Source organism: Giraffa tippelskirchi, chromosome 6 (genome assembly GCF_054371585.1).
Source record: "Giraffa tippelskirchi isolate mGirTip1 chromosome 6, T2T-mGirTip1v1.2.pri, whole genome shotgun sequence".
NCBI lineage: Eukaryota > Metazoa > Chordata > Mammalia > Artiodactyla > Giraffidae > Giraffa > Giraffa tippelskirchi.
This window is the reverse complement of record NC_137280.1, coordinates 85891877-85963965: the sequence shown is the minus strand read 5'-3', so window position 1 is coordinate 85963965 and position 72089 is coordinate 85891877. Positions and strand designations below refer to the sequence as shown.

Sequence of the window (72089 nt, the reverse complement as noted above, 5' to 3'; positions counted from 1 at the left end):
AAGTATGAAAATTTGGAAAGGAAAATACAAAACCATAATTTTTCACAGGTGTATCACTTGTATTTACAGAGACACAAATGAATCTACCTTCACCTTTAGTGTTTATAAGCATGTACCAAGTTTTCTGCATTCAGAGTCAATAGAGTGATTAATTGCATTTTTATAAACCAAGAACAAACTGAGAGACACAGAGATGTTTAGAAAAGATCACATTTACTATTGTACCCAAATATTAAGTGACTCTAATAACTACAGGTATTCCAATGTCTTTAAGTGAAACATTTTAAAGTTTTATGTGAAGTTATCTACAGATTGGATTATCTTGAAGGCACCATCTTCCTTTTCTCATATTCTGCACTGTTTTCTAAATTCAGTTATCATCTGCCTTTTCCCCTTCACTATAAGTCCCATCAAGGCATATATCATGTCTGTTCTGGCCACTGTGGTCTTCCCAGTGATGGGCTCAGATATTTCACACACATCTGTCGAATGCGTAGTGGTTGAGGCTTGACTTCCTCTGAGCTGGAGATAAGTGTAGCTCAAGGTTGGTCATGCTTACAAACGAAATAGCTAGTGTGGCTGTTCTGACTCCTCCAAGTTATCAAAGAGCAGATTAAACATGGTTCCCTTCCTCTAATGACTGGCAACCATTTATCTCAGAAACAGGACGTCTCTTCAGCAAGATGCTGATGAAGAAATGGAAGAGCACTTCAACTCAATTTACCCTTCCATTCCTTGGCTGGAAATTTATCCTAGAAACAAGTATGGCACTCCTTCTGTGTGCTAGAGAGGAAAGATGACTGAAACCCGATTCTGCTTCTAAGAGCTTTTAGATAAGAGAGGGGAACAGATCAGAGCATAAGTCATTCAGCTACCGGGATATAAATGCAATTAAGATGTGACAGACTCCTGGGAGGGTTACTGTCCCTTTCCATTTCCTGAAACCTATTGAGATAAAAAGACTGAAAAAGGAAATCCACCTACAATTGTTATTCTTTAGTCACTAAGTCATGTCTGGCTTTTTTGCAACCTCATGGACTGCAGCCTGCCAAGTCTCTCTGTCCATGGGAATTTCCCAGGCAAGAATACTGGAGTGTGTTGTCATTTCCTTCTTCAGGGGATCTTTCCGACCCAGGGATTGAACCCATTTCTCCTGCATTGGCAGATGGATTCTTTACAACTGAGCCACAGGAAAGCCCCCACCTACAATTAAATGGCCACAAACACTAAAGAGTGTCTACCAGATCTCACATGTGTGTGTGTGCTAAGTCACTTCAGTCGTGTCTGACACTGTGTGACCTTATGGACTGTAGCCTGCCAGGCTCCTCTGTCTGTGGAATTCTCCAGGCAAGAATACTCGAGTGGGTTGCCATGTTCTCCTCCAGGGGATCTTCCCAACCCAGGGATCGAACCTGCATCTCTTATGTCTCCTGGATTGATGGGTGGGTTCTTTACCACTAGCGCCGCCCACATTTGGTATCCAATTAAAAAGAAGGAAAAATGCCACACACTCCCTAACTCAAGGGCATGGTACAGTGGAAGGAGGAGGTAGAGAACAGTATTCTTGAGAGAAGGATGAAGATAACCCATCTCCTTGTCTGAAGCTGTGAGCACCAGCCTGGCACTCAGCAGGGGATGGATGAATGCTTAGGAGATTGAAACAACATGAACTAATAATCACTGATTATCACCTGTGTTAAACCCAGTGGAGAAATCCAGAAATGCACGTGTTCTGCCTGTGGGAAAAGCTTTGCAAAGCTGTGGTTTAAAGAGGCTGGTTATTTGCTACTGTTTCTCCAGTGACCACACAGTGCTCAGTGCCTCCTTAGCTGACTGTAGTGAGATTTCCCTGGTGGCTCAGCTGGTAAAAAATTTGCTTTCAGTGCAGAAGACAGGGGTTCAGTCCCTGAGTCTGGGAATGGCTGAGATCCCCTGAGAAGGGAATGGCTACCCACTCCAGTATTCTTGCCTGGAGAATACCATGGACAGAAGAGCCTGGTGTGCTACTGTCCATGGGGTCACAAAGAGTTGGACACAACTGAGAGACTAATCTGACTGTATTACAGACACATCTGAATTGATGCTGAAGGCAGTCCCAGGATAAGCAAGAAAGTTGAGCTGGGGGCAGGACCTACCACAACTTGCATGGAAACAACCCTCTTTTTACTTTCTTTTCTAACTTCTTTTTAAAAAATATTATTTTTAATTGGGGGGTCTGAATCAGCCATAAGTATACATATATCCTCTTCCTCTTAAACTTCTCTCTCACCTCCCCGCCAACCCACCCCTCTACGTAGTTATAGAGCACCAGGATGAGATCCTTGTGTTATACAGCGGCTTCCCACTAGCTATCTACTTTACACATGGTAATGTATATGCTTCAAACTACGTTTTTTTTTTTCCAGTTCAGTTCAGTTCAGTTGCTCAGTCGTGTCCGACTCTTTGTGACCCCATTAACCGCAGAACACCAGGCCTCCCTGTCTATCACCAACTCCTGGAATTTACCCAAACTCATGTCCCTTGAATCGGTGATGTCATCCAACCATCTCATCCTCTGTCATCCCCTTCTCATCCTGCCTTCAATCTTTCGCAGCATCAGAGTCTTTTCAAATGAGTCAGCTCTTCACATCAGGTGGCCAAAGTATTGGAGTTTCAGCTTCAACACCAGTCCTTCTAATGAACACTCAGGACTGATTTCCTTTAGGATAGACTGGTTGGATCTCCTTGTAGTCCAAGGGACTCTCAAGAGTCTTCTCCAACACCACAGTTCAAAAGCATCAATTCTCTGGTGCTCAGCTTTCTTTATAGTCCAACTCTCACATCCATACATGACTACTGGATAAACCATAGCCTTGGCTAGATGGACCTTTGTTGACAAAGTAATGTCTCTGCTTTTTAATATGCTATCTAGGTTGGTCATAACTTTCCTTCCAAGGAGTAAGCGTCTTTTAATTTCATGGGTGCAATCATCATCTGCAGTGATTTTGGAGCCCCCCAAAACAAAGTCAGCCACTATTTCCACTGTTTTCCATCTATTTGCCATGAAGTGATGGGACTGGATGCCATGATGTTAGTTTTCTGAATGTTGAGCTTTAAGCCAACTTTTTTCACTCTCCTCTTTCACTTTCATCAAGAGGCTCTTTAGTTCTTCACTTTCTGCCATAAGGGTGGTGTCATCTGCATATCTGAAGTTACTGGTATTTCTCCTGGCAATCTTGATTCCAGCTTGTGTTTCTTCCAGCCCAGCGTTTCTCGTGATGTACTCTGCATATAAGTTAAATAAGCAGGGTGACAAGATACAGCCTTGACGTACTCCTTTTCCTATTTGGAACCAGTCTGTTGTTCCATGTCCAGTTCTAACTCAGACGACCATTATATCTACTACTGTGGGCAGAAATCCCTTAGAAGAAATGGAGTAGACATCATAGTCAACAAAATAATCTGAAATGCAGTACTTGGATGCAATCTCAAAAATGACAGAATGATCTCTGTTCCTTTCCAAGGCAAATCATTCAGTATCACAGTAATCTAAGTCTATGCCCTGACCAGTAATGCTGAAGAAGCTGAAGTTGAATGGTTCTATGAAGACCTACAAGACCTTTTAGAACTCACATCTAAAAAAGATGCCCTTTTCATTATAGGGGACTGAAATGCAAAAGTAGGAAGAAACACCTGGAGGAACAGGCAAATTTGGCCTTGGAGTACAGAATGAAGCATGGCAAAGGCTAATAGAGTTCTGCCAAGAGAATGCACTGGTCATAGCAAACACCCTCTTCCAACAACACAAGAGAAGACTCTAACATGGACATCACCAGATGGTCAACACCAAAATCATATTGATTATATTCTTTGCAGCCAAAGATGGAGAAGCTCTATACAGTCAGCAAAAAAAAAAAAAAAAGAGACCGGGAGTGGACTGTGGCTCAGATCATGAACTCCTTATTGCCAAATTCAGACTTAAATTGAAGAAAATAGGGAGAAAATACCTCTCCATTCAGGTATGACCTAGATCAAATCCCTTATGATTATACAGTGGAAGTGTGAAATAGATTTAGGGGACTAGATCTGATAAACAGAGTGCCTGATGAACTATGGATGGAGATTCGTGACGTTGTACAGGAGGCAAGGATCAAGACCATCCCCAAGAAAAAGAAATGCAAAAAAGCAAAATGGCTGTCTGAGGAGGCCTTAGAAATAGCTGTGAAAAGAAGAGAAGCAAAAAGCAAAGGAGAAAAGGAAAGATATACCCATTTGAATGTAGAGTCCCAAAGAATAGTAAGGAGAGATAAGAGAGCCTTCCTCAGTGATCAATGCAAAGAAATAGAGGAAAACAATAGAATGAAATGGGAAAGACTAGAGATCTCCCCAAGAAAATTAGAGATACCGAAGGAATATTTCACACAAAGATGGGCTCAATAAAGGACAGAAATGGTATGGACCTAACAGAAGCAGAAGATATTAAGAAGAGGTGGCAAGAATACACAGAAGAACTGTACAAAAAAGATCTTCACGACCCAGATAATCACGATAGTGTGATCACTCACTTAGAGCCAGACATCCTGGAATGTGAAGTCAAGTCAGCCTTAGGAAACATCACGACGAACTAAACTAGTGGAGGTGATGGAATTCCAGTTGAGCTATTTCAAATCCTGAAATATGATGCTGTGAAAGTGCTACACTCAATATGCTAGCAAATTTGGAGAACTCAGCGTGGCCACAGGACTGGAAAAGGTCAGTTTTCGTTCCAATCCCAAAGAAAGGCAATGCCAAAGAATGCTCAAACTACTGCACAATTGCACTCATCTCACATGCTAGTAAAGTAATGTTCAAAATTCTCCAAGCCAGGCTTCAACAATAGTGAACTGTGAACTTCCAGATGTTCAAGCTGAATTTAGAAAAGGCAGAGGAACCAGAGGTCAAATTGCCAACATCTGCTGGAGCATCGAAAAAGCAAGAGAGTTCCAGAAAAAACATCTATTTCTGCTTTATTTTTTCCAGTAGTCATGTACAGATGTGAGAGTTGGACCATAAAGAATGCTGAGTGCTGAAGAATTGATGCTTTTGAACTGTGGTGCTGAAGAAGATTCTTGAGAGTCCCTTGGACAGCAAGGAGAGCAAACCAGTCAGTTCTAAAGGAAATCAACCCTGACTACTCATTGGAAGAACTGGTGCTGAAACTGAAGCTCCAATACTTTGACCACCTGATGCGAAGAGCTGACTCATTAGAAAAAACCTTGATGCTGGGGAAAGACTGAAGGAAAAAGGAGAAGGGGATGGTAGAGGATGAGATGGTTAGACAGCATCACTGACTTGATGGACATGAGTTTGAGCAAACTTCGGGAGATAGTGAAAGACAGGGAAACCTGCTGTGCTGCAGTCCTTGGAGTGGGTCGTAAGGAGTCGGACACGACTGAGCAACTGAACAACAATGTATATATTTCAATGCTTCTCTCTTAATTCATCCCACCCTCTCCTATCCTGGCTGTGAGACACAACCCTCCTGACTTGTCCTGTTGTTGAGTTTGTCTAGGAAGATGCCCAGCAAGAGGGAACACTTATTTTAAAAATATTTATTTTCTCTAGGATATGTCAAGAGCTCTTATGATGCAACAAGAAGAACTAAAACCCAACTTAAAAAGTGGGAAAAGGCTTGAATTAACATTTCTCCACAGGAGGTATATTAATGGCCAAGAAGTGCATGAAGAGATGCTCAGCATCATTAATCACTAGAGAAGTACAAATTAAAATCACGACACACCACTTCACATACGCCAAGATGGCTATAATAAAATAAAAGATGAGGGGAGCAGAAAGAGAACAAATGTTGGTGGGGATTAGAGAGATGTATTACTTGTACATAGCTCGTGGGAATGTCAAATTGTTTAGTGATGTGGTTTGGCGGTTCTCCCAAAACTTAAGCATAGAGTTAGCGTATGGCCCAGTAATCATTTCTAGATTATACTTCCAAAGACTGAAATCAGAGACTCAAACAAATACATATACATGCATGTTCAGTTCAGTTCAGTTCAATTCAGTTCAGTTCAGTTCAGTCGCTCAGTCATGTCCAACTCTTTGCGACCCCATGAATTGCAGCACGCCAGGCCTCTCTGTCCATCACCAACTCCCAGAGTCTACCCAAACCCATGTCCATCGAGTCTGTGATGCCATCCAGCCATCTCGTCCTCTGTCGGCCCCTTCTCCTCCTACCCCCAATCCTTCCCAGCATTAGGGTCTTTTCCAATGAGTCAACTCTTCGCATGAGGTGGCCAAAGTATTGGAGTTTCAGCTTCAACATCAGTCCTTCCAATGAACACCCAGGACTGATCTCCTTTAGGATGGACTGGTTGGACCTCCTTGAGAGTCCAAGGGACTCTCAAGAGTCTTCTCCAACACCACAGTTCAAAAGCATCAATTCTTTGGCGCTCAGCTTTCTTTATAGTTTAACTCTTGCATCCATACATGACTACTGGAGAAACCATAGCCTTGACTAGACGGACACAGCAATACTATTTTTAATAGCCAAAAGGCAACATTTAGAAACAGTCCATATAGATGAATGTTCAACAAGTCAAACTCCACCTGTCAATTGCTCTCCCCAAATGGTTGTAGCAGTTTACACTCCCACTAGCAGTTCGTGAGCATGCTCACTTCCTCATATACTTGCCAACACTGAATGTTGTCCATACTGTGCATTTCTACACGTCTTCCAGGCCAAAAGTTATATTTTGTTGTTTTTGCTGTAATTTTTTAAAGCATGATGGAAGCTGAACATCTTTCTTTTTGTACTGAGGTGAAATTCATAAAACACAATTGCTTTTCTAATTGGGCTTTTGTAAAAATCATAGGATGTTGCATGCTTAGCACAACTCGAATCACATAGAAAATACTCAATACACTGTAACTATTTTTAGGAATAACATTTTAAAAACATTTTTAATTCCATTTAAAATTACTCTTTCATTCTTTTATTGTTATTTATTTATCTTTGGCTGTACTGGATCTTTGTTGCTGCCTGGGCTTTCTATAGTTGCAGAAAGTGATGTGCAGGCTTCTCATTGTGGTGGCTTCTCTTGTGAGCACGGGCTTCAGTAGTCGTGACAGGCTTAATTGCTCTGTGACATACGGGATCTTCCTGGACCAGGGGTAGAACCCATGTCTCCTACATTGGCAGGCAGATTTTTTTTTTTTTTTTTTTTTACCACTGAGCACCAGGGAATAACATATTTAAAAGCTCCTTTATGGGAAATATTGAGTACCATGCTATCCCTCTGTTAACCAAGAAAGACAGGTCTAAAGAAAGGCAATACTCTTTGGGATAAAAACTTTTCCCCACAGGGTGCTAGATTCAAAAGCCCCACTAAGGAAGATAAGCTAATTGTATTCAATCTAACAAGGTTCTTGGGGGATCATGCCCAGAGGACAAAGAGTCATTTATAAACCTGTTGGTGTGGTTCTGCTGAGTGCTCCCTGAGAAAGCATGCTCTTCCTTCACAGCTGCAAGACTAAGTTGAGGCTGCAGCAGCCCCAAATTCCTGGAAACATGACACCTGGGGGCAGAGAGGTCCTGGAATCTGACAGAGGTACAGTAGTCATTAGAACTTTCCAGGTGGTACTAGTGGCAAAGAACCCACCCGCCAATACAGGAGACATAAGAGATGTGGGTTTGATTCCTGGGTTGGGAAGATCCTCTGGAAGAGGGCATGGCAATGCACTCTAGTATTCTTGCCTGGAGAATGCCATGGACAGAGGAGCCTGGTGGGCTACAATCCATGGGGTTGCAGAGTCAGACATTACTGAAGCGACTTATCATATAGAATATTCATTGATTGTAAGTGAATCCAGAAGACAAGCTGCAGCATGGCTGGTTTCAGGGAAGGACTCCCCATCTGAAACTTCCCCTCAGAGGCTGGGAGGATTCCGATCAGTTTCATCCACAAGGATTTAGGGTGCTTGTCATCACAGCCCCATGGATGAGTAGTGTTATTGCAATGCAGAAGTTAGGTTTGGAGACTCAGCTGCCTGCTCACGGTGTTGTTGAGGGTTAAATAGAATGATGGGCTTCCCTGGTGGCTTAGACAGTAAAGAATCTTCCTGCAATGCAGGAGACATGGGCTGATCCCTGAATTGGGAAGATTTCCTGGAGAAGGAAATGGCAACCCACTCCAGTATTCTTGCCTGGAGAATTGTTTGGATAGAGGAGACTGATGGGATACAGTCCATGGGATCATAAAGAGTTGGACATGACTTAGTGACTAAGATGACACATGTGATAAGCAGCTAGTTCCAAAGTGGAGTGAGTAGAATAAATGCCAACTCTCTTGCTCAAGGTTAGTCTATTTGTGCAGGTCCTTTAGAGATGAGACACTTCAGGTGTGTTTAACCTAAATCAGTAATCTTTAACTGAGAGCAATTTCTACCCCTCCAAAGGGTCCTTGCTCTCAACCACTGAAAGATGTTAACTCTCAGAAAAATACATAAGGTTCAGCATTTTACATGCTAACTAATCATATTTTCACAACAACCCTATGGAGCAGGTACTATTATTATCCTCATTTTACAGGTGAGAAAACTAAGGCACAGAGAGGTTAAGTAGCTTGCCTAATATCACACAGCTATCAAATGGTAGAACTGAGCTTTAAAGCCAGCCTGTCGGGCTCCAGAGTTGATCCTGAATCACTTTTTTTTATTTATTTTTATTTATAAAGTCAAATCCTTGAAATATTTAGACTACTTATTTTGCTTTTATTTCTTTTTTTTTTTTTTTTTTTTATAAATTTATTTATTTTAGTTGGGGGCCAATCACTTCACAACATTGCAATAGTTTTTGCCATATATTGACATGAATCAGCCATGGGTTTACATGTGTTCCCCCTCCTGGACCCCCCACCCACCTCCCTCCCCATCCCATCCTTCTGGATCATCCCATTGCCCCGGCCCTGAGCCCTTGTCTCATGCATCGAACATGGAATGGTGTTCTGTTTCACATATGATAATATACATGTTTCAATGCTATTCTCCCAGAACGTCCCACCCTCACCTTCTCCCTCAGAGTCCATAAAATTGTTCCATGCATCTGTGTCTCTTATTCTGTCTCGCATATAGGGTTATCGTTACCATCTTTCAAATTCCATATATATGCATTAGTATACTGTATTGTTGTTTTTCTTTCTGGCTTACTTCACTCTGTATAATGGGCTCCAGTTTCATCCATCTCAGTAGAACCGATTCAAATGTATTTTTTTTAATGGCTGAGTAATATTCCATTGTGTATATGTACCACAGCTTCCTTATCCATTCGTCTGCTGATGGACATCTAGGTTGCTTCCATGTCCTGGCTATTGTAAACAGTGCTGCGATGAACATTGGGGTACACGCGTCTCTTTCAATTCTGGTTTCCTATTTGTCTATCCTTATTGAAGAATAACTGGCAGATAAAAAAATGTGTTTAATTAAGGTATACAGTTTGATATTTTAATGTACATATACACTGTGGAATAACAGTTACATTCAAGCTAATTAACACATCGCTGTTTTGATAACATCACTGTGAGTTTCCACTAATAAAATAGTTTACATGTTGTGTATGGATTTAAACTCCTAATATATATTCTTCTCATTTAATCCTTATAGTGATCCTAAGAGGTTAGAATTATCAATCCCATGTAACAGATGAGGAAACAGAGGCTCACAGAGGTTAAGTGAGAAGCATCTTGAAAGATGAGTGTGAAAAAGCAATGAGGTCATCTGTTTTCACTCCAGGAGCCCACCTACTGTTGATGCCCTGTTTCTTGCTTTAGAACTGCCTGGATATGGAAAATCAGACCCAAGTCTCTGAATTCATCCTCCTCGGCCTCTCACAGCAGCCCCTACAGAGGCAGGTGCTCTTCAGCCTGTCCTTCATTCTTTATTTGAGTGGGTGCCTGGGGAATCTTCTCACCATCCTGGCCATCGTCTTGGACCCTCACCTCCATAGCCCCATGTATTTCTTCCTCAGCAACTTGTCTCTTCTTGACATCTGCTTTACCTCCACCACCATCCCCAAGATGCTGGTGAACCATCTGTGTGGGCTCACCACCATCTCCTTCTCAGCTTGCCTGGCCCAGATGTATTTCTTCATTGCCTTTGCGGCAGCTGACAGCATGCTTCTCTCAGCTATGGCTTACGACCGCTACCTGGCCATCTGCAGCCCACTGCATTACATGACAATCATGAATGTCCTTCGGTGTACTTTGTTGGTGGTGATACCCTGGATCTCAGCCAACCTCATCTCCATGGTCCACGCTATCCTGATGTCCCACTTGTCCTTTTGCACCAATAGGATCCCACACTTCTTCTGTGATCTCAATGCCTTGATCAAGCTCTCCTGCTCTGACACTCAAGTCAATGAGATGTTGGTGTTGGTCCTTGGGGGCTCAGTGATTCTCATCCCTTTTGTGTGCATCATGGCCTCTTACACGCCTATTGCTGTGACTGTGTGGAAGGTGCCTTCTGTCCAGGGCAGGTGGAAAGCATTCTCCACGTGTGGCTCTCACCTTTGTGTTGTCTGTCTCTTCTATGGGACTATCATCTGGGTCTACTTCAACCCTGCATCCACACACACCACCCAGAGGGACAAGGCAGCTACAGTGATCTACACCATGGTCACCCCCATGCTGAACCCCTTCATCTACAGCCTGAGGAACCGAGATCTGAAGGGGGCCCTCAGGAAATTTTTCATTGGGAACCCCTTTGTTAAGCCTCTATGAAGATGCTTTTTAGACTCAATTAATTTTGAAAAAAACTAATGTCTCCCAGTGTTAGAACTCAGGGTGGTTTTCTTTTTTTTTTTTTAAGGTAGAAGAAAAAGTTTTATTTTTTATTTAAGTACTTTATTTTTTACACAGAAGTAGAAATATAATGTTGCACACAGGAAACTTATACAATGCTATAAAGCCAGGTTATCTCAATAAACATGAATTTAAAAAAGAAAGGAGACATAAACATTATTTTAAAAACAGAAAAAATCCACTCCTTGCCTGATTATCTTGGTCAAGTTATTTAAACTCATTTTGTCTCTTTTTCTTAAATTTGTGAAATAGGGACGTAGAAAGTACCCAGCTCATATAGTTATTGTGAAAATTAATAACTCACACATATTCCTGTTTTTATAATCTTAGAAGACTACCAGGGGAAGTATAAGTACTGACTAAATCTTAATCAGGCAATGCCAAAGAATGCTCAAACTACCGCACAATTGCACTCATCTCACATGCTAGTAAAGTAATGCTCAAAATTCTCCAAGCCAGGCTTCAGCAATACGTGAACCGTAAACTTCCAGATGTTCAAGCTGGTTTTAGAAAAGGCAGAGGAACCAGAGATCAAATTGCCAATACCTGCTGGATCATCGAAAAAGCAAGAGAGTTCCAGAAAAACATCTATTTCTACTTTATTGACTATGCCAAAGCCTTTGACTGTGTGGATCACAATAAACTGTGGAAAATTCTGAAAGAGATGGGAATACCAGACCATCTGACTTGTCTCTTCAGAAACCTGTATGCAGGTCAGGAAGCAATAGTTAGAACTGGACATGGAACAACAGACTGGTTCCAAATAGGAAAAGGAGTACGTCAAGGCTGTATATTGTCACCCTGCTTATTTAACTTATATGCAGAGTACATCATGAGAAATGCTGGGCTGGAAGAAACACAAGCTGGAATCAAGATTGCTGGGACAAATATCAATAACCTCAGATATGCAGATGACACCACTCTTATGGCAGAAAGTGAAGAAGAACTAAAGAGCCTCTTGATGAAAGGGAAAGAAGAGAGTGAACAAGTTGGCTTAAAGCTCAACGTTGAGAAAACTAAGATCATGGCATCTGGTCCCATCACTTCATGGGAAATAGATGGGGAAACAGTGGAAACAGTGTCAGACTTTATTTTTGGGGGCTCCAAGATCACTGCTGATGGTGACTGCAGCCATGAAATTAAAAGACGCTTACTCCTTGGAAGGAAGGTTATGGCCAACCTCGACAGCATATTTAAAAGCAGAGACATTACTTTGCCAACAAAAGTCCGTCTAGTCAAGGCTATGGTTTTTCAAGTGGTCATGTATGGATGTGAGAGTTGGATGGTGAAGAAAGCTGAGCGCTGAAGAATTGATGCTTTTGAACTGTGGTGTTGGAGAAGACTCTTGAGAGTCCCTTGGACTGCAAGGAGATGCAATCAATCCATCCTAAAGGAGATCAATCTTGGGTGTTCATTGGAAGAACTGATGTTGAAGCTGAAACTCCAATACTTTGGCCACCTCATGCGAAGAGTCAACTCATTGGGAAAGACCCTAATGCTGGGTAGGATTGGGGGCAGGAGGAGAAGGGGACGACAGAGGATGAGATTGTTGGATGGCATCACAGACTTGATGGACATGGGTTTGGGTAGACTCCGGGAGTTGGTGATGGACAGAGAGCCCTGGCGTGCTGCAATTCACGGGGTCGCAAAGAGTTGGACACGACTGAGTGACTGAACTGAACTGAACTGAAATTTTAATCATTATTTGTTGTTGTTTAGTTGCTCAGTCGTGTCTGACTCTTCGCGACCACATGGACTGGAGCACACCAGGCTTCCCTGTCCTTCACTATCTCCTGGAGCTTGCTCAAACTCATCTCCATTGAGTCAGTGATGCCATCCAACCATCTTGTCCTCTGTCATCCCCTTCACTTCCTGCCCTCAATCTTTCCCAACATCAGGGTCTTTTCTAATGAGTCGACTCTTCACATCAAGTGGCCAAACAACTGTAGCTTCAGCTTCAGCATCATTCCTTCTAATGAATATTCAGGATTGACTTCCTTTAGGATTGACTGGTTTGATCTCCTTGCTGTCCAAGGGACTCTCAAGAGTCTTCTCCAACACCACAGTTCAAAAGCATCAGTTCTTCAACACTCAGCCTTCTTTATGGTCCAACTCTCACATTCACACATGACTACTGGAAAAACCATAGCTTTGACTATAGGAACCTTTCTTGGCAAAGTAATCTCTGCTTTTTAATATGCTGCCTAGGTTGGCCATAGCTTTTCTTCCAAGGAGCAAGCATCTTTTAATTTCATGAGTGGCTGCAGTCATCATCTGCAATGATTTTGGAACCCAAGAAAATTAAGTTTCTCACTGTTTCCATTGTCTCCCCATCTATTTGCCATGAAATGATGGGACCAGATGCCATGATCTTAGTTTTTTGAATGTTGAGTGTTAAGCCAGCCTTTTCACTTTCCTCTTTCATTAAGAGGCTCTTCAGTTTCCCTTCTTTGCTTTCTGCCGTAAGGGTGATGTCATCTGCATATCTGAGGTTACTGATATTTCTCCCAGCAATCTTGATTCCAGCTTATGCTCATCCAGCCTGGCATTTCACATGATGTATTTTGCATATAAATTAAATAAGCAGGGTGACAATATACAGCCTTGACATACTTCTTTCGTAATTTGGAACCAGTTCGTTGTTCCATGTCTGGTTCTAACTGTTGCTTCTTGACCTGCATGCAGATTTCTCAGGAGGCAGGTAAGGTGGTCTGGTATTCCCATCTCTTTAAGAATTTTCCACAGTTTGTTGTGGTTCACACAGTCAAAGGCTTTGGCATAGTCAATGAAGCAGGAGTAGATGTTTTCCTGAAATTCTCTTGCTTTTTCTATGATCCAGTGGATGTTGGCAATTTGATCTCTGGCTCCTCTGCCTTTTTTAAATCCAGCTTGAACATCTGGAATTTCTCAGGTCACCCACTGTTGAAGTCTAGCTTGGAGAATTTTGAGAATTACCTTGACAGCATGTGAAATGAGTGAGGTTGTGTGGTAGTTTGAACATTTTTTGGCATTGCCTCTCTTTGGGATTGGAATGAAAATTGGCCTTTTCCAGTCATTTCCAAAACTGACCTTTTAGTCATTATAAACTACTTCTAATATAGCTACTATTATTATAATGTAATATAAATAACATGCTCTAAATATTTTACTACCACTAACATTAATTTAGAAAACTAAAATAATTTTTATTTTTATTAGAGTATAGTTGCTTTACAATATTGTGGTAGTTTTTGCTGTACAGCAAGGTGAATCACCTATGTGCATAAATATATCCACTCCTTTTTGGAATTTCCTTCCCATTTAGGTCACCACAGAACACTGAGTAGAGTTCTTTGTGCTATACAGCAGGTTCTCATTAGTCATGTATTTTATTCACATGCTTTTAAAGACTCACTTTGGCTGTTGTGTGAAGCATGGATTGTAACGAGGCAGTGGTAAAAGCAAGGTGGCCATTCAGGAAGCAGCTGCAGTAGCCTGGGAGAGTATTAAGAATGGTTGCACTTTCCCTCTTTCTTCAGAACTCAAATCAGATTCTGGCACCTCTGTCAAGGCTCTTCTAACTCACCCAAGCTGAGTCTAAGGCTTCCATAACACCACTGCACATGGCAACAGCTCTTTGTATACATGTCTGTCTTCTCCATCAGACTTTGAACTTTCCAAGTCTAGGGCCATGTTTTACTGATTTCTGTGTCCCCATTGTTTCCTGTGGTGCTCACTGCTTGGTAAAAAATAATGAGCACCATTAACTGTTCTATTATTTGTAACAGGCACTTTAGTAACCCAAGTCCCAAGTCTGAAAAATTTCTCATAATCTTGTGAAATGTATAATATTAAAAACATTGCAAGTGGGGGGAAAGAGCCATGATTCAAATACTTCTAATATATCCCTTTTAAGAAAATTTTATCTCTGAGGATCCTAAATAAAATCTGATGGAGAAAGAAAAACATGTTGGTCCTTTAGGATGTGTGTCACTTAGATTGTCAGGAATATGCCCAACTCAATAGCCATGAGGCCCACTAAGAGTCTGGAACTCATAGTCAGCTATACTAGGTCAACAGGCTTTCAGCAGCACACTTTTCTAAAATAATTTTTTTAAAAACAACATTATATTGTACAGGAATAGAAATATAAAACAGTGGAACAGAGTAAGAGTAATGGAACAGACCCATGTATAAATAAACTTATTATATGCAAATCAGCAGGCTAGTCATTAAATTGTATTGGTAGAACTAGTTAGCCCTTAAAAAATAAATTTTATCACAATGTGTCTATTACAATGGCTAAAATCCAGAAATGTGATGTTGAAGAAGACTCTTGAGAGTCTCTTGGACTGTAAGGAGATCAAACCAGTCATTCCTAAAAGAAATCAACCCTGAATATTCATTGGAAGGACTGATGCCGAAGCTGAAGCTCCAATAATTTGGCCACCTGAATCAAACAGCTGACTCATTGGAAAAGACCCTGATGCTGGGAAAGATTGAAGGCAGGAGGAGAAGGGGACAACAGAGGACAAGATGGTTGAATGGCATCACCAGATGGTTGAATGGCAACACCGACTCAATGGACATGAGTTTGAGCAAGCTCCAAGAGATAGTGAAGGACAGGGAAGCCTGGTGTGCTGCAGTCCACGTGGTCACAAAGAGTCAGACACAATTGAGTGACTGAACAACAAAATACAGAACACTGACAAACCAAATGCTAGCAAGGATGTGGAACCACAGGAACTCTCATTCACTTCTGATAGTGCAAAATGGTATGGCCACTTTAGAGGACAGTTTGGTGGTGTATTACAAAACTAAGCATGCGAAGAGGGCGGCAGAGGATGAGATGGTTAGCATCACCAACTCAATGGACATGAGTTTGAGCAAACTCTGGGAGATAGTGGAGGACAGAGGAGCTTGGCATGCTATAGTCCATAGGGTCATAAAGATTTGGACATGACTTAGCAACTGAGCAACAAGAACAACAATCACAGTACTTGGCATTTACCCAAGAGAACTGAAAACAGGTTTACACAAAAACCTGCACGCAGATATTTATAGTCGCTGTATCCACAATTGCCAAGACCTGAAAGAACCAAGATGTCCTTGAATAGATAAGTGGATAAATAAAATGTGATACCTCCAGACAACAGTATATTATTCAGTGCCAAAAAATTGAGTTATCAAGCCACAAAAAGGCATTGAGGAAACCTACATGCACATTATTAAGCGAAAGAAGAACATCTAAAGAGGCCACACAATGTATAATTCAAACCACATGACAGGGCTTCTCTGGTGGTCCAGTGGTTAAGAATCTGCCTTGCAATGCAGGAGACACCGGGTCAATCCCTGGTCCTGGCTGACTGCATATGCCATGGGACAACGAAGCCTGTGTGCCACAACTACTGAGCCCATGCTCTAGGGCCCATGAGCCACAACTACTTGTTGTGGCCCTTTAAATGGGCCGGAACTTGGGGGTACGGAGTTGACTGATAAGAAAGTGAAAGAAGGAAGAAAAGAGGCTGGGCAGCCTGAAGGGGACAGAGAGAGAGAGAGATGAGGAAAGACACGAAGACCAGTGCTCTGGTGGAACAAAGGCATTTATTTAACATATTGTGGGCACATATATACTCTCTTACAAGATAGCCCTTTTTAGCAGAGACAGGGATCAAAAATCTAACAAGTCATCTAGAAAGCCAGAGGCTAGAATCATTTTCAAGAGAGGAGGTTGTAAAAGTTACTTTACATATCAGAAGGGAAGAGAGTTGTAAATGGCTGCTGTTCACTGTATGGAATTTCCATACGAATGAGATACATGAATTTCTATTATCCCCGAAAGCTGGCTTGCCAGCTCTCTAGCACCTGTATTCCGTTGCTGTTAAGGAACATAGAATTCATGCAAGACTGAAAACAGCACACAGGAAGCCTCCTGTTAAATGTATCCTGACACTACTGAAGCCCTAGAGCCTGTGCTCCATGACATGAGAAGCCATCGCAATGAGAAGCCCCGTGCACCTCAACTAGAGAGTAGTCCCCACTCGCTGCAACTAGAGAAAGCTCACGTACAGCAACAAGGATCCAGCTCAGCCAAAAATATAAAAATAAATAATAAGAAAACTCACATTACATTTTGCAAAAGGCAAAACTATGGAAAGAGTAGAAAGATCAGCTGTTGCCAGGGAAGGACAGGATTTATCAGAGGGAGCAGGAGGGCAGAGCACCAATGGCTGGAAGTTCCAGTAAAGAAACACTTTCATTTTTTGGAGGCAACTTGGGATAAACGTGTATTGTCTTTGGGGACAGTCAGCAATGGGTTCAAGTCTTAACTCTGCCATTTTGACAGCTTCACCTTGAACAGCTTCACCTGCACCACAATATTATCAATGAGCATTCTCAAGTTACACAAAATGAGTTGATAAAAGCAGGACATCTCTCATTATACTGATGAGAGGATTAAATCATAGGAGGTACAGAGTAGGAATACAGCCAAATCTATATGTCATTTATCAGGAGCACCCCTTGGGCAGGGCTAGGAATGATGAAAGCTGATGTCCTCCCTCCATCCAGTAGCTAACCTCTCTGTATCGCCTCACTTCAGGCACAGCTTCCATGCAGGGAACCAGTTTCTCATCAGTGACTGAATTCATCCTCATCAGCTTCTCCAACTTCCTTCAGCATCTCCTGTCCACCTCCTTCCTGCTGTACCTGCTGATGTAACTGTTCAGACTGCTGGGGAACCTGCTCTTCATGGCCACCATCTGGAGGGAGCCCAGGCTCCACACTCTCATGTACCTCTTCCTGTGCACCCTTTCCATTTCCGAGGTCCTCTACACCTTTGCCACCATCCCATGCATGTTGGCCAACCTGCTCTCCACCTCACCGTGGTGGTCATGCACTACGGCTTTGCCTGTGTCATCTACCTCAAGTCCAAGGGTCCCCAGTCTCCGGAAGGAGACACGCTGATGGGCATCACCTACATGGTCTTCACTCTCTTCCTCAACCCCATCATCTTCAGTCTCAGGAACAAGGAGCTGAAAATCGCTGTGAAGAAGACCTTCGTTGGCAAACTCTACCCAGAAAAAAATGTGAGTATCTGGGTGGAATTCCTTGGAAATAGCTAAACTGGCTTATCAGATGCTACCAGTATAAATGGCACCTTGCAAACATGTAATAGTACATATTTGTCTAATGCTTTAAGATTTTTAAGAACCCTTGTAGGCAACATGAGAATGTATCCACAATGGTTAAACAGAATTAGGGTGGGAAGATGGATGAGATGATAGCACAGAGAAAGTCAGATTCACTGAGTCCTACCTGTTGCAAGATGCTTTGTCAGGGAGCATTAAATCTGGAATCTGGGGGATTTCCCTGGTGGCCAGTGCTGAAGAATCCACCTTGCAATGCAGAGGACATGAGTTGGATCCCTGCCCAAGGAACAAAGATTCCACGTGTTATGGAGCAACTAAGCCCGCACCCCACACCTACTGAGCTTGTGTGCTCTGGAGACCGTATGCCACGCTACAGAGTCTGTGCACTGCAACAAAAGATTCTGTAGGAAGCAGCAAAGATCACCTGTGCCACAACTAAAACCCAATTCAGTTAAATAAATAAATATTAAAAATTTGGAATCTGTTCTCCTACCAGAAACCAGGGTGGTCTAATTACTCCCATCAACATAAACACATATGGCAAAAAGAAATGGAAAAGTTCAAGCCTCCACCCTCCTTTGGGCAGCAACAGGTATGTACAACCCAACTTCTGTGAGGCTACAGAAGACTAAGCCATATTACAGCATAGGAGAGCAAAGAGCCCTAAATTTCAGCTTTGTGCATATTGTAATAAGCAGACTCAGAAAAAGTCAAGGAAATCTCCACATTTCAAGTGTGACTCTTGAGCAAGTGCAAAGAGATTGAGAAGTCTCTGTAGCTAATGCAAAGAAAGAAGTCCCACCATGAGAGATCACCTGTGTGTTCGATAGTAATATGGCGCATGGGCCAGAGTGCAACTCTTTGGAGAAGCACAGTAATGAGTGCAGAGCCCAGGCTTAAAGTGTATCCCGTGGCCATGCTGGTTTAATCATTACCCATGAATATGAAGAAGGATTTGAGGTTGGTCATACTTCACAGTATCTAGCAAATAGGAGAGGAAAAAGTAGAAGCAGTGAAATATTTTATTTTCTTGGGCTCCAAATCACTGTGGACAGTGTCTACAGCCATGAAATTAAAAGATGCTTGCTTCTTGGAATGAAAGCTATGACAAACCTAGACAGCATATTATAAAGCAAAGACATCATTTTGCCAACAAATGTCTGTATAGTCAACCCTATGGTTTTTCCAGTAGTCATGTATGGATGTGAGAGTTGGACCATAAAGAAGGCTGAGTGCTGAAAAACTGATGCTTTCGAACTGTGGTGCTGGAGAAGACCCTTGAGAGTCCCTTGGGCAGCAAGGAGATCAAACCAGTCAATTCTAAAGGAAATCAAACCTGAATATTCATTGGAAGGACTGTTGCTTCAGGAGACAGTGGAGGACAGAGGAGGCTACAGTCCCTTGGGCTGCAAAGTGTTGGACACAACTTAGTGACTGAACAACAACAGCAATACTTCATAGTACTTATAATTTGCTGAAAATATGTGCATTCAAGAGAATGGCATATCATACTATATGACATCCCTTACAAGAGAAATTGTAAAAAGGTATTCACAAAAATAGAGTTGAATGGTGGTTTTCAGGGGCTGAGGAGGGAAAGAATTTGGACAATGTTGTTTAGGGGCCCAAATTTGAAACTAGTAAGTCAACCAGAAGATCAACAAGATCTGGGGGGCAAAATACAACTTTGTGAGTATAGACAATAATCATGTATTATCAACTTCAAAGTTTCTAAGAGACTAGATCTTAATTGTTCCCACACCCTAAAAACAATATGATAATTATGTGACATGACAGAGATTTTAGCTAACACTGCAGTGGTAATCACTGCAGTACACAAATGTATGCACGTTGTACACCCTAAACTTACACATTATTATGTATCAACTTTATCTCAATTTTAAAAATGTCCCTTGACAAACTTATAGCATTTCAGAGTATGAATTTATACATTAAAAATGGTAGTTTATAGTATTTAATGAACACACATTTATGATACCATTTTGTACAACAATAAATGCAATTAAAATATGTAAGTAATGGTCAAATTAGCCAATGTTTTAAGAAAGTAAATGTGTATGAAAGTGAAAGTATAAATCACTATGTTCATGTATAAATTGAATAGTAAACTATACCTCATTTTCCTAAAGTTGAATTCAATCTTTCTCTATAACTTGAGCAGTAAGAACATCCTGTGTTACCATGCATTGGGAAGATGTGGGGAAAATTTCAGTGTAACTGAGGATCTCAGAGCATCCTCCTTTGTATAATATACTGCATGCTTCATGTCACACCTCAAATACATTATCTCATTACCACCTCGCTATGGGGCATCAGGGCAGATAAATTCCCATCTACTTGACAGAGGGGAAAACTGAGCCTCAAAACTGTTGAATGACTCACCAAGATCACACATATCAGTAGGGTCAGACTTCCAATGGAGGACTTTTCTATTCCCATGCCTCTCCACCCAATGCTTCACACACCAATTTCCTCCAGTGGGTTTTTTGGGTTCCCCATCCAAGGAGAATCAGTCCATTTTCAGATCAAACTTATCAGCATCCTAAGAGCCTTTTAAGCCACAGGTGGGCAATTGAAGCCAATCATACATTGGAGTGGGCATCCTGGTGGCTCAGATGATAAAGAATCTGCCTGCAATGCAGGAGACCTGGGTTTGATCCCTGGGTTAGGATGATACCCTGGAGAAGGGCATGGCAACCCACTCCAGTATTCTTGCCTGGAAAATTCCATGGACAGAGGAGCCTGGATGGCTACAGTCTATGGGGTCGTGAAGAGTCGGACATGACTAGGTGACTGACACTTTCACTTTCACTTTTATACGTTGGAGTGTGCATTGGGACACTGAGGGAATATTTCTACAGATTCAGGAGTTTAAAGGTCTGGTCTTGTAGGAATTCCTGAGTAACTCTTTTCACAATGATGCTGAGATGCTCCCCTCCCCTGGCACCAAGCAAAGTCTGGACAAGAATACAAGCCAGGCTCTTTCATTTTCTTCATTAAAGGCCAACTTGACCTCTAATCTTATTAATACTAACATCCAAATGGAAAGAAATCCTGGAATGTGATTGGGTATCCACATTGAGTCAGGCACCCAATGTCTGATGTAACTTATTAAAATTCTTTAGGCTATCAGCTTCTTGAGGTCAGGAAGTTTGTGCATTTTGCTCACGATCACATCGAGCATCAACATGGTACTTGGAAGATACAGTTAATTAACAGATATTTCTTGGTTGGACCAGTGCAATCCCCAGAACACTAAACAAAGCAGAATGTTGGCTTACAATTTTTACCGTGTGAAACCTCATTGCCATCCAAAGCAGTGGGAAACAGTGTGTGGGAAGCTGTGCTTGAGGTCAGGATGACCTGGCTTAAACCTTGCCTCTCATTTTCCCACCTAATTAATGGACATTTTATAGACATATTCCACATATGTGTAAATAATAGGATGTTCAGAGCTGTGACATGTATATGTCACATTAGGTATATCCATTAACAAATAACTGCTAAACAAATCTTGATTCATTCATACATGGAACACAAGGCAACCACTGGGTTCATTTAATCCTTGGACTTCATTAGCATCCTCTTTCCCTGGGGATCCTTTCTAATATCATGGCTTTATGTACCTTGTGTACACAGATGGTCCTCAATTTCTCATATTTATCCCTATCAACTTACCTACTCAACATCTCCAAGTGGATATCTAGGAGGCGTCTTGAACTTAACGTGTCCAAATTCTTCATGGTCTTGTTGCCTTCATCATCCTTTCCCTTTCTTTCTTCTTCTGTCCCTCCCCCTGACTCCTTCCCTTCCTTATCTTCTTTCTCTTCTTTTCCATTTCTCTTTTCCTCTCTCACTCTCTGCCTCTTTTCCTCCCCCTTCCCCTTCTCCTCCCCATCCCACTTCTCCTTGTTTCTCTTCTTCTTCTCCTTCTCCCTTCGTCCTCCTCCCCTTTGGGGGGATGATGAAAATGTTCTAGAACTAGACAGACATGGTGGTTGAATAATACTGCAAATATGCTAAATGCCACCGAATTATTCACTTTAAAGTGGTTAGTTTTAAGTTGTATGAATTTCACCTCAAAAATAAAACAAAGCCCCCCCAAACACAGTGAAATCCCACAATACTACTCTTATTTTATGAGTTTGTGTTTGTTCACATACCCCATGCACACAGAGGTCTGTAAGGATGCCTGTCAAATTCATCATCCTGATCGCACAGCTCGCCGTTGCATGACTTTTAGCCTTATCTGTAGCATCTCAATTATTTAACAGAAGAATCACAGTTTTGTATTTATTTAAAATTTTTGAAGGACATTTAATTAGGCTAATGATATAAATGGGGAAGAAAAAAGATAGAGAGGCACATGAAGCAGCTTCCTCAGCCCCAGGGAGCGATGGCAGGGCTGCTCTCTTGCCAATGTCAGCAGCTAGAGCCCTAAATCCCAAATTTGAGAGCATTAGACTCTGCTCAAGGCCCTGAGATAATTGACTCACCCCTGACAGGCAGGGTGACAGGGAAAGTGAGGACAGTCTCCCTGAGGTTGCCCGGTGCTTCCTGGAGTCCCCAGGGGTCCCAGCATCCCTGTACCAGAGGACAGATGCAGAGTCAGTGGGATCACAGAGGGAGATGGCAGCAGGCAGGAACAGAGGCAGCATAAATAATAGAGGTGAGGCTCAGTAAACCGACCCTGCCTGGTTGGCATGATCAGGGTGGCAGGCTCCTTGCCTGCAGCCCTCACCTGTAAGGTCCTCATCTACTGGGAAACACCAAACCAAGACCTTCAGTTGGAGTGAGGCAGAACCAGATACAGAGCTTGGAGCCCAGGTGAGTCATCTTCCAACCCTTCCAGTTGACCAGGAGAGAACTGGGGGACCTGGAGCTGCTTGGAGAAGTCACACTATTTATGAAACTCTTTGTCTAATTTGAATCTATCGGTAGGTGCAGAAGTCAGGGCTCCACTTCTTGGCTTCAGAGTAATGTGGTGGTTACTTTGCCAGACAAGTGAGGAAACTGAGGTGCCGAGAGAAGAGCTACCTCTCTCTCTTACCCAGAACAGCTGTCCAACTATCCTCTCTCTGATTCAGCCAAAAACCAATGGTAAAATGATTGTGAAGAGGCAGGCAAGAGAAACAGGAGGATTTAGAGTTGAGAGGCTGCATTCATCCCGTGAGCGTACAAAGTATTAATATCAGGAAGGCACCAGGGTGGACAGGTGCTGTGATGGTAAAGAGTCAAGGATGAAAATAGGGAGGATAAAGGGAGGCAGCAGGTGGCTGAGATGGGAGGGAGGAGATGCAGAGAGGGGAACACAAACAGCTTCATGAGAAGAGAGAGCCAGGATGAGGGCAGACAGGTAGGGAAACACAGATCTAGCCTGTGGTCCTCCACCAGGGGCAGTTCTCCTCCCCAGGGGACACTGTGCGATACCTGAGATACCTTTGATTGTCACAGTTGGAGATGCTACTGGCATATAGAGAGTGACAGGGGTACTGCTCAACATCTTCTAATGCCCAGGGCAGCCCCCAACCATAAAAAATGATCAACCCCTAATGTCCCTGATGCTGAAGTTGGAAAACCCTGCTGCAGTGGTACGTGTGGACAGGGTTTGTCCATAGGTGGGTTTGACCTCTGAGTTCTGAGTGGGGACTTGCCCTTCTGTGAGTTCTTTTAAGTGCCACATAGCTGGGACACACTCCTTCTCTGGGGCTGTTCAGTTTAATTGCAGAGGAGCCCCTACGTGTTCTCCTGGTGGATCAATGCCAAGAGACTTCAGTCCACCTCTCTGCCATCATGAACTCACACCCATCTTGGTTCTAACTCTTCTTTTTACTTTAAAAAATTAAGAGACTTTACTTCTTGGAGCACTTTTAGGTTTATGGAACACTGATCAGGTAGTGTAGAGGATTTCCACATACTCTTTCTCTTCCTGCACACAGCTTCTCCTATTATTATTATTTAAAAAAAATTTTTTGGAAGATAATTGCTTTACAATATTGTGCTAGTTTCTGCCATACATCAACATGAATCAGCCACAGCTATACGTGTGTCCCTTCCCTCTTGAACCTCTCTCCCATCTTCCACCATATCCCACCCCTCAAAGCAGCAGTGGAGATGCAGACAGAGAGAACAATTCTTGTGGATGTAGTGTCAGAGGGAGAGGATGGGACAAACTGAGACAGTACCATGGAAATATATACATTACCATATGTAAAATAGATAGCCAGTGGGGATTTGCTGCGTGGCACAAGGAACTCAACCCTGTTATTAATATCATGCATAAGAGAGGTACATATGTTACAGTTGCTGAACCAACACTGACACAGTATTATTAAGTAAAGCCCACAGTTTATGTTAAGATTCACTCTTGGTGCAGTATATCCTATGAGTTTTGAGAAATGTACATTGTTATGTATCCACCATTATAGTATGATACAGAGTTGTTTCACCACCTTAAAAACAAAAAAAAAGAGTTCCACCTGAACATCTCTCTCTCTCCTCCTGAGTACTGAAAACCAATATTTTGGTCCCCATAGTTTTGCCTTTTCCCAGAATGAACAGAAGCCAATCTCAGCCGTGTTCTGCATCCCCATCATCCCAAAATGTGTATACGCAGCCCTGGACCACCTCCCCAGGACATAGTGAGCTCTTGTCCTCTTATAGTTCCCATCTATTGATTCCTGGCTGTGGACTCTTGTCATCTGAATTAATATAGGGAGGTAGTGTGTGGATGGTCTGGTATGGTGAAGCTAACAGTTCCATTGTCTTGGAAGTGGCTCTGACATTCATTAACAGCCAGAAATAAGTGGTGAGTATAACAGAGAAGTTAGGAGAAGGTAGACTTTGGGGTCATTCAGATGTATGTCAGATCCTGGCTCCCTTACTCAAGAGCCATGCTCCCTTTGACAAGTGATGCGTTCTCTGTGGAATGCAGCCACCACTTCTGTAAAATAGGGATCATAGACAGTGCCTCACAATATTGGGGTAAAGATTTCATAAGAAGCACATGAGGACAGGTGCCAACATCTAGTAAATGGTAGTTATTCTTATCAAGAACCCCAAACCCAGTGCCAGAGAGAGTTGTATCTCCAAGATGACACATTATAAAGGCAGTCATAAAAAGCTAGAAGCAAGGACTTGAGATCTACTCAGGAGTTTCAGAAGTACACAGGAATGAGTGACGAAACCTGTTTTGGGAATAGATGTTCAGGAAGGCTGTGTGGGGAAGATGACATTTTAACTGAGTCTTAAAAATAAACAGATAGAGTAGCATTGACAAATATACAGTACCATGTTTAAGCCACATAGCTAGTGAGAAGCTGCTGTATAGCACAGGGAGCTCAACTTGGTGCTGTGTGATGACCTAGAGGGGTGGGATGGGGGAGTGGGAGGTAGGTTCAGGATGGAAGGGATATATGTATACATATAGCTGATTCCCTGGTGGTTCAGATGATAAAGAATCTGCCCGCAATGTGGGAGACCCAGGTTCGATCTTTGGGTCAGGAAGGTCCCCTGGAGAAGGGAATAGCTACCCACTCCAGTGTTCTCACCTGCAGAATTCCATAGACAAAAGAACCTGGTGGGCTATAGTCCATGGGGTCACAGAGAGTTGGACATGACTGAGCGACTAACACTTTCACTTTTTCTTTTCATAGCTGATTCATACTTTTGTACAGCAGAGCCTAACACAACTGTTATAAAGCAATTAAAATTTAATTAAGCTTTTTATTTTGTGTTGGGATATAGCTGATTAGCAGTGTTGTGATAGTTTCAGGTGGACAGCAAAGGGACTCAGCTGTAGGTAAACATGTCTCCATTCTTCCCCAAACCCCTCCCTCATCCAGCCTGGCATATAACATTGAGCAGAGTTCCTTGTGTTATACAGTAGGTCCTTGTTGGTTATTCATTTTAAATAAAGCAGTGTACATGCTGATTCCAGACTCCCTAACTATCCCTTCCCTTCATCCTTAAAATACACCCCCCAAAAATAAATGAACAGGTATTTGCCAGTTGGAAAAGGGAAGGAACCAATATCTGGGTAAAATGAGCAGCTTAGGGATTACTACTGTATACTGTTTATCCTTGGTTCTCAACTGTGGGTGACTTTTCCCCCCCACCGTGGGGACATTGGCAATGTCTGGAGACATTTTTGGTTGTCACTACTGAGCAGGGGCTACTGGCATCTGGGTGGCAGAGAGCAGGGATGCTGCTAAACACCTCACAGTGCACAGGATGGCCACCACCCCCAACAGCAAAGAATGGTCTTGCCAAAAATATTAAGAAAGCTTGCACTGGATGCTGGAGAGCTAGAGAGAGCACAGCCCACAAGACCTCGGTTCATCCATTCAGGTTCTTGGAGGCTCTTGCTCCCAAGTTGTTGGCTTTGACGTACTCCATCTAGGATCTCAGAGTATCAGGACTGAGTGGGGCCATCCTGGGGATTTGTAAACAAATGCTGACCCAGAAGTGTGAGAAAATGAAGCAGGTGACTCCAAGGAGGGAGGCTAAGAAATTCTGGAAACTGATGATGTTTGGGAAATGCAGCCCCCAGTCACCAAAGTTTTGCTCTCAACCTGTTGAGACTTGATCTAGGATATGAGTCCATTTGATCAGGGATTCATTTCATTGTGATATAATACACAAAACAAAATTTACCATTTTCTCCATTTTATAACATACAGTTAATTCAGTGGCAGTAAATGTATTCACGATGTGCAACTTCCATCTGTTCTATTTCCAGAACTTTCTCAGCATCCACAAAGTAAACCCCATACCTGTTATCAGTCACTCCCCTTTCTTCCCTTCCCCAGCCCCTGGCAACCACCGATATTTTTAAATTCCTACATGAATGTTCCTAGTAGCGCTACTCACATGAGTGCAAATATGGAAACAACCTGAATGTTTATTAGGGAATTGGGGATGGACAGGCATACACTGTTATATTTAAAGTGGATAACCAACAAGGACATACTGTATAGCTCAGGGAACTTTGCTCAATGTTATGTGGCAGCCTGGATGACAAGAGAGTCTGGGGGAGAGTGGATACATGTATATGCATGACTGAGTTCTTTGCTGTCCACCTGAAGCTACAGCATTGCTAATCAACTATAATCCAAAATAAAATTATATAGTTATAATCTGCTATAATGAAAATAAAAGTTTAACTAAAAAATACTCATTCTTATGGATAGATCAACCAAACAGAAAACTAGAAAGGAAGCACAAACTTTAAATGATACAGTGGACCAGTTAGATCTAATTGATATCTATAGGACATTCCACATCCAAATAATGAATTTCATTTTTTCTCAAGTGCACACAGAACATTCTCCAGGATATATCACATCTTGGGCCATAAATCTAGCCTTGGTACATTTTAAAAAATTGAAATCATTTCAAGCTTCTTTTCTGATCACAATGCGGTAAGATTAGGTGCCAACCACAGGAAAAAAAAAAACTATTAAAACATATGGAGGCTAAACAACACGCTTCTGAATAAACTACAAATCACAGAAGAAATCAAAAAAGAAATCAAAATATGCATAGAAACAAATGAAAATGAAAAAAAGGACAATCCAAAACCTATGGGATTCAGTAAAATCAGGGCTAAGGGGAAGGTTAACAGCAATACAAGCTTACCTCAAGAAACAAGAGAAAAATCAAATAAATAACCTAACTCTACACCTAAAGCAACTAGAAAAAGAAGAAATGAAGAACCCTAGGTTCGGTACAAGGAAAGAAATCATAAAAATTAGGGCAGAAATAAATGAAAAAGAAACAAAGGAGACTGTAGCAAAGATCAACAAAACTAAAAGCTGGTTCTTTGAGAAGATAAATAAAATAGATAAACCATTAGCCAGATTCATCAAGAAAAAAAGGGAGACGAATCAAGTCAACAAAATTAGAAATGAAAATGGAGAAATCACAACAGACGACACAGAAATACAAAGGATCATAAGAGACTACTATCAGGAACTATATGCCAATAAAACAGACAACTTGGAAGAAATGGACGAATTCTTAGAAGAGTATAACCTTCCAAAACTGAACCAGGAAGAAATAGAAAATCTTAACGGACCCACCACAAGCATGGAAATCGAAACTGTAATCAAAAATCTTCCAACAAACAAAAGCCCAGGACCAGACGGCTTCACAGGTGAATTCTACCAAAAATGTAGGGAAGAGCGAACACCTATCTTACTCAAAATCTTCCAGAAAATTGCAGAGGAAGATGGGCTGCCAAACTCATTCTATGAGGCCAACATCACCCTAATACCAAACCAGACAAAATGCCAGAAAAAAAGAAAATTACAGGTCAATATCACTGATGAACATAGATGCAAATATCCTTAACAAAATTCTAGCAAAAAGAACCCAACAACATATTAAAAAGATCATACATCATGACCAAGTGGGCTTTATCCTAGGGATGCAAGGATTCTTCAGTATTCGCAAATCAATCAGTGTGATACACCACATTAACAAATTGAACGATAAAAACCATATGATTATATCAATAGATGCAGAGAGTCTTTTACAAAGTTCAACATCCATTTATGATAAAAACCTCTCCAGAAAGCAGGCATATAAGGAACATACCTCAACATAATAAAAGCTATATATGATAAACCCACAACAAACATTATCCTCAATAGTGAAAAATTGAAAGCATTTCCCTGAAAGTCAGGAACAAGACAAGTGTGCCCACTCTCACCACTACTATTCAACATAGTTTTGGAAGTTTTAGCCACAGCAATCAGAAAAGGAAAAGAAATAAAAGGAATTCAGATTGGAAAAGAAGAAGTAAAACTCTCACTGTTTGCAGATGACAAGATACTCCACATAGAAAACCCTAAAGACACCACCAGAAAATTACTAGAGCTAATCAATGAATATAGTAAAGTTTCAGGATATAAAATTAACACACAGAAATTTCTTGCATTTCTATACACTAACAATGAGAAAACAGAGAAATTAAAGAAACAAGTCCATTCACCATTGTGACGAAAAGAGTAAAATACTTAGGAATAAATCTATCTAAAGAAACAAAAGATCTATATATAGAAAACTATAAAACACTGATGAAAGAAATCAAAGATGACACAAATAGTTGGAGAAGTATACCATGTTTGTGGATCAGAAGAATCAAAATAGTGAAAATGAGTATACTACCCAAAGCAATCTATAAATTCAATGCAATCTCTATCAAGCTACCAACGGTATTTTTCAGAGAACTAGAACAAATAACGTCACAATTTGTATGGAAATACAAAAAACCTTGAATAGCCAAAGCAATCTTGAGAAAGAAGAATGGACCTGGAGGAATCAACCTGCCTGACTTCAGACTATACTACAAAGCTACAGTCAATGGAACAAAATAGAAAGGCCACAGACAAATCCACGCACCTATGGACACCTTATCTTCGACAAAGGAGGCAAGAATATACAATGGAGAAAAGACAATCTCTAACAAGTGGTGCTTTGAAAACTGGTCAGCCATCTGTAAAAGAACACAACTAGAACACTTTCTAACACCATACACAAAAATAAACTCAAAGTGGATTAAACGCCTGAATGAAAGACCAGAAACTATAAAACTCCTAGAGGAAAACATAGGCAAAACACTCTCTGACATAAATCACAGCAGGATCCTCTATGACACACCTCCCAGAGTAACGGAAATAAAAGCAAAAGTAAACAAATGGGACCTAATTAAACTTAAAATCTTTTGCACAATGAAGGAAACTATAAGCAAGGTGAAAAGACAGCCTTCAGAATGGGAGAAAATAATAGCAAACAAAGCAGCTAACAAAGAATTAATCTCAAAAATATACGAGCAGCTCCTGCGGCTCAATTCCAGAAAAATAAACGACCCAATCAAAAAATGGGCCAAAGAACTAAACAGACACTTCTCCAAAGAAGACATACAGATGGCTAACAAACACTTGAAAAGATGCTCAACATCACTCATCATCAGTTCAGTTCAGTTCAGTTCAGTTCAGTCGCTCAGTCATGTCCGACTCTCTGCGAGCCCATGAATTGCAGCACGCCAGGCCTCTCTGTCCATCACCAACTCCCGGAGTCTACCAAAACCCATGTTCATTGAGTCGGTGATGCCATCCAACCATCTCATCCTCTGTCGTCCCCTTCTCCTCCCGCCCCCAATCCTACCCAGCATTAGGGTCTTTTCCAATGAGTCAACCCTTCGCATGAGGTGGCCAAAGTATTGGAGTTTCAGCTTCAACATCAGACCTTCCAATGAACACCCAGGATTGATCTCCTTTAGGATGGATTGATTGGATCTCCTTGCAGTCCAAGGGACTCTCAAGAGTCTTCTCCAACACCACAGTTCAAAAGCATCAATTCTTCGGCGCTCAGCTTTCTTCACTGTCCAACTCTCACATCCATACATGACCACTGGAAAAACCATAGCTTTGACTAGATGGACCTTTGTTGGCAAAGTAATGTCTCTGCTTTTAAATATGCTATCTAGGTTGGCCATAACCTTCCATCCAAGGAGTAAGCGTCTTTTAATTTCATGGCTGCAGTCACCATCAGCAGTGATTCTGGAGCCCAAAAAAGTAAAGTCTGACACTGTTTCCACTGTTTCCCCATCTATTTCCCATGGAGTGATGGGACCAGATGCCATGATCTTAGTTTTCTCAACGTTGAGCTTTAAGCCAACTTTTTCACTCTCCTCCTTCACCTTCATCAACAGGCTTTTTAGTTCTTCTTCACTTTCTGCCATAAGGGTGGTGTCATCCGCATATCTGAGGTTATTGATATTTCTCCCGGTAATCTTGATTCCAGCTTGTGTTTCTTCCAGCCCAGCGTTTCTCATGATGTACTCTGCATATAAGTTAAATAAGCAGGGTGACAATATACAGCCTTGACGTACTCCTTTTCCTATTTGGAACCAGTCTGTTGTTCCATGTCCAGTTCTAACTGTTGCTTCCTGACCTGCATACAGGTTTCTCAAGAGACAGGTCAGATGGTCTGGTATTCCCATCTCTTTCAGAATTTTCCACAGTTTATTGTGATCCACACAGTCAAAGGCTTTGGCATAGTCAATAAAGCAGAAATAGATGTTTTTCTGGAACTCTCTTGCTTTTTTGATAATCCAGCGGATATTGGCAATTTGAGCTCTGGTTCCTCTGCCTTTTCTAAAACCAGCTTGAACACCTGGAAGTTCACGGTTCACGTATTGCTGAAGCCTGGCTTGACCACAGCCTTGTCTATCTCAATGAAACTAAGCCATGCCTTGTGGGGCCACCCAAGAATGATGGGTCATGGTGAAGAGATCTGACAGAATGTGGTCCACTGGAGAAGGGCATGGCAAACCACTTCAGTATTCTTGCCTTGAGAACCCCATGAACAGTATGAAAAGGCAAAAGGATAGGACACTGAAAGATGAACTCCCCAGGTCAGTAGGTGCCCAATATGCTAATGGAGATCAGTGGAGAAATAACTTCAGAAAGAATGATGGGATGGAGCCAAAGCAAAAACGATACCCAACTGTGGATGTGACTGGTGATAGATGCAAAGTCCGATGCTGTAAAGAGCAATATTGCATAGGAACCTGGAATGTTAGGTCCATGAATCAAAGCAAACTGGAAGTGGTCAAACAGGAGATGGCAAGAGTGAACGTTGAGATTCTAGGAATCAGTGAACTAAGATGGACTGGAATGGGTGAATTTAACTCAGATGACCATTATATCTACTACTGTGGGCAAGAATCCCTTAGAAGAAATGGAATAGCCATCATGGTCAACAAAAGAGTCCAAAATGCAGTACTTGGATGCAATCTCAAAAACGACAGAATGATCTCTGTTTGTTTCCAAGGCAAACCATTCAATATCACGGTAATCCAAGTCTATGCCCCGACCAGTAATGCCGAAGAAGCTGAAGTTGAATGGTTCTATGAAGACCTACAAGACCTTCTAGAACAAACATCCAAAAAAGATGTCCTTTTCATTATAGGGGACTGGAATGCAAAAGTAGGAAGTCAAGAAACACCTGGCGTAACAGGCAAGTTTGGCCTTGGAGTACAGAATGAAGCAGGGCAAAGGCTAATAGAGTTTTGCCCCGAGAACACACTGGTAATAGCAAACGCCCTATTCCAACAACACAAGAGAAGACTCTACACGTGGACATCACCAGATGGTCAACCCCGAAATCAGATTGATTATATTCTTTGCAGCCAAAGATGGAGAAGCTCTATACAGTCAGCAAAAACAAGACCAGGAGCAGACTGTGGCTCAGATCATGAACTGCTTATTGCCAAATTCATACTTAAATTGAAGAAAGTAGGGAAAACCACTAGACCATTCAGGTATGACCTAGATCAAATCCCTTATGAGTATACAGTGGAAGTGACACTCATCATCAGAGAAATGCAAATCAAAACTACAATAAGGTACCAAATCACACCGGTCAGAATGGCTGCCATCAAAAAGTCTACAAACAATAAATGCTGGAGAGGGTGCGGAGAAAAGGGAACCCTCTTACACTGTTGGTGAGAATGCAAACTAGTACAGCCTGTATAGAGAACAGTGTGGAAATTCCTTAAAAAACTAGAAATAGAACTGCCATATGACCCAGGGATCCCACTTCTGGGCATACACACTGAGGAAACCAGAAGTGAAAGAGACACATGTACCCCAATGTTCATCACAGCACTGTTTACAATAGCTAGGGCATGGAAGCAATCTGTCCATCCGCAGATGAATGGATAAGAAAGCTGTGGTGCATATACACAATGGAATATTACTCAACTATTAAGAAGAATGCATTTGAGTCATTCTAATGAGGTGGATGAAACTGGAGCCCATTTTACAGAGTGAAGTAAGTCAGAAACAAAAACACCAATATAGTATATTAACACATATTTATGGTATTTAGAAAGATGGTAACAATGATCCTATATGCGAGACAGCAAAAGAGACATAGATATAAAGAACAGACCTTTGGACTCTGTGGGAGAAGGTGAGGGTGGGATGATTTCAGAATAGCATTGAAACATGCATGTTACCATATGTGAAATAGATCACCAGTCCAATCTCGATGCATGAAACAGGGCACTCAAAGCCAGTGCACTGGGACAACCCTGAAGGATGGGATAGGGAGCGATGCGGGAGGAGGTTCAAGATGGGGAACACATGTACACCCATGGCTGATTCATGTCAATACATGGCAAAAGCCACTACAATATTGCAAAGTAATTAGCCTCCAAATAAAATAAATTAATTAATTACAAAATAAGAATTAAAAAATAATAAAAATCAAAATAAAAAATTTTTAAAGAAAAAATAGGTTATTGGGTAAAGAAAATTTGGTCTATACATAAAGTGATATTGTTTGGCTATGAAAAGGCATGAAGTTTTTCATATGTGCCACCATGTGGATGAACCTCAGAAACACCATTCCGAGTGAAAGAAGCCAGACCTCAAAAGCTACATAGTGTATGAGTCCGTATTGCCCAGAGCAGGACAAACCACAGGGGTGGAAAGTAGATTGGTATTTTCGTGCCTTTATGGTTGACATTGCCTAATAAGAAAGATCAGATAAAAACCGGTACTTAATTTATAAAGAGATATTGAAATCTCATTAAACTGAAGTTACTGAGCACAGACAATGTACATGTACTCATTTAGTGTATTGATTTAATTATCATAGATAGCACCTATTGTTTTCCAGATCACAGTCCAAGAATAATTCATTAACTTCTCAAAAACTTCTTTGAGACAGGTATAGAGAAACAGAGGCACAGAGAGGTGAACAAATTGCTCAGTTTCACACAGTGGGAAGAGCAGGGATTTGAAGTCTGTCAGCTGACTCTCTCATCCCTTTGTCAGATGGCTGTGTTGCATTGCCTCAGAACACACAGATAGGCTTATGGGATCTGGAAAACAACCAGAATGTTATTTCTACACAGTGTCTTGCCTCAGATTCCTTGCATGAATAACTCAACTCCAGAGGAAAAATCTGACTGATGCATGTTAAGTTAGAGATGTGCACAGGTCCAAATGACTGTAGCCATGGAATAGGGATGTCTCATGGTATTTGACTTCTAGGCAAATCCCAAACCAGTCAATCCTGAAGGAAATCAATCCTGAATATTCATTGGAAGGATTGATGCTGAAGCTGAGGCTCCAATACTTTGGCCACCTGATGCGAAGAGCTGACTCATTAGAAAAGACCCTGATGCTGGGAAAGATTGAAGGCAGGAGAAGGGGAATGAAAGAGGATGAGATGGTTTGGTGGCATCACCGACTCAATGGACATGAGTTTGAACAAGCTCTGGGAGATGGTGATGGACAGAGAAGCCTGGCGTGCTGCAGTCCATGGGGTCACAAAGAGTCAGATACGACTGAGCAACTGAACAACAACAACCACCACATAGTATTTGAAGCTTTGAAAAGAACAAGGCTTATCAGAAGGGAGTAGAAAGGCAGAGCAGCAATGGTTGGAAGCTTTTTCCATTTTTGGAAGATGTAGAAGTGATAGAAAGGTAGAGTGTTTGCAGACAGCTAGGCATGGGTTCCGCCATTTTGACAGCTGCACCATAAACAAGTTGCTTGGACTCTCTCAAATATTCTCAGTGTGTATTCTGAAGATACTTTGTGCTTAGTCACTCAGCCGTGTCTGACTCTTCGCCACCCCATGGACTGTAGCCCACCCGGCTCTTCTGTCCATGAGGATTCTCCAGGCAAGAACACTGGAGTGGGTTGCCATGCTCTCCTCCAGGGTATCTTCCCAACCCAGGAACTGAACCCAGATCTCCCGCATTGCAGGCAGATTCTTTACCATCTGAGCAACCATAAAAGCCCAAGAATACTGGAGTGGGTAGCCTAACCCTTCTTTAGACAGTGATAAAAACAGAACATACACCCTCCTCCCCCACAATATTGATGAGAAGATTAAATCATGGGAGACACAGAGTAGGAATTCAGCCAAGATCACCTGTCATTTATCAGGATCAGGAGCAGCTCCTGGGGCAGAGCCAGGAATGATGGAAGCTGAAGACCTCCTTCCATCCAGTAGCTGACCTCTCCATGTTACACCTCACTTCAGGAACAGCCCCCATGCAGGGAGGCAACTTCTCATCAGCACCTGAATTCATCCTCATCGGCTTCTCCACTTTCCCCCATCTTCAACTGATGTTCTTCCTGCTGTTCCTGCTGATGTACCTGTTCACGCTGCTGGGGAACTTGCTCATCATGGCCACCATCTGGAGGGAGCACAGCCTCCACACCCCCATGTACCTTTTCCTGTGCGCCCTCTCCATCTCCGAGATCCTATACACCTTTGCTGTCATTCCACGCATGCTGGCCGACCTGCTCTCCACTGACCACTCCATTGCTTTGAGAGCCTGTGCCAGCCAGATGTTCTTCTCCTTCATGTTTGGTTTCACCCATTCCTTCCTGCTCACCGTCATGGGCTATGACCGCTATGTGGCCATCTGCCACCCCCTGCGCTACAATGTGCTCATGAGCCCCCGTGGCTGTGCCTGCCTGGTGGCCTGGTCTTGGGCTGGAGGCTCAGTCATTGGCTTGGTCGTGACAGTAGCCATTTTCCAACTAAATTTCTGTGGATCTAATGAGATCCATCATTTTGTTTGCCATGTGCAGGCTCTTCTGAAATTGGCTTGTGGAGAAAATGTCTCCATTCTGGCCATGGGCTTAGGACTGGTGTGTATCACTGCCCTGCTGGGCTGCTGTCTCCTCATCCTCCTGTCTTACGCCTTCATCGTGGCCGCCATCTTGAGGATCCCTTCAGCTGAGGGCCGACACAAAGCCTTCTCCACGTGCGTGTCCCACCTCACCGTGGTGATAGAGCACTATGGCTTTGCCTCTGTCATCTACCTCAAGCCCAAGGGTCCCCAGTCTCTGGAAATAGACACCTTGATGGGCCTCACCTACACGGTCCTCACTCCCTTCCTGAGCCCCATCATCTTCAGCCTCAGGAACAAGGAGCTGAAGATCACCATGAAGAAGACCTTCCTCAGAAAACTCTAACCGGAAAAAAAAAGTGATTATCTGGGAGGAATTCCTTGGAAATAGTTAAATCAGGTTACCAGAGGCTACTATTAGAGATGGCACCCTGTAAGCACATAATAGCCTATATTTGCCTAATGCTGTATGGTTTATGAGGATCCTTGTAGGCAACATTCAAATGTTTGCAAAATGGTTAAACATCATTCTCGATATATTCATGGTGGAAAGATGTATTTGATGATAACAGGGAGAAAGTCAGACTCACTGATTTCTATTTCTTGCACGACACTTTGTCAGGTAGCATTAAACCTGGAATTTGTTCTTCTGCCAGAAACCAGGGTGATCTAAGTACTCTCATCACCATAAACCCAATTGCTAAGAGAAAAGTGATAGCTTACGGTGAACGATGTTGGATTCGTGATCTCCGAAGATTTAGCTTCAGGAACCAGGCTTGCTCACTCAGAGTTTTTGTGTGACAGAAGTTTTATTCTGGTGAAAAGGGACAGAGAAAGCTTCTGACACAGACATCAGAATGTGGGGCAGAGAGTGCCCCACTTGCTAGTCTTATCAAGGCCTTATATACTTTTATTAGAACCACTCCCACAACATGTTATCTTGTTATCTTAAGATAACAAGATTAGTCACAGGTTCTTGTTAAAAAGGAGAAACATGTCCTCCAATAGATACATTGTTGTTATATAATCATTAGTACAGAGCTTAAGGAAAAAGATACCTTTGAGCAAGATGTGTTGTTTTGTTGTGTAATCATTAGCTCTGGGCTTAAAGAAAGTTAGTCTTAAAGATTGTTGTCATAACAACTCAGAGTTTAAGAAAAGACGTCTTATGTGACTGAGACAAAGCAATGTAGAAAAAAAACATTTGTCCCTTTTTCCTTCTTGAGAGCCCCATACCCCTTCCTCCTTGGGGACCCTGGACTTCTTATCAACCTACCCTGGACTTCTCATTAACTCTGTCAAAAGGAATGGGTCAGACCTCCACCCTCCCCTGGGCAGCGACAGATAGCCACAACACAAATTTTGTGAGGCTACAAAAGCCTAAGCCAGATTACAGTAGAGGAAAGCAAAACACCCCTGAATTTTAACATTGCATGGATCTGTGCAGTAGCAGTTAGAAACAATCATAAGCAGCCCCAGAAAAAGTCAGGGAAGCCACCACATTTCAAATGTGAATCTTGAGCAGCTGTAGAGAGAAGTCTCCAGAGTTGAATTAAGGAAAAAAGTCCTACCATGAGAAATCGCTTTCTCTGTGAGAGAATGACATTGCACACAAGTCAGAGTGTGGAACTGTTTGTTGAACAATGACGAGGGCAGAGCCCAGGATTAAATTTATTCCTTAGTCACAATGTGTAATGATATCCCTTGGGTATGAGGGGAGGATTTAAATTTGACCACACATCACAGTACTTAGAATTTGTTGAAAGCATGTGTATTCTAGAGAATGACAAATACAGTATAATATCCCTTATAAATGGAATCTGAAAAAGGTAAACTCATAAAAACCAGAGAGTGGAATGTTGATTACCAGGGAATGAGGGGTGGGGGAATTGGGGAGATGTTGTTTAGGGGCACAAATTTGCAACCAGTAGGTCAACCAGAAGATAAATAAGATCTGGGGTCTAATGTACAGCACAGTGATCATAGACAATAATAATGTATTAGAAATTTCAAAGTTGCTAAGACTCTAGATCTTAATTGTTCCCACGATAAAAAGTTATGATAATTATGTGATATGATAGATGTGTTAGCTAACACTGCAGTGATAATCATATTGTGACAAATAAATGTATCAAATCATATGGTATACCATAGACTTACACAATGTTATCTGTCAATCATATCTCAATGTTTAAAAAAGTTTCATTGACAAAGTTAAATTGTTTTGGAATATGAACTTTTGCAGCTATTTAAAATAACAATTTATAACGCTTAATGGACACTAGGTTATGGTGATACTGCTACACACAACAACAACCATGAAACCACGCATGTGTGGTCAGTCATGTCCAACTCCTTGTGAGTCCACGGGCTGTAGCCCACCAGGCTCCTCTGTCCATGGAATTTTCCAGGCAAGAATGCTGGAGTGTGTTGCCATTTTCTACTTCAGGGGATCTTCCTGACCCAGGGATCAAACTCACATCTCCTGTGTCTCCTGCATTGGCAGGCACGTTCTTTACCATTGTGCCACCTGGGAAGTCCATGTATACAATAACAAAATATAGTTGGAATGCACAAGCAATAAATTAATCAAATTAGCCAAAGTTAAAAAAAAATATGAGTATTCATGTTTAAGTTGGATAGTAACTATACATCATTTGTCTCAAAGCTACATTCAGTCTTTCTCCATAAGTTGAGCCACTGTTTGATAATTATTTGAGGCCTCCTATGTGCCAAATCCTGTGCTAGTTTTGGGAAAATAAAGATTGGTCTATTGCTAGCTCCTGTCTTTGAAGAGTTCCCATGATCCGTGGTGGAAAGACACACAGAGAAATGTCAGGGCTCTCACCAAGATATGGACCAGATGCTAAGAACCACCAAAAGGGGCATGACTCTGCAGCTTGGGAGCATAAGCCAGGTCTTTCCTCGTTCCTGTACTCCAGCGGCTCTCACTAGTGCCTCCAGAGGACACTTGGAAGGTTCTGTAGACATTTTGGGTTGTTACAACTGAAGGAGGAGGAGATGTGCTATAATATCTAGTGGGTAAAGGTAAGGGATGCTGCTCAACACCCTACAATGCACAAAACAGATCCCACTGCAAAGAATGAGTCAGCCCCAAATGTCAATAGTGCCAAGTAATAAACCCAGATGTAGAGAAGAGAATGGCAACCCACTCCAGTATTCTTGCCTGGAGAACCCCATAGACAGAGGAGCCTGGCAGGTTACTGTCCATGGGGTCGCAAGAGTCGGACACGACTTAGCGACTAAACCACCATCACCACCATATACTTAACAAACATTTATTGAGCACCTACTATGTGTGTTAAACACTTTTTTAGATGTTACAGTGGATCCATCATTGAAATATGTAAATGTGACCCTGATTCCAGTGCTCAAGAAAGCAAACAGTAGTGGAGAGACAAAGATGTGACTATTAAAAAAATCACACTAATTAATATACATGGTTGATTGTGATTAAAAGCTACAAGGAAAAGAAAGAAGTCACTATGAGGGCTTATAATAGGTGTGATGACTTAGTATGGGGAAATAAAGGAAGGCTTTCCTGAAGAGGTAACATTTAAGGTCAGACTCAAGGATGTGTAGAATATGCCAGAGGAGGGATATTCCAGGTAGAATCAACAGCATGTGCAAAGTCTCTGAGGTCTAAGCATGCTTGGTTTTTTTCCAGGAACAGCCAGAAAGTTAGAAAAGCTGGAGAGCTGTGGAAGGCTGGGATGTAATGTTGAAGATGAAGCATGATCTCTTGACCGCAGGGGAGTTTATACTGTATCCCACGGGTATAAGCAGGCAGGCCATTTTTCAAGTGTCCCCTTCTCTTCAACATTTTGGAGTAGTTTGAGAAGGATAGGTATTAGCTCTTCTTTATATGTTTGATCGAATTTTCCTGTGAAGCTGTCCAGTCCTAGGCTTTTGTTTGCTGAGCAACCGTTGGGTCAATAACGAAAACAAAAGAGAATTTTTAAAAATATTGGAAGACAGAAAAATGGATATGCAACATACCAAAACTTTGGATATAGCAAAAGTAGTTCTAAGAGGGAAGTTTATTTTGATAAACATCTACACTAAGAAGAAAACAGAGACCCCCAAATAAAGAAGTTAACTTTCAATCTCAAGGAATTAGAAAAAGAAGAACAAACAAAGGCTAGAGTTGGTAGAAAGAAGGAAATAAAACAGGTAAAAGCAGAAGTAAAATACAGACTAGAAAAACAGCAGAAAAGATCAATGAAAATAAGATCTGATTCTTTGGAAAGATAAACAAAATTGACAAACCTTTAGGTAGACTAAATAGAAAAAAAGAAAGAGGACTCAAATGAAATCAGAAATGAAAACGGGAATATTGCAACTGATACAACAAAAATGACAAAAAAATCATAAGAGACTATAATGAACAATTATACACAACAAAATGGACAACATAGAAGAAGAAATGATTAATTCCTCAAAATCCAAAGACTGACTCATAAAGGAATAGAAAATATGAACAGATTAAAACAAGTAAAGAAATTGAATCAATAATCAAAAACCTTGAATCAGGTTTTTGTTTAGGTGTTAACCCTTCTCTAAATGTTTCATAGAATTAGAAAAGAGAAGCCCAGAACCAGCTGTTTTACAGATGAATTCTACTAAATTCTTAAAGAATCAATTCCAATCATTTTCAAACTCTTCTTAAAAATTGAAGAAAATGAACACTTACAAACTCAGTTTAAACGATGGCTTTGCCCTGACACCACAAGATTAGAAAATGATGGGCCAATATCCTTAATGAATATAGGTACAAATAATTTCAACAAAATTCTAGGAAATCAAATTTAAGAGTCTATTAAAAGCTTTTCTGCATCTATTGAGATGATCATATGGTTTTTATTCTTCACTTTGTTAATGTGGTGTATCTCATTGGTTGATTTGTGTATATTGAAGAATCATTGCATCCCTGGCATAACATGGTGTAGGATCCTTTTAATGTGCTGTTGGATTCTGTTTGCTAGTATTTTGTTAAGAATTTTTGTGTGTATATTCATCAGAGATATTGGCCTTTAATTTGCCTTTTTGTGATATCTTTGATTTGTTTTGGTATCAGGGTGATGGTGATTCATAGAACGAGCTTGGAAGTGTTCTTTCCTCTACAGTTTTTTGGGACAGTTTCAGAAGGGTAGGTGCTAACTATTCTCTAAATGTCTCATAGAATTAGCCTTTGAAGCCATCTGGTCCTGGAATTCTGTTTGTTAGGTGTTTTAAAATCACAGTTTCAGTTTCAAATCTTGTGATTGGTCTGTTTACATATCTTATTTCTCCTGGTTCAGTCTTGAAAAGTTGTACCTTTTTAAGCTCATGCAGCTCAATATATACGAACAACAACAACAACAAACAACTCAATCCAAAAACTGAGTGGAAGATCTAAGTAGACTTTTTTTTCAAAGAAGACATACAGATGGTGAAAAAGCACATGAAAAAATGCTCAACATTGGTAATTATTGGAGAAATGCAAATCAAAACTATAATGAGGCATCACTTCATGCCAGTCAGAATGGCCATCATCAAAAAGGCTATAAACAATAAACACTGGAGAGGGTATGGAGAAAAGGGATCCCTCCTACATTGTTGGCAGGAATGTAATTTGGTACAGCCACTATGAAAGTTTCTTTAAAAATTAAAATAGAGCTACCATCTGATACAGCAATCCCACTCGGGCATATACATGGAGAAAACCATAATTAGAAAATGTATACGCACCCCATTGTTCACTATTTGCAATAGCCAGGACATGGAAGCAACGTAAATGTCCATTGACAGAGGAACAGAAAAGAATATGTGTATATATTCAATAGAACAGTATTATGGACTCTCTGGGAGAGGGCAAGGGTGGGATGATATGGGAGAATGGCATTGAAGCATGTAAACTATCATATGTGAAACGAATCGCCAGTCCAGGTTCAACGCATGATACAGGGTGCTCGGGGCTGGTGCACCAGGATGACCCGGAGGGATGGGATGGGGAGGAAGATGAAAGGGGGTTCTGGAAGGGGAAAACATGTACACCCATGGTGGATTCATGTCAATGTATGGCAAAACAAATACAATATTGTAAAGTTAGAAAATAAACTAACTTAAAAAAATGTGTATATATTATTATATATATATACACATATATGTATATATACATATACGTATATGTATATATATAAAGGAATATTGCTCTACTATAAAAAAGAATGAAATAATGCCATTTGCAGAAACATAGATGGAACTAGAGATTATCATAGTAAGTGAAGTAAGTCAGACAGAGAAAGATAAATATTCATGATATCATTCATATGTAGAATCTAATTTTAAAAGTGATATAAATGAACTTATTTAGAAATCAGAAACAGATGCAGAAGCTTTGAAAACAAACTACAGTTACTGAAGGAGAAACATGAGGGGGAGGGATAAATTATGAATTGAGAAGTAACATATACACAATACTATATGTAAAATAGATAACCTACAAGGACCTATTGTACAGCCCAGGGAATTCTCTCTACTCAATATTCTGTAATAACCTATATATGAAAAGAATCTGAAAAGGAATGAATATATGTACATGTTATAACTGAATCAATATGCTGTACCCTTGAAACTAATGCAACACTGTAAATCAACTATACACCAATAAAAATGTTTTTTAAAAAAGACAAAAGTAACAAAACACTAGACACAGTGCTTCACATATGAAAAAGGCACAGTCTTGGTAGTATTTCTTATTATCTTCAGGTTATTCTCATTTTTTTTTAATTTGGGAGAATGGGGAAATAAAATATTATTTTACTAGTCCATTCAAGAAGAACCAGCTGCATCAGGCCCTGACACATGCACGTGGTGCTCCCCACATGCCTATAGATAAGTAATACATTCTTAGGCAAAAATAATGGGATGGAGCTCATCTCACTGGGCACAAAGTTATATATACCCAAATATTCACTGCAACACTATTTACAGTAGTCAGGACATGGAAGCAACCTAGATATCCATTAACAGATGAATGGATAAAGAAGATGTGGTGCATATATACAATGGAATATTACTCAGCCATAAAAAGGAACAAAAGTGAGTCAGTGGAACTGAGGATGAACCCAGAGTCTGTCTTTAATTTTTTTAAAAAAAAATTTTATTGGCATATAGTTGATTTACAGTGTTGCATTAGTTTCAAGTGTATAGCATATCGATTCAGTTATACATGTACATATATTCATTCTTTTCCAGGCACAGACTGGAGTAAGTCAGAAAGAGAAAAACAAAGATCATATATTAACACATAAATGAGGAATCTAAAAAAAATGGTACAGATGAACCTATTTTCAGGGCAGGAATAGAGACACAGACATAGAGAACTGACATGTGGGCATAGTTGGGGGTAGGGGAGATTAGGGTGAAATGGGAGATTAGGATTGACATATATACACTATCATGTGTAAAATAGTTGACTAGTGGGAACCTACTGTTATAGCATAGGGACCTCAGCTGGGTGCTCTATGATAACCCAGAAGGGTAGGATGTGGAGTGGGTGGGACAGAGGTTCAAAAGGAGAGGATATATGTATACGTACAGTTGATTCACTTTGTTATAAAGCATAAACTAACACAACATTGTAAAGCCTTTATACTCCAGTTAAAAAGAAGAGATTGTGATGATAGAGTCTATGGCAGAAGGAGGAAAATTGGAGAAAAACTAATAGCCAGTGTGCATCAAACTCCTATGAAGTGTGGGTATTTTACAGACCTGAATCACTGCAGATGTTATATAGAGATAGAAATTAGTAAACCCAAACCATCTGTCACCTTACATACCACCAAACTGGCCATCAGGAGCTTAGGGGATGGAAAGTTCTGTGGAAGCTTCTCTGTATGGCATTCTTCAGCTCCTTATTCCTGAGGCTAAAAATGATGGGGCTAAGAAAGGGGGTGAAGACCGTGTATGTGGTGGCCATGAGTGTGTTACTGTCCATAGAATGGGGGCCCTTGGGCTTGAGGTAGATGATGGAGGCAAAACCGTAGTGCACAACCACTATGGTGAGGTGGGAGACACAGGTGGAGAAGGTCTTGTGCCGGCCCTCAGTGGAGGGGATCCTCAAGATGGCGGCCACGATGAAGACATAGGAGAGGACGATGAAGAATAAGCACCCCAGCAGGGCTGTGACGCAGACCAGGATCACACCCATGGTGACAGAGTCTGTCTCCTTCCCACAGGCCAACTTCAAGAGGGAAAGCACGTGGCAGACAAAATGGTGTATCTTCTTAGACCCACAGAAGGTGAGATGAAAGACTATCAATGTCACCATCATTCCCATAACTAAGCCACCAGCCCAGCACCAGGACACCAGACTGGCACAGTCACGAGGGCTCATGATCACATTGTAGCGCAGAGGGTGGCAGATGGCTACATAGCGGTCATAGCCCATGATCACAAGCAGGAAGGAGTGGGTGAAGCCAAACGTAAAGGAGAAGAACATCTGGCTGGCACAGGCCACAAAGGTGATGGAGCGGTGGGTGGAAAGCATATCTACCAGCATTCGAGGGGTGACTGCAACAGTGAACAGGATCTCGGAGATGGAGAGGGCACACAGGAAGAGGTACATGGGGGTGTGGAGGCTGTGCTCCCTCCAGATGATGCCCATGATGAGCAGGTTCCCCAGCAGCGTGAACAGGTACATCAGCAGGTACAGTAGGAAGAAGGCAGGCAGGAGATGCTGAGGGAAGTTGGAGAAGCCGATGAGGATGAATTCAGACACTGTGCTGTAGTTCTGACCAGACGAGGATGCTACATCTGGTGAGATCAGAAACAAGATGAAGGCCCAGTGATTAAAACAGAGGCTTTAATGTAGGTTAAATGACAATTGAAGACCTCTATACTAGTCTCACAATCTCCATCAGTAAGATGTAGTGAATCATAATAGCACTTTGTGCTCATTCTCATGGTCAGTCGCTCAGTCACATCCGACTTTTTCTGACCCCATGGACTGTAGCCTGCCAGACTCCTCTGTCCATGGGATTCCCCAGGAAGAATACTGGAGCAGGTTGCCATTTTCTCCTCCAGAGGATCTTTCTGACCCAGGGATGGAACCCACGTCTCCTGCATTGGCACGCAGACTGTTTACCACTGAGCCACCTGGGAGCCCATAATAGTACTTACCATTTATTACTGTGATATTGATAAACTGAGATCAGCTCCTTAGGTGCTTAAGATATTGTTTGGCTGCTGGGTTATTTTTATTAACAGTGATGGAAAGAAATAAAAGAATCTAAGTTTGTAATCATTAAAACAGACATGGATGATCTGGGTCAATTCTCTTGAATAGTGCTCCTGTTCTAGAAAACATATATTTGGTTATTAGTGTTCTGAAAAATCTTTTTCTCTGATAATCTTTGTCCTTTTATTAAGTAACCCATTCATCTTTATTTTCATACTATTTTATTGGTACTCACTTCTGGCATCCTATCTCACATTTTGTACTTGCTCTTCTAAAGAACCAGACAGAAAATTTGAAAATGAAAAAATGGACAAATATATGCCAGGAAAATGTGCACCAAAGGAAATCTGAGGCAGCAATCTTGAAAGCAGGAACAATGAAATTAATTGTAATAATAGCCATAAAAATCTCTGTTACCATATGCCAGTAAAAAGAACAAGGTTCCCTGGAAAGGTGATCTGGGCATGGAAGGAAGCTTAAGAGATCTCTCCCACTGTAAAACGGAACTTTCACTGAAAATGTGTTAATTTTAAAGGATGCCAGAACCAGATTCCAAACATGCCCACTGAGCATCAAAAAAGTTGATCATGTGTAGAGGATGATGGAATAAGCTAAATGACACCATGAGGGAGCAATCAGAAAATCTAGAAGGTGAAATCCTACACAAAACAGTTGGTCTGTTCTCATCAATAAGGCAGGACCAAGAAAAAATGAATAGACATGCAAAGGCCATAATAACAATATAAAATATGGGGTATTGATTTAGATAAGTAGCTGGAAAGTATTTTTAAGGAACTAGAGCCTCTTCTGGTGTGAATGAATGATGAAATACAAATCATAGGGATTATTCTTAATTTAGTTATTCATTTAACTGTGATTTTTGTTATAAATAGGTTGTGAAGGAAAATATAACCAAGTTAAAATCATATTGAAATACAAAAATTACACATATACACATAGGATGGGCCTAAGAGGAATATTTTATGTAAGCTGAAAGAAAACTGTAGCAACCTGCATATATATGATTAGCACATGAAACAATATACACTTGAATATTAGGAAGAAATATTCAACATAACTTCAATGAAATGGTTATAAAATAAAAATAGCTAAATCAGTACTAGACAGATAGATAAAAAATTGAAGTTGGAAATTGAAACAGAGCTTAGAAATGCAATTTGGGAATTATTCATTGCAGTTCATTAATAATATTCAAACATTAGCTCCTGGACATACTTAGGTTCTTCACCAAACAAAATTAAACATTTTTTTCAAGTATGCAGAGGGCCTTAACCAAATCTTGCCCTGTTTTAGGACATAGCGAAATCCTTCATTCACTTGGAAGTATAAATAATATACAGATTAAAATGCACTAAAAATGGAAATCAGTGCAGAACCAGTAGCTTTCCAAATTCCATAAGTGGGAAATAAACATATTATTAAATACTCTTCTGTTTCAATTTAAATAATATAATAAATATTTATAATTAAATAATGTAAGCATCAGATGTCAAAGTTTTAACAAAACATTACTATGAGGGGCGTACACATCTTTAAATATATTTATCAAGATACTTTGTCCAGAAAATAATGCTTAACGCAATGAAAGTAAGGTGATTGGAACAGATTAATAAGAAAGAAACAAGGAGAAAATGCCAATAAAAAAACCTAAAATTAAAATTGGAACTAACTACGAAAATAAGGGATGCTTTTAAGTGAATAGCTGCTGCTGCTGCTAAGTCGCTTCAGTCGTGTCCGACTCTGTGCGACCGCATAGACGGCAGCCCACCAGGCTCCCCCGTCCCTGGGATTCTCCAGACAAGAACACTGGAGTGGGTTGCCATTTCCTTCTCCAATGCATAAAAGTGAAAGTGAAGTCGCTCAGTCGTGTCCGACTCCTAGCGACCCCATGGACTGCAGCCTACAAGGCTCCTCCATCCATGGGATTTTCCAGGTAAGAGTACTGGAGTGGGTTGCCATTGCCTTCTCCGTTAAGTGAATAGAAATAGTAGTAATAAAATATAAGTTAAGAAATTGAAACAAAAAATGAAATGAATGAATTTTCAGAAGCATATAAAATTGTAGAACTAGTACAAGAAAATAATAGAGACCCTAGATATTCAAAAAAGCTTTAAAGAAACTGAAATGATTAAAGACTTTCTCTTCCTATAATCATTAGTCCCAGTTTACAAGTGAGTGCTCTTAAACTTTTAAGGAACACTTGATGAATATCTTACACATGTGCTTAAAAAAAAAAAAGAAATCCGCTGAGCTCATTTCATCATGTTAATGTAAACTGATTCTAAAACCAGGTAAGAATGTTATAAGAAATGACGATTACAGGTCCACTTTACCTATCCTTGCAAATTTTATAATCCATTAAAAGATATTACTTAATCAAATAAAATGATGTATTAACATTAGTGTGTTATGATCAGGTGATGTTGATTTATCATATGAATGACAAGAAGATTCAGCATCATTAATTCATCACAAAAACAACTGAAAAAGAAAAATGATAGAATTCTTTCGATCAAGGAAGGAATATATTTTCTAAAATTCAACTACTATTTATGATTTTTAAATTTTTATTATAGTTGACATATAACTTTGTATTAGCTTTATGTGTACAGCATAATGATTTGATATATGTATGTTTATTTGTGATTCTTTAAAAAACCTTTTTACAACATGAACTTGAAGGGGACTTTCTTGGCTAGATAAAGAATACATACTAGAAACCTAGATAATACTATATACTAAGTGGGGACCTTTACATGCACCATTCTATAGGGACAGGAACAACCCAAGATTACTCACAGTCTCTGCTGTTCTTTAATGTGAAACTGAAAGCCATGAGCAGTTCTACAAAGAAAGAAGATACATAAAGATAGGAAGGGAAATGACCTTATCATCTATCCAGAAAAAAAATAAAAGGATCAAGATGTAAAATGTTAAAAATTAAATAAACAAGAGAGATATACCCTCCTGGATAGTGAGACATATTGTAGAGTCATAGCCACTTTTTAAAAGTATGAACCTGGATTAGACATGTTGTTTGTTGTTTAGTCACTAAGTCATGTCTGACTCTTTTGCAACCTCATGGACTGTAGCCCGCCAAGCTCCCCTGTCCATGGGATTTCCCAGGCAAGAATACTGGAGTGGGTTGCCATTTTCCTTCTCCAAGGGATCTTCCCGACCCAGAGATTGAACTCACATCTCCTGCATCTCTTGTATTGGCAGGGAGATTCTTTACCACTGAGCCACCAAGGAAGCATTGATTAAATCAATTTCATATCTCAGAAAACATCCCTTCATTATCCAAACCTAATATGATAAAGGTGGCAGCATAAATCAAAGGGAAAACATAATATTGTTAACTTCTTTTTGATGGGAAAACTGTTTATATCGTGAAGCAAAGTAAATCTGAATTTCTGCCCAAGAACAAATGCAAAAGTGGCATTCAGACAGATTCAAGACATAAATATGTAATATCAAGACATAAATATGTACTCTCAACTAAAGTTAAAAGAAGAAAGGGCAAGAGAATTAGTTTGTTGATATTCAAAGACAAATGCTAAGGATATTAAAAAACATGCAAACATCAACATTAAGGACCTTTATTCACAAGGGAAATCTGGACAAAGTTATGAGGCAGATGGAACATTGGGAAAAATTATTGGATTGTGTAAAACTGACAAAGAAATACTATCTATAAGAATGAACATAAATTAGAAACCTTGGTACAGATATGAGCAGAGAAATTACAGGAGTTTGTAAAGATGCACCAAATGTAAAAATGCTCAGTAAAAGAGGGAAGGGGAGTGGGCACACACACACATACACACACAGGGGAATTTCACTATATAACTATTTAATTCCACCAATTAGAAAATGCTTGGATTATGGGGAGAAAAGTATCCTCCTGCAATGCTGGTGAGAATGTAGAATGGTGGAAATTCAGAACAGGCTTGCTCTGTACTCCAGCAAATTTGGTCCTAAGTATATTTCAATTTCTCAAACCTATTTATAGGGGATCAGGTAAGAGGATGTCCCTTTTATTAGTGGGGGACTTGGACAAACCTGTAGAAGGCAGCAAGATGGGATGGATGCAAACACTGGAGCCCCAACCAGGTGCACACACAGCATTGTAAGTGGATTTTTAAAAATCAAATTGAGTGAATAAAGCAAAAAACATAGTGAACTCTCTATAATTCCACATTAAAAAATATAGCACATGAAACTACTTCGTATGAAAGGGGAACAATTGATACATGTCACTGCACATTTGTCAAAATCCATAGAATGTACCACACAGAGAGTGAAGCTTAATGTAAACTTGGAGTTTGGTTAATTATTATGTATCTATATAGGTCCCTCAATTATAACAAATGTATCACAATAGTGTAGCATGTAAATGACAGAAGAAATTATATAGGGAAGGAGGCAAGTGGGAACTCCATATACTTTCTGATCAGTTTGTCTGTAAACCTAAAAGGTCTCTAATAAATTAAAGCCCATTAATTTGAGAATTAAAAAATTAAAAAGATATGCATATGGAAAACTAGACAAACTTGCAAAGAACATATGCAAATCAAAGAGTACTCAGCTTCAGCTTCAGCATTCATGATAATTTCGGGCCACATCATTCTTTGACTGTCCTTTTCATTGTACAATGTTTAGCAGAAACACTGGTCTCTATCAACCAGATGCCAATAACATCCCCTTCTCACCATGAACTGTGACAACTAAGAAAGTTCCTGTTTATGTCCAAATGTGCACTGTGGGCCAGAATCAGCCTGGGCTCAGAACCACAGTCCTAGAAGTTGCCAGGGGCACATAGGCTAAGCAAGAACTAGGGACGCACATTTCTTCCTACGCTCTCTCTCCTGGTCCCCCTCTGCCTGGTCTGTCTCTTCCAAGAAATGGCCAGCAGGGAAGGGCAGAAGAGAGTGTCCTGCTTGTTGCTGTCAGTGGCATCCACAGGCAGGAGTGGGGTCAGACCTAAGGGCTCCTCTCCCTGATACAGTGTGCTTTATCCCCACTGAAGTCTCCAGCAGACTGTTCCCAAGAGTCTGTCCATGAAACCAGACCAAAAGGGCAGTCCTCTGGGTATGGAGAAACCAGGTGGGACCTCAGAGGGCCGTCTGGTGCCTGTAGTCTCTGCTTCCTCCTCCAACTAGAGAGACTGCAGCCCCTATTGAGGGCTGAGGAGCAACTAGCTGTGGGAGAGAAAAGACTGAATACAGATGCCCAAACCCCTCAGGATCAAGTCAGAGGGAAGGCAGAAGCTAGAGGAGTCCAGAGTGAGAATCCATTGTGGTGCCCTCAGGGAAAGGGCAGCTGGAAGACTTCTCAGAAAACGGGTAACTTGGAGTTGGGTCTTGGAAAATGACTTCTCTTGGGGGTAATGTAAGTGCTCAGTGTCTTCTAGCCAAACTGAAAAACCTCACCTCTCCTCTCAATCAAGTTTTACCCTATTCCTTTTGTCCTGCTGATCTAAAGCAGACAGTCTGACATTAGCATATGTGTCCCTAGGATAAAATATAAATATTTGATCTCTCATTCTTTGTCTTGTTCCTGACACTCAGCACATAAATATGTTAGTATCTTAGGAGTGATGTTTCTTTTTTATGCTGATGAGATGACTAGAGGCTGGGGGCCTCTAGGTAGCTTCAGGATGAAGGCTGATCTCCAGAAAGACCAATCATGAGAAATTTTGTTCTATATATGACTTGTCTCTACTGCTCTATCCTGGTTTGGCCCAAAGTGGTTGCTGCTAACCTAGAAAGGAGGCTCTGGAGGAGACAGAGATGTGAGATGGGTGCACTCCTGTGATGTGTATGTGTATTTGCTCTGCACTGGTGTATGAATGATCTTCTATGAGGCCAGAGGAGACAGAATTCAGTCCACTTGTCATAACAGGTAGGAAAGCTCAGCCTCAAAAGGAAAGATTACTGTTGTTCAGTCACTCAGTCGTGTCTGACTCTTTGTGATCCCATAGACTACAGCACGCCAGGCTTCCCTGTCCTTCACTCTTTCCCAAAGTTTGCTCAAACTCATGTCCACTGAGTTGATGGTGCCATTCAACCACTTTATCCTCTGCCGTCCCCTTCTTCTCACGCCTTCAATCTTTCCCAGCATCAGGGTCTTTTCCAATGAGTTAGCTCTTTGAATCAAGTGGCCAGGGGCTATAGATTAAGTTAAGCACCAATGGCCAATGATTTAATTAACCATGGCTCTGTGATGAAACCTTTATAAATGCTCCCCAAACAGCACAATTTGGAGAGTAACTAAGTTGGTGACTACATGGAGGTGCTGGTAGAGTGGTGCGTCCAGGAGGGATAGAAGCTCCTTGCACCTTCCCCCATACCTTGCCTATGCCTCCCCTTCTATTTAGCTGTTCCTGAGTTATGTCTTTGATAATAAATTGGTCATAGCCACTGAAGCACTTGCTTGAGTTCCATGAGTCATTCTATCAAAGTGTGAAATCTAAAAAAGGGGTGGGTTCTGCAAAGTTCAACTTTGTGGCAAATTCAGATGGAAGTGTGGGTCCCACAGGCACCCAATACTTGAAACTGATATCTGAAGTGGAGGCAGTTTTGTGGACCTGGGCCCTTCACCTCTGAAGTCTCACAGTAATTCAGGTAATTAGTGTCTGAGTTGAAATGAATTGTAGTACACCCAATTGGTGTGCAGAGTTGGAGAACTATCCTTGGTGTGGAAAGAAGCCACACAGTTAGTGTCTTAAGTGTTGTGAGTAAAAACAATTGGCCCTTCTCTCCTTCTTTCTAGTCAGCAACACTGTCCACTTCACTCCTGTAATCAGTTTCAAATCTGGCCATTCAACTCAGTCCAGGGTGCCTGCACCTCCCTCCCTCTACCTCTCCCCATCTCTTCCTAGGTCTCATCACACCCACCCTGCTGTTAGCAGCATACTCCCCTCACAACGTCCAGAAAGAGCTCTCTATATCAAGAATCTAATGATGCTACTTGTTCTTGAAACCAACTCCTTGTTACCACCACTTTGGAATGTATTAAAAGCTCTTGGAGCCTCACTCTCTTTATTTGACAAATAGTTCTCACCTTGTTGGTGTTGGAGAAGACTCTTGAGAGTCCCTTGGACTGCAAGGAGATCCAACCAGTCCATTCTAAAGGAAATCAGTCCTGAATATTCATCGGAAGGACTGATGTTGAAGCTGAAGCTCCAATACTCTGGCCACTTGATGTGAAAAACTGACTCATTGGGAAAGACCCTGATGCTGCGAAAGATTGAAGGTGAGAGGAGAAGGGGATGACAGAGGATGAGATGGTTGGGTTCACCGACTTGATGAACATGAGTTTGAGCAAGTTCTGGGAGTTGGTGATGGACAGGGAAGCCTGATGTAATGCAGTCCATGGGGTTGCAAAGAGTCAGAAATGACTGAGCAGCTGAACTGAACTGAACTGAACCTTGTAGGATGGGTGTGAAGAGTAAATGTGATTATGGATTTTGTGTGTTTTGCAGTGAATCTGGAAAATAGAGGACGTTCCAGATAAGTTAGTTCCATTCTCCCTCCTTGTTGCATCCTACACTTAAAATTAAAATAATATGTATTGCAACTTCCTCATCTATTCATCTGCCAGTGGACATCCAGGTTGCTTCCATGTCCTAGCTATCGTAAATAGTGATGCAATGAACTTTGGGGTGCTTGTGTCTTTTTCAATTCTGGTTTCTTCAGGGTGTATGCCCAGTAGTGGGATTTCTGGGTCATATGGTAGTTTTATTCCTAGTTTTTAAAGGAATTTCCATACTTTTCTCCATAATGATTATATCAGTTTGCATTCCCCCCAATAGTGCAAGAGGGCTCCCTTTCTCCACACTGTCTCCAGCATTTATTGATTTTAGACTCTTTGATCATGGCCATTCTGGCTGGAATATTGTAATTATCCTCAAATTAAAATAAATAAATACAAATTAAAATAATAGTAAGAGAATAAAACTGTAGGGGACTGTCTATGACAACATGCAGTTAAAGAGAGGAGTGTCTAGAATGATTGCTTAACTTGAAATAGCCACCTCTGATTCACTAAGAACTGGCAAGGACCTTTCATGATAGAGCTGAGCAGAAGTCTAGAAACAGGTTCTTTCTTCAAATAAATCAACTGATGCCCATCTGTATGGATATCTTGTATAATGGGCCCAGTGCTGAGTTAGAAAGGATTATGGTGCACAGCAGTGGCCAGAGACAGAGATGATCTGTTCCCTGGGCTTCTTAGGGTCCAGTGGGGAAGCTGTCATGTTACCAAGGATGACAACACAGAGGGGTCTGAGGTGTGTTGAGGGAATCCTAAGGGTCTGCGGGAGCTGCATGTCAATCAAAGACCAGCCTGGGGCTTAAAGAAAACTGCTAGAGAGGAATGATGTCTAAAATGAGACCTGGAGGGTAAGTAGATGTGATGTAGGTAAGGCAAGAAATGGGATCAGGGATTTCTACATAGAGGGGACAGAAAAGTGCAAAATATCAAGGTGACAAAATCATGGTGCATTCAGGGACAATGGTGTGTCTGGTGAGCCCTGGAGAGTTAGATGTGGTTCAGAGGTTTCTGGAATATGAAGGCACAGAGGTGGGAAGGGTAAGAGCAGGCAAGACTATGAGGGCTATTTGAAGAGTTTGTTCCAAGGGCAATGGGGTACCATAAATATTTTAAATACACTTACAAAAAGTTTACAAGATATTCCATGATATGAACATATTCATAAACATTTAGGTTGTTTCCACTTTAGGGATCCTATAAATGGTATTCCTGTGAATAACTAGCACATGTCCTTTAGTAAATAATGCTTATTTGTGTTCCATTGGGTCTGCACCTAGATGTGTAATTGCTGAGTCATAGCAGAGATCTGTGTTCACCTGGAATAGATGCTGCCAATCAATTTTCCAAAGCGGTGACACCACGGAGTTGGTTTCAAGCACAAGCAGCATCATTAGATTCTTGATGTAGAAAGCTCTATGTGGATGCTGTGAGGGGAGGAGCCTGGGTGTGGTGAGACCTAGGGAGAGATGGGGAGAGGTGAGAGTACGTACGTGTAGGCACTCTGGACTGAGTTGAATGGACAGATTTGAAGCTGATTACAGGAGTGAAGTGGACAGTGTTGCTGACAAGACAGAGGGAGAAAGGAGTCAACTGTTTTTACTCATAACACTTATGACACCAACTATGTGGCTTCTTTCCATATCAAGGATAGATCTCCAACTCTGGACACCAACTCAGTGTCCTACAATTCAATTCAATTTTGACACCATCTACCTGGAGTTACTGTCAGGCTTCAGAGGTGAAGGGCCCAGGCCCACAAGACTGTCCCCACTTCACACATCAATTGCAAGTACTGGGTGGCTGTGGGACTCACACTTCCATTCTAATTGGCCAAAAAGTTGGAACTTTCCACAGCACACCTCCTTTTCAGGTTGCACACTTTGACAGAATGACTCATGGAACTCAGGCAAGTCCTTCAATTGCTATTCAGTTCAGTTCAGTTCAGTCACTCAGTCGTGTCTGACTCTTTGCGACCCCATGAAATGCAGCACGCCAGGCCTCCCTGTCCATCACCAACTCCCTGAGTCCACCCAAACCCATGTCCATTGAGTCAGTGATGCTATCCAACCATCTCATCCTCTGTCGTCCCCTTCTCCTGCCCTCAATCTTTCCCAGCATCAGGGTCTTTTCAAATGAGTCAGCTCTTCGCATCAGGTGGCCAAAATATTGGGGTTCCAGCTTCAAAATCAGTCCTTCCAATGAACACTCAGGACTAATTTCCTTTAGGATGGACTGGTTGGATCTCCTTGCAGTCCAAGGGACTCTCAAGAGTCTTCTCCAACACCACAATTCAAAAGCATCAATTCTTCAATGCTCGCCTTTCTTTATAGCCCAACTCTCATATCCATACATGACCACTGGAAAAACCATAGCCTTGACTAGACAGACCTTTGTTGACAAAGTAATGTCTCTGCTTTTTAATGTGCTGTCTAGGTTGGTCATAACTTTCCTTCCAAGGAGTGAGCGTCTTTTAATTTCATGGCTGCAATCACCATCTGCAGTGGTTTCCCTTGTGGCTCAGCTAGTAAAACAGTATATAACCACAGACTAAATAAAGAAGCAAATGTGAGCATCAAGCTGTGTCCTACAAGGCAGGCCTTAGGTATATTTGCCAGAGTGTAAAACCAGGCCACTCTTCTCAATAAATGTATTTTGAAAATATAGTTACTCTTGTATACATATGTTGTTAATATTAACATGTATCAAGTTTATTATTGTTCTTTTAAATTTACTAATAGCTAAATATTTTTAAAGATTGTCTGTTTTAGTTTCTAGTATGATAAAAATTGATAGTTACAACTCACCCAAACAAAAGCCCTTCAAGGACCTCAGTAATTTTTGACTGTAAAAGGATCCTGAGACCAAAAATGGTTGTTTACAGTTTGCATCACAACTGAGAGTTTATCTTAATTTTAACTTAAATTCTATATTTTGAATGATTATTGCTGGTGTAATACTTTGATACATACTATATCTTTTGAAGTTGATCTTGCTTTTTGCAGCATTGTGCCCTCTTATGTTCTAACATATTACACCTTGATTCTTTTATCTTTCTGGATAGATGATCAGGTCACATCCCTTCCTATCCTTAGGTATCTTCTTTCTTTTTCTTTCCTTGTAGCACCATTAATGACTTTCAATTCCATGTCGAAGAACAACAGAAACAGTGAGTAGCCTTGCCTTCTTTCTGATTATAAAATAGTGCATGTTAAAGTCCCACTTATATACTATTTGTTTGTATTCTAGTGTGTATTCTTTATCTAGCTAAGTCCCCTTCAATTTCATGTTGTAAACAAGTTTGTAAAAAAAATCAAAAGTCGACATACCTATATCAGAACTTTATGTTGTAACCTAAACCTCATGCAGTGTTACATCAGTTATATACAAATTAAAAAAATCATAAATTGGAGTTGAATATTAGAAAATGTACACCCCCCTTAATCAAAAGAATTCTATCATTTTTCTCTTTTAGTTTCTTTATGTGATGAATCACATGATGCTACACCATCTTGCCATTCATGGGATAAACCAACACCACTTGACCATAATTTACAAATTTTTGTACATCATTTCATTTGATTAGGTAATGTCCTGCAATGGATTTTAAAATTTGCTTGGATAGGTAAAGTGGGCCCATAACTGTTTCTTACAACAGTTTACCTGGTTTTAGAATTTAGAATGATGAAATCAGCTTAGCAGATTTCAGATCTTTCCCTTTTCCCCCCTTTTGTGTGAAGAGCATGTATAAAATTTAATCAGTTGTTCCTTAAAGGTTTATGAGCACTCACTTGTAAACCCACTGGGTCTAATGAATCATAGGAAGGGATGGCCTCTAACCATTTCAACTTCTTTAAAACTTTTTTGAAATGGTTTCTATTTCTTTCTCATACTAGTTTTGCAATTTTATGTGTCTCCGAGAATTCATTCCATTTTTTATATTTTATTACTATTTCATTCATTTTAATATGTAAATTATTTCTATAGTTATTTCTGATTTTAATTTTATGCTTTTTCGTTGGCATTTTCTCCTTGGCTTTATCTTGTTAATCTTTCACCCAACTTGGGTTGTATCAAGTATGATTTTCTAGATAATGTTTCTTCTAAATACATTTTAAAATGTGCGTTCCCATTGTAGTACTCTTTTAGCTTAAAACTTTGATGTTTGATACTTAAATTGTCTTTGTAAATATTTCTTCCTCAATTTAATATTGACACAAAAGATTGCTTAACAGATCTAACTCATGGAATTTGGAAGGCTATCCTTTCTCTACTGATTTCCAATTTTAGTGTATTATAATCTACATATTATTTGTACTTTGAAATGGATGGAGGATTTCTCTATGTCCTAAAACAAGGTCAGTCAGTTCAGTCACTCAGCCACGTCCGACTCTTTGTGACCCCATGGACTGCACCACGACAGGCTTCCCTGTCCATCACCAACTCCTGGAGCTTGCTCAAACTCATGTCCATTGAGTCGGTGATGCCATCCAACCATCTCATCCTCTGTCATTCCCTTCTCCTCCTGCCTTCAACCTTTCCCAGCATCAGGGCCTTTTCCAGGGAGTCAGTTCTTTGCATCAGGTAGCCAAAGTATTGGAGCTTCAGCTTCAGCATCAGTCCTTCAAATGAATATTCAGGACTAATTTCCTTTAGTATTGACTGGTTTGATCTCCTTGCTGTCCAAGGGACTCTGATAGCTCTGATAGGTAAAATTTTATTAAAGTCCTCTATGTGCATGAAAGAAATATTTAACCTCAGTACACAGTCTACCTATTACCAGGAACTAACATCTGAATGTTATTAATCCATTGGAATTGTTGTTGCTGTTCATTCACTAAGTTGTGTCTGACTCTGTGACTCCATTGACTGCAACATGCCAGGCTCCTCTGTCCTCCATTATCTCCCAGTGTTAGCTCAGATTCATGTCCATAGAATTGGTGATGCTATCTAACCGTCTCACTCTCTGCAACCCCCTTCTCCTTTTGCCTTCAATCTTTCCCAGCATGAGGGTATTTTCCAATGAGTCGGCTGTTTGCATCAGGTGGCCAAAGTATTGGAGCTTCAGCAACAGTCTTTTCAATGAGTATTGAGGGTTGATTTTCTTTAGGACTGACTGGTTTGATCTCCTTGCAATCCAAGGGACTCTCAAGAGTCGTCTCCAACACCACAATTCAAAAGCATCAATTTTTCAGCTCTCAGCTTTCTTTATGGTTCAGTTTTCACATTCATATATGACTGTTGGAAGAATCATAGTTTTGACTATATGGACTTTTGCCAGAAAAGGGATGTCTCTGCTGTTAAATACACTGGTTAAGTTTGTCATAACTTTCTTTTCAAGTAGCAAGCAAAGGCTGCAGTCACCATCCACAGTGATTTTTGAGCCCAAGAAAATAAAATCGATCACTGCTTCTGCTTTTTCCCCTTCTTTTGCCACGAAGTGATGGGACTGGATGCCATGACCTTAGTTTTATTACTGTTGAGTTTCAAACCAGCTTTTTCACTCTCCCCTTTAACTCTTATCAATTTCATTTAATAACTTCTAAATTGCATATCATTTCAGAACTCTGTTAAAATTTCCAACTTTAATTTAAAAATCTATCTAGCATTGACTTTATAACTATTTCACTGAAGTTATTTTGAATATTTATTCCTAATATTCAACCAGTATATCATTATATAGGTTAATTATATATATGCAGGTCGCTACAATGTTCTTTTAACTTTCATAAAATATTTCCCTTTGACACTTCCTATGTGCATAAATTTTCCACTTCCGTGTGCTTTTAAACTAGTAATATTTTTCTTCACAGCCTTTTTACAACAACATCACAGTTAAAAATGGATAACTAGATTAAGAATAATCTCTTGATGTTATTCATAACCCATCATTCATTCATGCCGTAATAAAAGTCTTCTCTAATTCCTTAAAAGCTTACAAATATCTTATGTAAATTAACATGTAATCTACTACCCTATATTGCATATGATTGTTATGTCCCTTGAATTTCATGACCCTGGCTTATTGATGAGACCAGACCAATTGTTCTGTGCAACATGTCAGGTTCTGGATTTTCTGATTGTGTCTTCATGGTGTCATTTAGCTTGTTCCTTCATCCTCTGCATATGATCAATCTTTCTGATGCTCACTATTCCAGTGGACACATTTTCAATCTGGTTCCAGCATACTTCAACATAAACAATTGCTCAGTGAAATTTCCATTGATCTGTTGCAGAGATGTCCTAGCTTGCTTCCATGCCCCGGGCCATTTCTTCAGGGAACCTGGTTCCTTTTATTGGCATATGGTATAGGGACTTCCCTGGTGGCTCAGACGGTAAAGTGTCTGCCTACAATGTGGAAGACCCGGATTCAATCCCTGGATTGGGTAGATCTCCTGGAAAAGGAAATGGCAACCCACTCCAGTATTCTTGCCTGGAAAATCCCATGGATGGAGGAGCCTGGTAGACTACAGTCCATGGGGTCGCAAAGAGTCAGACACGACTGAGCGACTTCACTTTCACTTTCTTTCAATAGAGATATTATGATTATTATTTCGTTAAATTTGTTTTGTTTTTGTTTTCAGGACTGTTTCCTCATCTCTTTGGTGCACATTTGCCTGGCATATATTTGTCCATCTTTTTATTTTCAAGCATTCTCTTAAGTTCCTATAAAAGAGTAAATACAAAATATGTGATATGTTGACAGAAATGAGTACTAATAAAATAGTATTAAAATAAATATTAATTGGTTACTCAATTAAAGGCAAAGACTCTCAGTGAAAATTTATATATCCAAGATCCAAACATATTTTTGAGAACAGGCACAGTATTCAAAACAATATGACCCTGACCACCTATGTCTGTCTTGATTACAAACCTGAATCTTTTCTTTTCATCCCTGTTAACAAAAACTTAGAAGCCAAACTATGTTTTCAGCATTTAATGTATGGGATCTCATTTTATCTTTATCACACTACTAAATGGTAAGAAGTATTATGATTTATTCCATCTGACTGATGAAGATTGTGAGACCCAGACAAGCTAAGCAAATGAATATTTAGGATGGTGGTGGTTTAGTCACTAAGTCATATCCCACTCTTGCGACCCCATGGACTGTAGCCTGCCAGATTCCTCTGTCCATGTGATTTCCCAGGGAATAATGCAGGAATGGGTTGCCATTTCTTCTCCAGGGGATCTTCTTCAACCCCAGTATTGAATCTGCATCTCCTACATTGCAGGTGAATTCTTCACTGCTGAGAAACCCTTCAATATATAATATAGAGCTCTTCAATTGCCATTTAATCTATGTTAAAGTCTCTGTTTTAATCGCTGTGCCTTCATTCTGTTTCTGATCTCCCCAGATGCAGCATCCTTGTCTGGTCAGAACTACAGCACAGTGTCTGAATTCATCCTCATTGGCTTCTCCAACTTTCCTCAGCATCTCCTGCCCACCTTCTTCCTGCTGTACCTGTTGATGTACCTGTTCACGCTGCTGGGGAACCTGCTCATCATGGCCACCATCTGGAGGGAGCAGAGCCTCCACACCCCCATGTATCTCTTCCTATGTGCCCTCTCCATCTCTGAGATTCTGTTCACTGTTGCTATCACCCCACAAATGTTGGTTGACATGCTCTTTACCCACCGCTCCATCACCTTTGTGGCCTGTGCAAGCCAGATGTTTTTCTCCTTTACGTTTGGCTACACACATTCTTTCCTGCTCATGATCATGGGCTATGACCGCTATATGGCCATCTGCCGCCCCCTGCACTACAACATGCTCATGAGCACACATGACTGTGCCCGTCTTGTGTCCTGTTGCTGGGCTGGTGGCTCAGTTGTGGGGTTGATGGTGACACTGATAGTTTTTCATCTCACCTTCTGTGGGTCTAATGAGATTCACCATTTTGTCTGCCACGTGTTTTCCCTCTTGAAATTGGCCTGTGGGAAGGAGACAGCCTCTGTCACCATGGTTGTAATCTTGGTTTGTGTCACAGCCCTGCTGGGGTGCTTATTCCTCATCTTCCTCTCCTATGTCTTCATCATCACTGCCATATTGAGGATCCACTCTACTGAGGGCCGGCACAAGTCCTTCTCCACCTGTGTTTCCCACCTCACCATAGTGGTCGTGCACTATGGTTTTGCCTCCATCATCTATCTGAAGCTCAAAGACCCCCATTCTATGGACAGTAACACTCTGATGACCACCATATATACAGTCTTTACCCCCTTTCTTAGCCCCATCATTTTCAGTCTCAGCAATAAGGAGCTGAAGAATGCCATAAAGAGAAATTTGCGCAGAACTTTCTGTCCCCTAAGCTTCTGATGGCCAGTTTGGCGGTATGGAACTGTGATGGATGAGAGGGTTTTAGTAATATTTGTCTCCATAGAACTCTTGTAATGATTCAGGTCTGTAAAATTTTAACACTCCATCGGAGTTTGATGCATACTAGCTACTCACTTTTCTCCAGTGTTTCCCCCTATTGTATAATCTCTCTCATCATAATCTTGTATTTATTCCCAGTGAAATGAACTCTATCCCATTATCTATACCTAAGAATGTGCTATCTATCTATAAGCAGGTTCAGTTCAGTTCAGTCACTCAGTCGTGTCCGACTCTTTGCGACCCCATGAATCGCAGCATGCCAGGCCTCTCTGTCCATCACCAACTCCTGGAGTCTACCCAAACCCATGTCCATTGAGTCGGTGATGCCATCCAGCCATCTCATTCTCTGTCGTCTCCTTCTCCTCTTGCCCTCAATCTTTTCCAGCATTAGGGTTTTCTCCAATGAGTCAACTCCTCTCATGAGGTGGCCAAAATATTGGAGTTTCAGCTTCAACATCAGTCCTTCCAATGAACACCCAGGACTGATCTCCTTTAGGATGGACTGGTTGGATCTCCTTGCAGGCCAAGGAACTCTCAAGAGTCTTCTCCAACACCAGTTCAAAAGCATAAATTCTTAGGTGTTCAGCTTTCTTCACCATCCAACTCTCACATCCATACGTGACTACTGGAAAACTCTTAGCCTTGACTAGACAGACCTTTGTTGGCAAAGTAATGTTTCTGCTTTTTAATATGCTATCTAGGTTGGTCATAACTTCCCTTCCAAGGAGTAAGCGTCTTGTAATTTCATGGCTGCAATCACCATCAGCAGTGATTTTGGAGCCCCTCAAAATAAAGTCTGATGCTGTTTCCACTGTTTCCCCGTGTATTTCCCGTGAAGTGATGGGACCAGATGCCATGATTTTGGTTTTCTGTGGGAAGTACCAAATGCATGTATCAGGACCCTGATACAGGAGGTTATCCTTGAATGAACTAGCAAAAGTAGATTTTAATTCCCCATCCCTCAAAATAAAAATGAATAAAATTATCTAAAGATAATAATAAATGCCACCAGTGCTGGGTCTTTTCCATATATGAAACACTGTGTCTACTGTTTCATTATTATTATCTTTTTAATGATAACAAATATGCAAAAGAAAATAAAGCACTTGACTCCGAGAATGGTTTTCTATTTAGAATTCATCACTACTTTTTGGAGTGATTGACTCCACGAGAGGTTTTTCTGACTCTAAAAGAGATTTTTTAAATCCTGAGCTCAATTGAATGAAGAAGATCAAAATGTAAGGGGAGAGAGAGAGAGAGAGCAAGAACTAGTCCTAGTAAGAGTAAGAGCAAGACAGAGAAGAGACTAAGAGAAATGGAGTCCTTTAAATTGATTGAATGATTCAATTGGATAGAGAAAATATGGGACAAAATCTGGGAAATAGAAGAAGATGGAGAAGGTGGTTGAGAATAGAGCAATATTCATGTGAAGAATGGAAGATGAAGGAGGTAGGGAGGAAGAAAGAGAGAGACAAATGGAAGAGAGAGAAAGGGAATGAGTCTTTTGGTAAAAACATAGGCATGTAAAAGAGTGTTGCTTGTTGTTTCCATTTATATAAGATATCTTTTACCATCACCTCACTTTCAGTTTCTGAGTGTCTTTAGCTCTGAACTAAGTCTCTTGCAGGCAATATATTGAAGGGTCTTGATATTTTTATCCAATCATCTACCTTAAGTCTTTTGATTGGAGCATTTGGTCTATTGACATGTAAAGTAATTACTGACTGTTGAGAATGATGTTTGCTGTGGGTTTGTCGTATATAGCCTTTATTATGTTAGGGAGGTTCCCTCTGTGCCCACTTTCTGTAGAGTGTTTTTTTTTTAAATCATAAATCGGTGTTGAATTTTATCAACAACTTTTTCTGCATCTTTTGAGGTGATCATATGATTTTTTCTCTTCAGTTTGTTAGTGTACTGTATCATATTGATTGTTTTGTGTATATTGAAGAATCCTTGCATCTCTAGGATAAATCTCACTTGATCATGATGTATGATCCTTTCAATGTGTTGTTGGATTTGATTTGCTAGTATTTTGTTGATGATTTTTGCCTCTATCTTCATCAGTGATATTGACCTGTAATTTTCTCTTTTTGTGGTTTTGATTTCAGTGTGGTAATGGCCTCATAAAATGAGCTTGGGAGTGTCCTTCCTCTGCTTATTTTAGAAGAGGCTCAGAAAGACAGATTCCAGTCTTTTTTGTCCAGGTTATGCAGCAGTTAGATTTTAGTGTTTTCAGGAGGGGAAGTGAGCTCAAGTCCTTCTACCAAGAAAGAATAAGTGTTGTCAAAGATGTGGAGCTAAGGGAATCCCCATGAGACATTGTTGGAAATGTAAATTGGTGCATCCAACATGGGAGACTGTATGGAGATTCCTCAAAAAAATTAAGCCTGGGACTACTACATGATCCAGCTATTCCACTTCGGGGGTATTTATCCAAAGAATATGAAAACACTAATTCAAAAAGGTGTGTGCAAGCCCTATGTTCATCATACATATTTTATGATAGCCAAGATGTGGAAACAACTTAACTATGGGATAAGGAAGATGTGAGATATATCTAAATACATAATGGAATACTACTCAGCCATAAGAAATATGAAACCTTGCCACTTGTGACAGCATGGATGGATCTTGAGCGTAGTATGCTAAGTGAAATAGCTCAGGTGGTTAAAGACAAATAGCATATAATTTCACTCATTTGTGCAATATAAAAAAACAAAGAAATAAACACAACAATAAATGAACAAACCAAACAAAAATAAACATGACACAGAGGGGAAGGAGAGGTGAGGGTAAAATGGGGAAAGAGATCAAATGTGTGGAGATGAATAGAAAATAAATTTTTGATGGTAACTGTAATGTGTACAGAGTAGATATATAATGTTGTACACATGAAACATGCATAATGTTATAAATCAATGTTACCTCAACAAAAATAAATTTTTAAAAAGGAGAGATATACATAGGAAAAAAATATACTTCATGGCCAATGTAACTATGGCTATGTAACTTTTTTATGTAACCATGGCTATGTAATTTTTTATAGTTCTGTTTCCTAAATTTGAGAAATGCAGATATCATAAGTACCTAGCTCATATGGTTATTGTGAGGATTAATGACTTACACATGTATCTGCTTATATAATTATAATCATAAATGACTACCAGAGGCAGAGTAGTGACTAAGTCTTAGTCGTTATGAACTACTATAACTATCATCATTATCATGTTATATAAATACCACACTATAAATATTTTCCTACCACTAAAATTAATTTGGAAACCTAAAATAATTTTTTAAAAACAATATTGTACAGAAATAGACATGTAAAACTGGATTGGCATAAGCGTCATGGAATAACCCCATTTCAAAACCATAGACTATTTATTAAATCTTGTTGGGGCAATTAGTTATCCATTAAAAAATATGTTTTACCACCACATGCCTATTAGAATGACTAAAATCTGTAACAGTGGCAACGCTAAATGCTGGCAAGGATGTGAAAAAACAGAAACTCTCATTCATTACTAAGAATGCAAAATGGTACAGCCACTTGGGAGGACAATTTGGTGACGTCCTACAAAACAGAATATAATCTTCCTATATAATCCATCAAACACACTCCTTGGTATTTACCCGAAGGAGTTGAACACTTAGGTTTACAAAAAAATCTGCACACCAATGTTTATAGCATATTTCTTCGAAACTGCCAAAACTTGAAAGAATCAAGATGTCCTACAATAGGTGAATAGATATATAAGCTGAGCAATCCTAAAGGAAATCAGTCCTGAATATTCATTTGATGCTGAAACTGAAGCTCTAATACCTTGGCCACCTGATGCGAAGAGCAGACTCCTTAGAAAAGACCCTGATGCTGGGAAAGATTGAGGGCAAGAGGGTAAGGGGGCAACAAAGGATGAGATGGTTGGATGGCATCACTGACTCATTGGACATGAGTTTGAGCAGCTCTGGGAGTTTGTGATGGACAGGGAAGCCTGGGGTGCTGCAGTCCATGGGTAGCAAAGAGTTGGAGATGACTTGGTGAATGAACAACAACACCAAGACAATGGAATATTATTCAGTGCCAAAAATTTGAGCTATCAATCCATCAAAAGACTTTGAGGAATCTTTATTGCACATTACAAAGTGAAAGAAGCCCATCTGAAAAGACTACGAACTGTATGATTCCAACTGTATGATATTGTGGAAAAGTTAAATAACGGAGGCAATAAAAAGACCAGTGATTGCCAAAGGATAAGGGAGAGTGATGGATGACTAGGCAGAACACAGAGGATTTTTAAGGCAGTGAAAATACTCTGCATGATACTATAACAATGGATACATCTTACTATATATGTTAATCCATAGAAGACACAATGAAAGTGAACCATAATGTAAATTATGGACTTTGGTGATGATACTATGTCAACTTAGGTTCATCGATTGCAACAAATGTACCACTCTGGTGGAGGAAATTGATAATGTGAGACTCTGTATATGTGTGAGGAGACACAGGGTAAATGGGAAATCTCTGCTTTCTTCTCAATTTTGCTGTGAACTGGAAATTGCTCTTAAAAAATAATCAGTTGAAAACAAATTTGAAATGGTTGCACAATATTTTTGGTAGATTAAATTTTAAGAGGTTGACAATTTTTTCCCTTTTTAAAAATTAATTTATTTATTTTAATTGGAGGATAATCACAATATTGTGATGGTTTTTGCTATACATCAACATGAATTGGCCACAGGTATACATGTGTCCCCCCAAATTCTGAAGCCCTCTTCACCTCCCTCCCCACCTTATCCCTCTGGGTTGTCCCAGAGCACTACCTCCATAACAACTATTGAACTCTGCTGTCATACCACAAAATCAGCCATAAACAATATGTCAATAAATTGTCATGAGTGTGGTTTCAATAAAACTTTATAAAAACAGGCAGTGGACCCACATGTTGCAGTTTTTCACCCCTAAACGTATTGTATAAAAGCATTAGAAGAAACCGAGTAGAATGTTTCTGACAGAAACAGCATTAAGGCACAAGAAACAAAAGGCAAAGGGAAAAGATTCATTGGCAAAATGACAATTTAGAATCTCTAATTATATGCCTACAAATCAATAGTAAAACAATCTTGAAAGGGGGGAAGGCTTTGAATAAGCATAAAACAAAAAAGAAATCCGTATGTCTAACAAACAATAGAGATTTTTTAACCCACTAGTAATTGTTGTTGTTGTTCAGTCTCTTTCTGTCTGCCTCTTTGTGACCCCATGGATTGCAGCACACCAGACTTCCCTGTCCTTCACCATCTCCCAGAGTTTGCTCAAACTCATGACAATTGAGTCAGTGATGCCATCTAACCATCTCATCTTCTGTCTTCTCCTTCTCCTCCCACCCTCAGTCTTTTCCAACATCAGGGACTTTTCCAGTGAGTCTGCTCTTCACATCAGGTGGCCAAAGTATTGGAGCTTCAGCATCAATCCTTCCAATGAATATTCATAGTTGATTTCCTTTAGCATTGAATGGTTTGATCCCCTTGATGTCCAAGGGACTCTCAAGAGTCTTTTCCAGTACCTCAGTTTGAAAGCATTGGTTCTTCAGCACTCAGCCTTCTTTAGAAATGATGCTTTTGGGGGGCAGTCCTAAAATGGCAGAGGAATAGGACAAGGAGACCACTTTCTCCCCCACAAATTCATCAAAAGATAATTTGAACGCTGAGCAAATTCCACAAAACAACTGAACGCTGGCAGAAGACACCAGGCACCCAGAAAGGCAGCCCATTCTCTTTGAAAGGTGGTAGAACAAAATATAAAAGATAAAAAGAGAGACAAAAGAGTTAGGGACAGAGGCCCGTCCCATGGAGGGAGTTGTGAAGGAGCAGAAGTTTCCAAACACCAGGAAACCCTCTCACCAGCGGGTCTGTGGGGAGTTTTGGAATTTCAGAGGGCAACATAACCGAGAGGAAAAAAACAAAAACAAAAACAAAAAACCCACAAATTACGTGCCTAACGGCAGCTCCTAGCGGAGAAGTAGCCCAGATGCTCGCGACCGCCAGCAGCGAGCAGGGGCTGAACAGGGAGGCATGGACTGCATGCTTAGGGTAAGGACTGGGCCTGAATGCCCAGAGGACAATCTGAGAGAGCTAACGTGAGATAGCAACACAAACTGTGGGATAGCCTGAGAGAAAAAAAAAAGAGAGAGAGAGAGAACTTTCCCACAAAAAGCTTTAAGGCACAGCCTGGCCCGCTCACAGAACAAAGAATTGAGCAAATACCAGAGGAGAGCTAGCCGGCTGCAGACTGGCCCATCCCCCCACCAGAGGCAGAGAGAGAGGCAGGTGGGCAACAGCCAGAGCCGGAAAGGGGCAATCTCGGCCCCAGAGATGGCATCCTCTACCAAACTGTGAGTAGGCTCCCAGTAGCTAACAAGTCTTCCTGGGATCCTAGATGGTTGACATCTGCCAGGAGGTTTGCAGTCAGAGATCTGTCCCCAGAGGAGACAAACGGCATACCTGAGATGGCACTCTTGCTACACATCCAGGAAAACGAGGGACTGGGACCAGGGAGGTGATAAGATGCACCACCCATCTGGGAGAGTGTGCTAACCAAGCACCTGGTCACCTGAGCTCCTGGGACCTGGGAAGGGGACAAAACGCAGGCCCAACCAAGTTTGTGCCTTTGTGGAGTACCCGAGAATCTGAACCTGAGTGGCTTAGACATGGGAAGTACATGCAACCCAAGGCCCACTTTAGATAGTTCCCCTGCAGAGCAACATGGAGCCTGAGCAGTGTAGACCAGGAAAGCACACACACTGTGAGTGGGGGCAAACCCAGTGTGGCCTAGACACTGTGAGCACCCCCCACACACACCAGTGATATTTGTTTGCAGTGTTCCTCCCTCTCCACAGCGCAACTGAACAAGTGAGCCTAAATGAGTGACCACCTTCGACCCCTAGTGTCAGGGCGGAAACTAAACACTGAAGAGACTTGCAAACAGAGGAATCCAAAAGAAACAAAGAAAAGGGAGCTGATCTGGTGTGACAAGTGCAACAGGTTAAAATCCTGTAGTTAGCATTGACTATATTGGAAGGGGACTATAGACCTTGAGAATTATAAGCTGGAACAAGGAACAGTCTGAAACTGAACTGATCTTGCACTGCCCTCAACAGCTCCAGAGAAATTCCTAGATATATTTTACTATTATCATTTTTTACTTTTTAATTTTTTTACTTTTTTATTTTTTATATTACTTTATTTATCTATTTTTTAACTTTACAATATTGTATTTGTTTTGCCATACATTGACACGAATCCACCATGGATGTACATGATTTCCCCTTCCAGATCCCCCCATCCGATCCCTCTGGGACATCCCGGTGCACCAGCCCCAAGTATCCTGTATCATGCATCGAACCTGGACTGGTGATTCGTTTCACATATGATAATTTACATACTTCAATGCCACTCTCCCATATCATCTCGCCCTCTCCCATAGAGTCCGTAATGCTGTTCTATTTATCTGTTTCTCTTTTGCTGTCTCGCATACAGGGTTATATTTACCGATTAACTAAATACCGTATATATGTGTTAGTATACTGTATTGGTGTTTTTCTTTCTGGCTTACTTCACTCTGTATAATAGGCTCCAGTTTCATCCACCTCATTAGAACTGATTCGAATGTATTCTTTTTAATGGCTGAGTAACATTCCATTGTGTATATGTACCACAGCTTCCTTATCCATTCATCTGCTGATGGGCATCTAGGCTGCTTCCATGCCCTGGCTATTATAAACAGTGCTGTGATGAACATTGGGGTACACGTATCTCTTTCAAGTCTGGTTTCCTCTGTGTGTATGCCCAGCAGTGGGATTGCTGGGTCATACGGCAGTTCTATTACCAGTTTCTTGAGGAATCTCCACACTGTTCTCCATAGTGGCTCTACTACTTTGCATTCCCACCAACAGTGTAAGAGGGTTCCCTTTTCTCCACACTCTCTCCAGAATTTATTGCTTGTAGACTTTTGGATAGCAGCCATTCTGATGGGCGTGAAATGGTACCTCATTGTGGTTTTGATTTGCATTTCTCTGATAATGAGTGATGTTGAGCATCTTTTCATGTGTTTGAGAGCCACCTGCATGTCTTCTTTGGAGAAATGTCTGTTTAGTTCTTTGGCCTATTTTTTGATTGGGTCATTTATTTTTCTGGAACTGAGCTGCAGGAGTTGCTTGTATATTTTTGAGATTAATTGTTTGTCAGTTGCTTCATTTGCTATTATTTTATCCCATTCTGAAGGCTGTCTTTTCACCTTGCTTTTAGTTTACTTTGTTGTGCAAAAGCTTTTAATTTTAATTAGGTCCCATTTGTTTATTTTTGCTTTTATTTCCAATATTCTTGGAGGTGGGTCATGGAGGATCCTGCTGTGATTTATGTCGGAGAGTGTTTTGCCTATGTTTTCCTCTAGGAGTTGTATAGTTTCTGGTCTTTCATTTAGATCTTTAATCCATTTTGAGTTTATTTTTGTGTATGGTGATAGAAAGTGTTCTAGTTTCATTCTTTTACAAGTGATTGACCAGTTTTCCCAGCATCACTTGTTAAAGAGATTGTCTTTTCTCCATTGTATATTCTTGCCTCCTTTGTCAAAGATAAGGTGTCCATAGGTGCGTGGATTTATCTCTGGGCTTTCTATTTTGTTCCATTGATCTATGTTTCTGTGTTTGTGCCAGTACCATACTGTCTTAATGACTGTAGCTTTGTAGTATAGTCTGAAGTCAGGCAGGTTGATTCCTTCCGTTCCATTCTTCTTTCTCAAGATTGCTTTGGCTGTTCGAGGTTTTTTGTATTTCCATACAAATTGTGAAATTATTTGTTCTAGTTCTCTGAAAACTACTGTTGGTAGCTTGATAGGGATTGCATTGAATCTATAGATTGCTTTGGGTAGTATACTCATTTTCACTATTTTGATTCTTCTGACCCACGAACATGGTATATTTCTCCATCTATTTGTGTCCTGTTTGATTTCTTTCATCAGTGTCTTATAGTTTTCTCTCTATATACGTCTTTAATTTCTTTAGGTAGATTTATTTCTAAGTATTTTCTTCTTTTCATCACAATGGTGAATGGAATTGTTTCCTTAATTTCTCTTTCTGTTTTCTCATTGTTAGTGTATAGGAATGCAAGGGATTTCTGTATGTTAATTTTATATCCTGTAACTTTACTATATTCATTGATTAGTTCTAGTAATTTTCTGGTGGAGTCTTTAGGGTTTTCTATGTAGAGGATCATGTCATCTGCAAAGAGTGAGAGTTTTACTTCTTCTTTTCCAATCTGGACTACTTTTATTTCTTTTTCTGCTCTGATTGCTGTGGCCACAACTTTTAAGTTTTTTATTGCTCCATTAATTTTCATTTTTATAACCTACTATTACCTTGCAAATAAAAAGACCCTATTTTTAAAGAAAATTTCATATATATATATATTTTCTAATTTTTGTGATTGTTTTGTTTTTTAATATTGTATTTTTGAGAGTCTAACCTCTATTCTAGATTTTTAATCTTTGCTTTTTGGTATTTGTTATCAATTTTGTACCTTTAAGAAGCCAATGTTCAGTACCCACTTTTACTTAGTTGTGTGATTACTGGCTTGATTTCTCTCTCCCCCCTTTTGACTCTCCATTTTCTCCCCCAGGTCACCTCTATCTCCTCCTTCCCTCTTCTCTTCTCTACCCAACTCTGTGAATCTCATTGAGTGTTCTGGGCCATGGAGAACACTTAGGGAAATGATTACTGGCTAGATCTCTTTCCTTTTGATTCCTCCTCTTCTCCTCCTGGTCACCTCTATCCCCCTTCTCCTTCTTTTCTCCTCTGTGTAACTCCGTGAACCTCTCTGGTTGTTTCAGACTGTAGAGAGCACATAGGGAGCTGATTACTGGCTAGATTGCATGCTCATCTTTTGATTCCCCCTCTTCTCCTCCTGGTCACCTCTATCTCCTTCCTCCCTCTTCTCTTCTCCATGTAACTCTGTGAACATCTCTGGGTGTCCTTCACTGCAGAGAATCTTTTCACCATTAACCTAGATGTTTTATTATTGGTGCTGTATGTATGGAGAAGTCTTGAGGCTACTGTAAGAATAAGACTGAAAGCAAGAGGCAGGAGGCTTAAATCCAAAACTTGATAACACCAGAGAACTCCTGACTCCAGGGAACATTAATCAACAAGAGCTCATCCAAAAGCCTTCATACCTGCACTGAAACCAAGCTCCACCCAAGAGCCAACAAGTTTCAGAGCAAGACATACCAAGCTAATTCTCCAACAACACAGGAACATAATCCTGAGCATAAATATACACGTGGCCAAAAGTCACACCAAACCCATAGACACCTCAAAACTCACTACTGGACACTTCATTGCACTCCACAGAGAGGAGATCCAGCTCCACCCACCAGAACACCGACATAAGCTTCCCTAACCATGAAACCTTGACAAGCCACTCATCTAACCCAACCCACAGGGAGGAACTTCCACAATAAAGAGGAATCACAAACATTCAGCATACAGAAAGCCCACCCCAAACACAGCAATCTAAACAAGATGAAAAGGCAGAGAAATATTCAGCAGGTAAAGGAACATGATAAATTCCCACCAAACCAAACAAAAGAGGAGAAGATAGGGAGTCTACCTGAAAAAGAATTCAGAATAATGATAATAAAAATGATCCAAAATCTTGAAAACAAAGTAGAGTTACAGATAAATACACTAGAGACAAGGATTGAGAAGATGCAAGAAAAGCTTAACAAGCACCTAGAAGAAATAAAAAAAAGAGTCAATAAATAGTGAATAATACAATAACTGAGATCAAAAACACTGTGGAGGGATCCAGCAAGAAAAACTGAGCCAGAAGATAGGATAAGTGAGATGGAAGATAGAACGGTGGAAATAAAGGAAGCAGAGAGGAAAAAAAGAATTAAAAGAAATGAGGACAACCTCAGAGACCTCTGGGACAATGTCAAACACCCCAAAATTCAAATCATAGGAGTCCCAGAAGAAGAAGACAAAAAGAAAGGCCATGAGAAAGTACTTGAGGAGATATAGTTGAAAACCTCCCAAAATGGGGGAAGGAAATAGCCACCCAAGTCCAAGAAACCCAGAGAGTCCCAAACAGGATAAACCCAAGGTGAAACACCCCAGGAAACATATTAATCAAATTAATGAGGATCAAACACAAAGAACAAATATTAAAAGCAACAAGG

General features: G+C 40.6%; 4 protein-coding genes across 4 annotated transcripts; 3 read left to right on the top strand and 1 right to left on the bottom strand.

Moving 5' to 3' along the window:
• Positions 1–9809: 9809 nt before the first annotated feature.
• LOC145509386 (olfactory receptor 1f45-like) lies at positions 9810–10745 on the top strand. The gene has a single exon (XM_081498034.1). It carries the CDS (start codon positions 9810–9812, stop codon positions 10743–10745), a length of 936 nt encoding a protein of 311 aa, XP_081354160.1.
• A 24316-nt stretch (positions 10746–35061) lies between these two features.
• On the top strand, positions 35062–35994 carry LOC145511406 (olfactory receptor 10H1-like). Its single transcript, XM_081504592.1, has one exon. It carries the CDS (start codon positions 35062–35064, stop codon positions 35992–35994), a length of 933 nt encoding a protein of 310 aa, XP_081360718.1.
• Positions 35995–43506: 7512 nt separating this feature from the next.
• Positions 43507–44460, bottom strand: LOC145511407 (olfactory receptor 10H4-like). Its single transcript, XM_081504594.1, has one exon. The coding sequence runs from the start codon at positions 44353–44355 to the stop codon at positions 43507–43509; it is 849 nt and encodes a 282-aa protein (XP_081360720.1). The 5' UTR covers positions 44356–44460.
• A 15385-nt stretch (positions 44461–59845) lies between these two features.
• LOC145509385 (olfactory receptor 10H3-like) lies at positions 59846–60790 on the top strand. Its single transcript, XM_081498033.1, has one exon. The coding sequence runs from the start codon at positions 59942–59944 to the stop codon at positions 60788–60790; it is 849 nt and encodes a 282-aa protein (XP_081354159.1). The 5' UTR covers positions 59846–59941.
• Positions 60791–72089: the final 11299 nt, after the last annotated feature.

Coding starts and splice junctions, on each gene's coding strand:
- LOC145511406 (XM_081504592.1), top strand. CDS start 35,062: ATGCAGGGAGGCAACTTCTCATCAGCACCTGAATTCATCCTCATCGGC.
- LOC145509385 (XM_081498033.1), top strand. CDS start 59,942: ATGTACCTGTTCACGCTGCTGGGGAACCTGCTCATCATGGCCACCATC.
- LOC145511407 (XM_081504594.1), bottom strand. CDS start 44,355: ATGTACCTGTTCACGCTGCTGGGGAACCTGCTCATCATGGGCATCATC.
- LOC145509386 (XM_081498034.1), top strand. CDS start 9,810: ATGGAAAATCAGACCCAAGTCTCTGAATTCATCCTCCTCGGCCTCTCA.